This window comes from Chenopodium quinoa, unplaced genomic scaffold (genome assembly GCF_001683475.1).
Source record: "Chenopodium quinoa cultivar QQ74 unplaced genomic scaffold, ASM168347v1, whole genome shotgun sequence".
NCBI classification, from domain to species: domain Eukaryota; kingdom Viridiplantae; phylum Streptophyta; class Magnoliopsida; order Caryophyllales; family Amaranthaceae; genus Chenopodium; species Chenopodium quinoa.
Window position 1 is genome coordinate 1,372,457 of NW_018744874.1, and position 70,747 is coordinate 1,443,203.

The following is a 70,747-nucleotide window of genomic DNA, read 5'->3' on the forward strand; positions in this document are numbered from 1 at the left end:
GGGAAGACAGTTAATTATGCTTATATGGTGGAGCAGCTTTGAGTTTCATTAGTTTTAAGTGTCTAATTTGTGTCAAAAACATTGCTTAGTTAATTGATTGTAACAAATTTGTGTCAAGAACATTGCTCAGTTCTCTACTTTTAACTTGTTGGATAAGGCCCTTTAAAGGCCCTTTATAAGGCCCCTTAAAGGCCTTTTATAATTCTCTTATATTGTGTTTACTTCATAGTTGTTGTAGTTTGTTTATACATTTTAAATGGGTCGGGCCGGGCTTAATGACCCATGGACAAGTTCAACCCATTTGGATTAGGCTTGGCCCGGCCCGACCCAGCTCATTCCATATAAATCCCTGCCCGGCCCGGCCCGATGAACAGGTTTAGCCACCACCCACGGTACTAGGCCCACTACCGGCGACACCATTCTTGCTCCCTTCTCTTGGTGAGCCTTTCTCCAACACTACCATCATATCGTAAACCATCCTCATCTTTGGCCCTTTGGTCAGTTAATTAATAAATCATGCTTAATATCAAGCAATGTACTCCAAGAAACGTTAGTTGTCTGTCATCCTTTATGTTTCAATAATTATTTTCAACTCTATCTGAATCTGATCCTTTGTTTTCATCTACTCTATCTGATTCGTTTATTGTACTTCGTATTACAGTACATTTTATCAATGCAACGCTCATTACAATCATTAATATTTTTTTATCATCAATAATATAATTATAAATTGTAAAATCTTAATATTTTGATGAAATTAAATACTCTTTTTTCGTTAAATTAATCAGATTAACAAGATATTAGATATATGAACATATCACTGATTATTATTTTTTTTAATGAGGTTGCTAAACTCTGTGGAAACACGGCTTAAATCTTGTTAAAAATTACCTTATCTTTGGTATCCTATAAACTAGAAAATAATCACAAAGATAAACACAATTACCATAAACAAACTCTATCAAATATACTCTGATATCACGGAAAATATATTTGCAATACTCCCCTTAAGTTGGAGCACGAGAGTCGAAATTTCCCAACTTGGATAAAAGATGATCAAACTACGACTTCCCAAGAGCTTTCGTGAAGATATCAGCTAATTGGGAAGAAGTAGAAACATACAATGGAGAAATAAGACCTTCATTAATAGCATCTCGAACGAAATGACAATCAATCTCAATGTGCTTCGTACGTTCATGCAAAATGAGGTTCTTTGCAATGTGAAAAGCAGACTGGCTATCACAAAACAACTTAATTGTCTTGGGATGATTAATACCCAAGCTCAACAACAAAGTTTTGAGCCATTTTAACTCACAAGTAACTCCAGCCATAAACCTGTATTGTAGGTTATTTCTTATTCTTCCAAGAGATGGGAGAATGACCAAGAAACACGAGCCAACCTGTTAGAGAACGTTGATTCAAGGGACACACCGCCCAATCGGAATAACACCAACCTTGCAGAGACAACTCATTGTCTACACTTAACAAAATTCCTTGACTCGGGGTACTTTTCAAGTAGTGCACCACTTGCAGAGCTGCCTCCTAAAGTCCCAATGTTCAGTGTGCGGTGCTTGCATAAAATGTGAAAGAATGTGAATAGAATAGGCCAAGTCGGGTCGAGTGACCCCAAGATAAATCAACCGTCCTACAAGCCTCCAATAAGCCTCGGGATCTGATAGTAAGTCGCCAGTAGCCAGCCCCAATTTATGATTTTGTTCAATGGGTATGCCACCTGGCTTTGCCCTAACAAACCAGACTCGGAAATAATGTCCAAATTATACTTTTCGTGGCACAAAAACAAACCACTCGAACTACGGGCAACTTCGATACCCAAAAAATACTTCAATGGTGCTTAAGAAATGCAATGTTGTTAATACATGTAGCGATTATGAAAGACAAAGGTATCTAAAAATATTTGAAATTATAAGAAACTACTATAAAAGAGGCTACTAAAGAAGACAGTCGAAAAACTCACAGATGCAAGAGAAAAAGAAAGGGAAAAAATGATGAAAAATAAAAAGGATATGGGAAAATGAATAACCTATCAAGTAATGTATACACTTTCAGAAATGTTATGCGGGAACACATTTTTCTATTTTAACCTAATAAAGCAAATATAAACAATACTTTTCACCAAAAAAAAATTAGAATTTGAAAAGGAAAACAATGCTTTTTTTGAAAAGATTCTAAAATTTGAAGAACCCGAATGTTAAAATGTAACGAAAGATGGAAAGAGAGGAAAAATAGTGCGAATGGGGGAAATGGAAGTAAAGATTAACTTTATGATTTGGACACATCATAAGATCGGAAAGAAGGGAGGGAAGGGAAGCGAGATGGTCACCTTTTTTTTTTAGGATTGGAGGCGCGATGATCACTTAATTGTAGCAATTTTATGTAGTCAAAATTCAATACCATCAATCACATTTTAATAACATAATCGAAACCGACACAAGCTTTGAAACGAATCTCTAGAAGAAATCGAGTGATCTGGATAGCCAGATCCATGAGCTGACACGCGATTTGGACAACCTTCGCTCCGAGTTGGTTGGAGTGAAGTTGCAGCTTGACCTGAAGGACTTAGAGATCCAGAGAATTCAGGCATTCATCGACGCTGCAACGTAACTAAGGAACTAGAAAAGTAAAAAGCTACATTGATCTGTTTAAAGAGCTGCAACAATGGATCAGATGATCGCATCGCCGGAGGCTATTAGTAGGTAATTGTAATTATATTGAACATCCCCTACTAGGCAGCTAAGGAACATCCAAGCTATTTTGTGTAATTATTAAGCTTGAAGCTTGGAATCTAATATTTCTAGGTTTTCTTTTGGACATCAAAATGAAATCAAAATTGGGTGATGTGATTTATCACCACTTTGGGAATGAAAACCGATAAATGAAATCAAAATTCCTGAATGTCAAATTGGTAGTTGTCTTGCAAATAAATTAATGGGCGCAAACATATATACGCTTTTAGATATTTAAAAAAGGCTCACCTTGTCACCTCTTTTGGCCATTTTTTTTGGTGTTTAGAGAGCCACAAGGGCGGGGGTGAGAATCGATCCCAAGATCTCTTGAAACCGGGAGGGAAGCTTTAACCACTTGAGCTACCCCTCACTCTCTTGGCCATTTTTGAGTACTTGTAAGTTGCAACAATTCATTTTTTATGTGACACTACTAAATTTGTAAGTTGTATTTCTCTCCATTCTCCAATAAGGCAATAAACAATCCGAATCACCTCATTAACTCTCAACTTACTCATTTCTTTACATGTTTTCAACCCACAACATGAAAATCCAATGATGACGTTTGTTTACATAAATTCTAACTGGGGATACCAAATGATGAGCAGTTTGCAGGCCCAATTGATGGGAGGAAAAGCCCAGGTGAATATTGGGCAAAGATGTTGAAAGAGCAGCCCATTCCCGAATCTATCAAAGATTTTGTAAATCAAAATCCACATGAAGCCCATGAAAAGGGAGAAGCAGATAAAAGTTTCATCAAAGATGTCATTAAAAAAATGAAGTGACATCCCTTGATGAAGGTTGCGACTTTCATCATGATAAGCCAGTACAAGTATCTAAGGGTCTGTTCTGATTAACTGAACTCAATTGAACTAAACTGATTGGAGCTGAACTTAACTGAACTGAATATTTTATGAGAGAAGGAAATTAAGAACTGAACTGAATTAAACTGAACTTATTGGAGCTGAACTGAACTGAAAATAATCAAAAGATAACAGGCCCTAAGAAGTTGGTTGTAGATAAATTTGAACCGAGGCCCACTATTTCAATCTATCGTGATTAGGACTCCTATTAATTTATCATTTCCGTTTCACTAAGATTGTCTCATTTTCTCTCTTTTATAATTATAAAGCTTAAACTTATCGTAATAGATTATGTTTTATTCGTATGACGGTGTATTTATATTTTCATGCATTCTAATGAGCATTGTGAATACTTGTTATGTATTTTTGTGTTTGAGTACTATGTTAAGCCCATGTTATAGGGTTTAAGCCCTTTAACCATGTCTTGTATGGAAAAAAAAAATCATTTGAATGTTTTACTTCCTCTGTTTTGTTGATTTCATGTGGGTACTTTTGCATTAATTAAATAGTAGAGCGACAAACTGACAAAGAGTAAGAGATTCAGCTGAATTTAGACAAATGATTTAATCAATTAAATTATAATACTAATATTTTAGTTTAATAAAAACATTTACCCCTAAAATAAATGAAACAAATAATTGAACTTTTTTTTTTTTTTTTGTATAAACGGTTACGATTATACAATAATTAACATAATCCATGATTTAAATTTAATATATTATTGCAGTGGACAATTGTCGACCGTGGCTTCCAAGGTAATAGAGTATAAAAATCAATCTAAAATTTTTGGTTGCTTGAGTTGATGCATAAACTTTATTCATTTATACCTTGTGTTTGGTTTTTATTAAGAAATGACTTATTTGATACCTAGAGCCCTAGAGGTGTGGTATGAGACACACATCTCCCCTCTCTCGAATTTCTAAACTCCTTGTAGGTTTGAGATATAGATTTGAAACTCTTAAAATCATAAACAACCATAAGGTATCATTTTATGATAAAAATTTATGATAAAAATATAAATCGATCCTGAGTTTCAATTATCAGCTTTGATAGTGGATATAAATCGATCCTAGACTTCAACCATCAACTTAAGTTTTTGGTTCACTAACATGGTATTAGAGATAGCGTAACACAATAGTTACGGATTCAAATCTCATCCACCCCCCACTTTCAAGTAGAATATAAATTTTGAGAACCAAACACCCCCAACGTAGCATCCAGAGAACCTTTCATTTACTTTATTTGAAGACAGAGCACCACAGACGGGCTGTCAAGAATGGCAATCAATAAGGTAAGATGGACCACCACCCACAGTAGTAGGAATGATGCATGCTTAATATCAAGCAATGTACTCCAAGAAACGTCAGGTGTCTGTCTTTATGTTTCAATAATTATTTTCAACTCTATCTGATCCTTCATTTCAATCCACTATCTCAATTCAATAAATCATGCATGCTTAATATCAAGCAATGTATTACATTATTGTTGTTTGGAATTTTATTCTTGTCTATGTAATGTTCATTACAATCATTAACACTACCTCTATTTATTAAAGTTCGACTTACTTATTACTTCCTCCGTTCTTTTTTACTTGACCCGCTTTGACTTTTACATTATTCACCACCCCTCCTTTGACCGTGTTTTGTGAATAATATGTAAAGAAAAACATATTTATGTTGGATCATTTTGAATTTGTCTCAATAAGTAGTATCGTAATATATAACTTTTATATTTTTTAATTATGGAGAATTAAAGTTATTGACCGTTAAAGTTTTACATTGTCAAGCGTGATAAAAGAAATAGGTCAAATAAAAAAAAAACAGAGGAAGTATTTATGTGGTCATAATAAATTAACTTTTGACCACATTTTATGTGAAATACAATGGAAAAAAATTAGCATGTGAGATCTTATTAGATTTCCCTTACTATAAATAATCCAAATATCAACTTTTTATAATTTTCACTTAAACACATTCGCGGTTATTTATAGTTAAAGATGTTTATTGGAAACCGTGCAATTACAAGTGAGTCGAACTTTCAGAAATGATGGGTGTAGACACCCATTTGTGTCTCCCCAAAACCAAACCCAGTGATGAGTACCTTTCACGTCGAATCATAATCGAATGAAACGAAAGTGTGGAAAGGTCTAGTGTTGCGGAAAGTTTTAATTTCTTTTCTCTTCTCTCTGTTTTTAAAACTTTATTTTTAGAAAACAGCCAATCCAGTTTGGTTGGTCCATGATATGGGTCCAATAGTAGTGTAGTTGGATGGGGCTTGCAAAGACCTTTCCAATGATATATTATAAGCCTAATTCCGATGAATATTGAGGAAGTTATGGCCAATTTACCAAACTGGGCCCGGTTTGAGCCTTATGTGCGGCCCAATGATCTAGGGGAGGGCCTAATATGATTTATCATTCCTAATGCAATTAGGAATGGTTTTAGTCTTCTAGATTCTTCTAGAAGGTTCTTTTCATTCCTAATTCAATTAGCATTGATAAGTTGACTTTGTTGACTTTTCAGAGTTTTAATCAAAATCAAATAGCATTTTCGAAGGAATTATATTATTTTATCCTCCAGTACGGTAAACTTATCGGATTTTCGAAAACGCGTTAAAATCAAGACTGGCGTCCAACCCCAGGCCTTGGCGCCTGGAACCAGGCTTGGCGCCAGGCGCTAGCCATTGGTGCCTGGCGTCAGCTAGCCAGGGTTGGCGCCAACCTTGTTTCCTGAGCGTCAGACTCTGTTTTGTTAAATTATCTTTTTTGGCTTATTTTCTCTATAAATATCGTATCAAAAACTCCGTTTTCAGGGACCAATTCAATTCATTCGCAAGCTTTCATCAACAATCATTAATTCTTTAGCATTCTTTCATTCAATTCTTTCTTCTTACTTTGTTTTCATACAAAATTCCGCATTCATTAGATCTAGAAACACCTAGCCATATTCGAAGTTGCCTTCGCCCTAGACGTGAAAGGTTTTAATTTCTGAGGGTTTGGTCCCAAATCTCTCTTTCAATTATTTAATTTAATTGCTTTGATTATTATTTTCCTTGAAGTTACTAACGTATGTATTTTGTTATTAGAAAGAGGTACGAAGCATCAAAGTAAGTACTTTAATGGTTTTTATTGATATTATGATGTAGAAATCATGTTTATATTGTTATTATGATTCCTAGTATCATGTCTAGGGTAATTTTAATGTTAAATATGATTGTTATGATGCTTCCTATATTCTTCCTAATATTTATGATTGTTAGTATCATGTTAGGGTTAAAGATTTGATTTTTTATGCTTAGTGACATGCTAGGGTTTGTTATTAATCTTGTTAGTATCATGCGTAGGATCTTGCTATGTTTATTATGCTTTAATATTAACATGAACATGATTATGATTATAATTATTGTTATGGTTATTTATTATGTCGCTTGATTTATTCTTTATTGCTTGATCACCTTCATTGCCTGTTTAAAGGGAATTTTGTACTTGTAATCACGCTTAATAAGATATTTAATAATCTTGTTAGGGTTAATATGATTATAATTCAAGTGATCGCCAATAATAGATTTGTTTGTGCATTAATATTCAACCAACATAGATTAAACAGGTTTAGGGTTAATCCTATTGATTGCATGTTAATCGGAAAGCGCACATGAATACGATCAGAATAAAGTAGAGGCCTATTATTAGGGCAGATTCAATCTCTTTTAGGTTGGATTTGTACCTTCATCCCCGAACCCTTATTTGGTTCATGACCTTATGGAGTTGACGATCTCTTGGATCGTTAAGGGGTGTAACCTTCATCCTATGAACGGTTTACAGTTCCTTAAAAACTTGTTGGCGACTCTTTTGCTCTATCTTATTCCCTTTTGGACGCCATCGTACTTTAGTGTATGAACACAGTGGGGTTCAAGCTAGTGGGATTTAAAGGCTTGAAATTATTCCCTACGATGGGAGTATTTTTATATCAAAAAAAAAAATCATAAAAACTTGATGTTTTGTTAATATCATATCGTATCATATCATATAACTAATATATAAAGCTAAACTTTAAGCCAGGTTACGAGGCAGCGACACTTGGCGTTTCAACTTTTCGCCAAGTGTTGCGCCACGTTGGATAGATTTAAATAGACTTCGTAAGATAAAAAAAATTAGTTTAGAATTCTATTTGGATAGAATTTTAGGATAAAATTGTTAGTTTAGAGTTTTATTTTCGATAAAATATCAATATTTTAGATGTACAAATTGAATTATAATTTTATTCAAAAAAATTATTAGATTATAATTCACAAAAATTATCATATAAACTTATTTTTTATATCATAATATTTTTTGGAGCGAAGGAAGTAGTTCAAAGCATAAAACATCCATTTATAATATATACCGGTTAAAATAATATACTTCACAATCTAATAGAATTTTATTACTATGTAGATCTGTCAATCAGGGTCGGGTCATGAGTCATCTCGGTTTGGGTCATTTCAGGTTACGAGTCACGAAATGTTTAACCCTTGCCCAAAGTTTTGGGTTCGGGCCGGGTCAACCCAACGGATTTTGAACATTTATTTTATTTTATTTATTTATTACTAATTTTTTTTTTTGATGTATTAATCGAACATTTCCATCAATTCCTACTAGATAGCAAATCGTCACAACACTTCAATTCCTAACAAATTTTGTATCAATGATATATTTTAAAATTTGACATATAAATTAAAAATTTATCTTAAAATTCAATAAACAACCCGGGCATCGCACGGGCACAAAACTAGTAACTAATATATAAAGCAAAATTTTAGCCAGGCCACGAGACAACGACACCTGACATTCCAACTTTTCGCCAAGTGTCGCGCCACGCTGGATATTAGATAGACTTCATAGGATAAAAAAAATAGTTTAGAATTCTATTTTCAATCAAATTTGGATAGAATTTTAGGATAAAATTGTTAGTTGAGAGTTTTATTTTCGATAAATACCAATATTTTATATATATAAATTGAATTATAATTTTATTAAAAAAAATAGATTATAAATCTCAAAAAAAAATACCAATATTATTATTAGTCATTTACATGCCTACTACATGTTTAAATCGTCACAAAAGTACATCAATTCCTAACTAATTTTGTATTAGAGATACATTTTGAAATTTGACATATAGATTAAAAATTTATCTCAAAATTTAATAAACAACCCGGGCATCGCACGGGGTACAAAACTAGATTTAAATATACTCCATAAGATAGATAAAAAAAAGTTAGTTTAGAATTCTATTTGAATAGAATTTTAGGATAAAATTGTAAGTTTAGAGTTTTATTTTCGATAAAAAAACCAACATTTCAGATGTACAAATTGAATTATAATTTTATTCAAAAAATTATAAGATTATAATTCTTAAAAATTATCATATAAATTTATTTTTTATATCATAATATTTTTTTGAGAGAAGGAAGTAGTTCAAAGCGTAAAACATACATTTATAATATATACTAATCGGTTTTAATAATATACTTCACAATATATAATAATTTTGTTACTGTGTAGACCTGTCAATTAAGGTCGGATCATGAGTCATCTCAGATTGGGTCACTTTAGGTTACGAGTCAAAAAATGTTCAACCCTTGCCCAAAGTTTTGGGTTTGGGTCAACCAAATAGGCTTTGAACATTTATTTTATTTAATTTATTTTTTTTGCTAATTTTTAATTTTTTTTAATGTATTAAATCGAATATTTCCACCAACATTGTTATTAGTCATTACATGTCTACTAATCGTCACAAAAGCACATAAATTCCTTACTAATTTCGTATCAATTATATATTTTAAATTTGATATATAGATTAAAAAATTTATTTTAAAATTCAATACACAGCCCTGGCATCGCACGGGGCACAATACTACTAACTAATAATATATAAAGTTAAACTTTTAGCCAGATCACGAGACAGCGACACTTGACGTTCTAAATTTTCGCCAAGTGTCGCGCCACGTAAGATAGATTTAAATAAATTTCATAAGATAAAAAAGGAAAAATTGTCAGGAACTACATGATTAATAGGGGTATTTGGAAACAACTACCCACTAAAAAAATTTATCAAAAAAACTACCCCCCTAAATTTAAAAAGTTAGAGAGGCACTACCCATTTGCATTTTCCGGCGAGAAAGTCCGGCGTATGGGGCCCAATTTTTCAATTTTTCTTCTGAAAATTCCTAATTGAAGAAGTGAAAACAAGTAGGGTATGCAATTCATATGTAGTTCTTTTCTTTTAATCTAATAATTATGAATTTTGATGTTAGGGTGTAATGATTAGAAATATTCGGGTTCTTAGAAATTGGGGATAATTTGAAATTGGTTGAATTTGTTGGTTTTAATTCAAATTGGTTATCTTAGGGTTACGAATTAAGGTCCAATTTGTCATTGCATCGTGTCTTTCAAAGAAAAATTGAAAAAATGGGCCCATGCGCCGGACATTCTCGCCGGAAAATGCAAATGGGTAGTGCTACTCTAACTTTTTAAATTTAGGGGGTAGTTTTTTCGATAAAATTTTTTAGTGGGTAGTTGTTTCCAAATACCCCTATTAAGCATGTAGTTCCTGACAAATTTTCCTAAAAAAAATAGTTTAGAATTTTATTTGGATAGAATTTTAGGATAAAATTATTAGTTTAGAGTTTTATTTTCGTTAAAATACCATTATTTAAGATGTACAAATTGAATTATAATTTTATTCAAAAAAAATTATTAGATTATAATTCTCAAAAATTATTATATAAATTTATTTTTATATCATGTTATTTTTTTGAGCGAAGGAAGTAGTTGAAAGTGTAAAACATCCATTTATAATATATATATATACTAATCGGTTAAAATAATATATTTCACAATCTAATAAAATTTTATTACTATGTACACCTATCAATTAGGGTCGGGTCATGAGTCATCTCATATAGGGTCACTTCAATTTACGAGTCAGGAAATGTTCAACCCTTGCCCAAAGTTTTGGATTGAGGTCAACCCAACGGGTTTTGAACATTTATTTTATTTTATTTATTTTTGCTAACTTCTTTTTTTACTTTTTTGATGTATTAAATTAAATCGAAATTTTCCACCAACATTATTATTAGTCATTACATGCCAACTTGATAGCAAATCGTAACAAAATCACATCAATTCCTAACTAATTTTGTATCAATGATATATTTTAAAATTTGATATATAGATTGAAAATTTATCTTAAAATTCAATAAACAACCTGGACATCACACGAGGCACAAAACTAGTATACATTAAATCGAATCTAACAAGATATATAGCACCCGATTCTTGAAATAATGTAAACACTATAAAAGTCAAAAAATGAATAAATTAAAGTTCGTAAAATGACATATTTTGTTTGTACATAACGTGATTTAGTTTGTACATAACGTGATTTAGTATAACTAGGGCCAATTTTGCAATGGCTACAACAATTTTGTAGCCATTGTAATCTTTTAATCTAAGCCATTGATACACAATATTAAATCTTGACCATTGATTTAGCTGACAAATTAAAAAAAAATATATATTTTTTTAAAAAAAAACCTAACTAATCGGTTACTTTGTTATTCCTTCAAAACTGCTCTTTTCAATTCCTCCCATTGATCTATGGTTTTTAGTATGATGATCTTGTTGATAGTTTAATATCCCATCGTACTTTAAATTCCAATTAAATTTTAAGAGCGTTCTAAATTTTTGCCAAGTGTCACGCCATTTTGGATAGATTTAAATAAATTTCATAAGATAAAAAAATTAGTTTAGAATTCTAGTAGGTTAGAACCCGTGTGATGCACGGTTTATATAAAACCTATTTTAAATTTGTACATTTAAAAAATAAATCGCTATTATACATGAATATAAATAAGAATTACGTACATTTTGTAATTTAAAATCTTTTATTTTCATCAAAATTATGATATAGTATCTGTTCAACGTCGTCTAATTCATAATTCAATGTAATAGGAGGTCATTTATTAGTGTGCTACTTAAAATTATATCAATTTTCTACGATAATTTGGGTCTGTTCATATTTACTTATTTTCAGTTCAGTTCAGTTCAGCTCCAATCAGTTCAGTTCAGTTCAGTTTCAATCAGTTCAGTTCAGCTCTTAATTTCCCTCTCTCATAAAATATTCATTTCAACTTAGTTCAGTTCAGTTCAGTTCAGCTGCAATCAGTTCAGTTCAGTTCAGCTCAACTCGGTAAATATGAACAGGCCCAAATTGATAGGTTTTAGTTGTAAGGTAGAAGCATTTAATATTTAAATTTCAAAAATGTTAAATATGATACTTCTACAAAAAGAAAAAAAAAATTAAAAATAAAAATGACATCATCATAGCATTTAGGCGGGAAAATTTCTATTAAGAGAACGACACGTGGGCAATGGTGACGTCAGCATCTGCTGTTTTAGTATTAGTTAATAGAATAGATATAGATATAGATTGACACAGTCAAAAGGTTGAAATGAAAAAGAATAAAAAAAAATAACAAATTCTTATAAAAAAAAAAAACCAAAAAAATATATGACATCATAAGTGCATTTGGCGGGAAATTTTTTTATGAGAGTACGACACATATACAGTTTGGGGAGAGGATGATGTCAACAATTTTCTGTTTTAGTAATACTCCCTCCGTTTTTTTTTAAATGCATCACTTTGATTTTTGCACTATTCACATACCATGGTTAACTTAATTTTTTCACCTCTATAAAATAAATAAATGTTATTGTATAATATATCATTAGATTAGTCATATTGCCTAGTTTCATAATATAATTTTGTTACAATTTTTACTAATAGACAATAAAAGATATTAATGGTCAAAGTTGCATCTCGGCAAATGTGCCGGTCAAACTGATGCAAATCAAAGAAAACAAAGGGAGTAGTTAATAGATTTGGATAGAATTTTAGGATAAAATTATTAGTTTTGAGTTTTATTTTCGATAAAATACCAATATTTAAGATGTACAAATTAAATTATAATTTTATTCAAAAAAAATTATTAGACTATAATTCTAAAAAATTATCATATAAATTTATTTTTTTATATCATATTATTTTTTTGAACGAAGGAAGTAGTTTAAAGCGTAAAACATCCATTTATAATATATACTAATTAGTTAAAATAATATATTTCACAATTTAATAAAATTTTATTACTATGTAGACCTGTCAATTAGGATCGGGTCATGAGTCATCTCATATAGTAGGGCTGGCCATTTCGGATATCCGGGAATTTCGAATCAGCAAAAAGCCGATCCGAATCCGATCTAAAAAAAAACCGATTATCCGATTTTTTGGGTATCCGAAATTTCGGATCGGATCACCGGGTATCCAATCCAAAATTTTATGCTAAATTTTTTTATATATATACATCTGGACAAAATGTCAAAAGCAATTTATCTCACCCATTTTGCTTCAACTTTTTCTATCAAGGTACGGGCAAGTGAGATATTGGGGTATAATTATTAATCTTTTAGACCAAGACATAATTAAAAATATATATATTCCTAATTCTTTATGAGGCCACATCCATCTAGCAGCTTTCTCATTCAGGCATCACGAGACACGGGCATCACTCATTCTTCATCTCTAATTTTCTCTACTCTCTAATTCGAATGTCGAGGATCGGACATGCATATTTGAAGTGAAATGAAGACTCCATATAACATAAAGAAGCTTACAATACATACTCATCATTGAGTTTCCGAATTTTTAAGATTATATTTCGAGTTAGGATGTCGTAGAGGCTTTCAGATTATAGCTCTCTAATCCAACATCACACTCACAAGTCACAAGTCCCACAAAGCCATAAAAAATAAAATGGTAAAATGAAAATAATAGAATTAAAAATCACAACTTTATTTATTTTGCCATCAATATTATTACAGAGAGAAAACACAAAGTAAAATACATAGTACTGGTATTACAGCAGATTAGAGCACTAGTCACTGATATTGTAACCAGGCCATAATAAGTACTAGTAGTCACTTTATTATATTGTTACATACTTGATACTCTTCCTAATGAATTATGAGTAGGAGTATTAGATATTATTGGCACCCAAACAAGATGTTCTTCAGGAAAGAAATGGCAAACTGGGGAACCAAGCTTAACGCCTAGAACTCGAAACGAGACATGATCAGGACTCCAGTGAGAGGTATCCATATGACAAACAGCAACAGCTTGTACAATATAATTATCTTCACCTCTTAATGAAACTTGAAACACCTTGCTTTCCCTTTCTTGGAAGTGGCAATAGTACACCACATATGGGTACGGCATGGTGTGACAAGCAACCATTTTCGGGGCTAGTATTTGTCTAGGTGCATCTACTATGGTATAATTTTGTAAATTATTACTACCAAATTTTTCAGACTTTTTGGTGCTCAAGGCCTTAAACTTTGTTGTTGGTCCAAAAATCTTATGCACAAAATCGAGCATAGACTCTAAGGAAGTAGCACAAAATTTATTCTCTCCTAATATAGGTTTTACTATGATGCATTGTCTTAGGGTATCTTCCATGGCTTTAGCTTGAGACGAAGCTTGAGAAAAGCCGAAAAGTTTAAGAAGATAAGGGAGTTTAGATGGTGAGAAAGGTATTAACTTGGCTTCTTCCCTAGGAAGAAAATGAGGAGAACTCGAAGAAGGGTTTCGGCCTCTAAAGAAGATAGGTATTATATTTCCTAGTTTAAGGTCTTTAGGGGTGAAAAATACTTGCACTGAATGATCCATGTGTGGTGTTGTTGAATGGCCTTGATGATGATGATGACTTCCTACATCGTTTCGATTTGTTGCAACGTTTTCTCCAATTACATAACCAATCTGTTAAAGAAAATCAAATTCAATTCTTATTATTAGTTAAGGTTGAAGACATAAGATAATAATATGCAAATTATACAATGCATAGTAGAGGGTAATATTAAAGAAGATAACTAACCATTAATAGAAGCAAACACAAAGCCAAACTCCACCGAGTAAATTGAGAATAATAATACATCTTAGAAATTTAGGTTGAAATAAATGTGTTGGTGTGAATGTGTGATGACTGATGAGAATGAGCAATATAAGGCTACATTTTTATAAGGTGGGATGTAATAATTGATACTACCACCGTTACAGGTTATGTGCAACGATTAGACATTTTCCCTCTCTGCTTTATGTCGTCAAATCGTTGCACATAACCTGTAACGAAAGTAGTACTACGTTAATGATGAAATATAAATTCACTATTTTTTGGAATAGTGTAAGACAATAATCGTGCACGGCCCCATGCATCTAGCCACATTATCAATTATTTATTTTATTTTATTTTTAAAAGAAGCCACATTATCAATCTTTAAATTAAGCAATTAAATGGTTATAACTAGAAACTTGCCGATATGAAAATACTAAGTTTTTCAATATGAGAAACAAACTTTGTTTTTCGAGGAGGCATTGGTGTTTTTTGAGTGGGATTTGGCTTGAACGAAGGGTTCGAAGTTTCTTGTGGTTGTGTCTCCATGATAGATTGTTATGCAATGCTAACAGGTTTAAAAGACAACTATCGGATGACCCTCGATGCCATAATTGCCAAGAGAATGCTGAGGAGACAATAATCCATATGCTTAGGGACTGTCCCAAGGCTCGCACCATATGGACCAAGTTAGAATTTGCTGCTCCTTCCCCTGCCTTCTTCACAGGAACCTTCGATGAATGGTTTATCTCAAACATGGATGAACCAAATGTGACCAATTCAGAGAAGTGGCCAACTTGCTTTGCAACTACTCTCTGGTGGATATGGAAATGGAGAAATCAGGCTACCTTTGGTACAAGGAAAGGCATACCCTTAGACATAGGAAATTTCATCAAAAGTCGTGTCGAAGAAACCTGGAATGCGCTTGTTGCAAACCCTATTCAGGAAAATATTCTGGGGAAAAAATCAAAACATGAAATATTTGTGAGATGGATAGCACCACCCCCCAACTGGTTCTCTCTCAATACAGATGGAGCAGCAAAAGGTTCTCCTGGGGGCAAGCTGGAGGAGGAGGGGTAATTCGTGATTCTGAAGGGAAATATGTTCAAGGCTTTGCAGCCCGTTTTGGAGTATGCAATTCATACAGAGCTGAACTATTAGCTCTTGAGCTAGGATTACAAATGGCAGTAGACATGGGCATTAACAAGCTAACAATCCAAATGGACAATCAAGCATGCATTGAAGCTCTAAAGGAAGTACAAATTCAAGGAGGCGAGTGTTATCACATCTTGAACAATTGTCGAAATCTTTTTAAGTTTTTTTGTAATATCGTAGTTAATCATTGTTTTAGGGAGGGTAATAAAGTAGCCGATAGATTGGCTAATTTAGGGGTTGTCCTCGAAGAGAAGGTGTCTTATTTCAATGAGCCTCCAATTGAAATAAGGAAACTTCTTTGGGAGGACGTAGTGGGGGTTACCTCACCCCGGTTTGTTATGTAATTTTTCTATGTTTGTCTTTGGGTTTATACCCTCTTTCGCAACAAAAAAAAAATGGTGTTTTTTGAGTTGGTAGGTGGGGTATGTAAATTTTTAATCAATCAATCCAAGTTTAATTTTTCCACGCGAACACAGCTGCACACCAACGCCGCCACCACCTGTTGTGGTTCAAAATGCCGACGCGAAGGAAATGCTTTTCCTAAGGGGTTGATATGGTCATAATTTACGCCCTTTTGCTACTAGCTAGGGTGTCTTTCACGGCGTTGGAGTCGTTGTTGAGAAAGGAGGACTAGAGGAACAAGAAGAGAATAAGGGAAGAAGAAGAGGGTTGAAAACAGAGACGGTGGTGGTTGTGATAGGTTTCGAAAAGGAACATGTGGCTGTGATGGTGGATGGTGAATGGCGGCTGAGTCGAAGATGGTCGGTGGTGGCTGAGACGAACAAGGTAAAACATAAATGATGGTGGTGATTGTGGTTGATCGGCGAGATGACGGAGATGATGTTAGAACTGTGGATGCAACATCTGAACCTTTTCTTTATTTTTTAAAAAAAAAACATTAAAAAGTGTAGTATAATGCAAAACATGGTCCACAAAAGGACTGATTAAAATTGTTTTGTTTATATGATAAATTGGGGTGAGCTATATCTATTACTCCCTTCATTTTTAAATATTTGCTCTAATTTTCCATATGCGAAGTTTTAGGAGAAATTGGATAAAGTAATAAATTATGGAGATATTGGGGTAAGTGAAAAAATAAAAAAATTAAAGGAAAATTTGCAAATTGCAGCCATTTAAAGTTCGTATTTTTCAAATTGTAGCCATTTAAATTAAAAAAATTACAAATTGCAACCCAAAAGTTCGTATAAATTATAAATTGTATCAATTTAACTTTTTCATCGGTTTACATGTCGAAAAATCTCGGTTAAGTTTTAGGGGTTATTTTAGCCCTTAGAGGATTCGAATTTAGCTCGGAATTAGCAAAAAATAACATAAGTGTCTCATTTTTACAATTTCCCACAAATCGATAAATTTTTATTATGCAAAACGAGGCACTTGCGTTATTTTTTTGCTAATTCTGAGCTCAAATAATTCGTAAAACCTTAATCGAAGATTTTTTGAGATGTAAACCGATTAAAAAGTTAAATCAGGTTGCAAATTACAATTTATACGAACTTTTATGCTGTAATTTGCAATTTTTAAAAAAAATGGTTGTAATTTGCAAATTTTCCAAAATTGTAAAACACAAAAATAATGGAGAAAATAATAAAATATGATCATGTTGGGTCCATTAGGTGAGAAAAATTAATTTAAAATTATAAAAAAAAAAATCAAATAAGAAAATAGAATAAGTATTTAAAAATGATCGAAAAAGAAAAGTAGAACAAGTATTTTAAAAACGGATGTAGTACTTACTTAGGTATCCACATGAATAAGTTATAAGCTCCATAATTTTTTTCTTTATCCTATCCCTCTGCTTTTTCAATGGAAGATCTTCATCTCTCACCATTTTCTAGCTGGAAACCATTATTTTACATACTCTTTGTAACAAGTAACAAATCTGACAGAATTTCATCAACAGCGCGTTTAGAATCTGTGCTGAGGATCAAATTTCTCCAATTATGTTGTTTTATTCACTTTAAGCTTAAGTAAATGGCTTGCAGCTCAGCTTAGTATGCCGAAGGATAGAAGCTTTTCCAAGTAAAACCTTCGATCCATTCACCTCTTTGGTTAGCAGCACAAGCAGCAGGGGAGGTTGGTTGGGTGAAAGAGGCATCACAATCGATTTTTAGGAGGTGGGGTCCAGGCAATTGGAGGGGGCTTTGGACTTTCTGAATTGCATTTTTTTTTTTTTTTTTTTTTTTTTTTAGAAAAAAATTTAGAAACAGCCCACGTGCACTGGTTAATTGATTGTTTAGGAGGAATACTCCCTTCGTTTTTAAATACTTATTCTATTTCTCCATTTACGGAGTTTTAAGAGAAATAGTTTGAGGCAGCGGGGAAAGATCACATTCCATGGTATAGAGTTATCATGGGTAGAGGAGAGTTGCAGATTTTCTGATAGCCAAGAGATCCAAGATTGATTCTGGTTACATACTTACATCACTAAAATTTCCCTATTACCATTTCTCGGCATGTTACCATTTGCTATGAACTAATTGCTGCTTGATGGAAGGCATATTTACTTACTCTGTATTTTAAAGAAAATTGAACAGTCTCATCTTCTCCTTTAATTTCCAGCCTTTCTAAATCTTAAATGGAGGGCAAAAGAGAAGAAATACAGGCCACATGGAACAGAGTAGTTGAAGTAAGGAAAATTAATTAGGAGGAAAAATATGAAAACAAGGGGGATAAAACGCGAAAAACGAGTGTGAATTGTACACATTACCTAAATGATAGTCCGATCAATTTATGGGCTTAGTTGACGCCGGAGCTATTTTTACTGGGTAATGTTATATGTAGTCCTAAGGGCTATATATAAGCATTAAATATACTCTTAAAAATTGTATAAAATTAGGAATTCATCACAAAAACACACGTAAATCAGTGTTATCAGTGTTTATATTTTGATGAATTCTTAACTTTTTACGATTTTCACGTGTAAATTTAATGCTTATGTGTAGCCCTAAGAGTTATGTATAACATTTTCCATTTTTATTTACCCAAATGCATGTCGCTTGATTATATATATATTTTTTTTACCAAATTGTCACAAAAGGTTTTTTTTATTTACCGATCAATTGACCCATTCTACAGTGTAATTATTTCGTGCATTGATGTGTGTATAAGTGTATTGCCTTATTGATTGTTTGTCTGTTTACTTAGTCTTCTCCCTATAAATAGAAGATGGGGGTCAGCTATCCTTCACAAACAAAATCATTTCACCAAAAAAAAAAAAAAAAAAAAAAAACATTTCAAGTTAAACTCACTAGCTACCTTATATTAGCTTATTGATTTACTCCGAAGCAAGTATGAAGTGCAACATCAGCATCATGTTCATAGTTCTTCTCTCTATTATTTTGGTAATTTTCTTATGCTTTTATTTGCTTCTTTTCCGTACAAATGTTCTTTTCAGATACGGAGTAATTCACAATAAGTATATACGTAGTACATTAATAGTAATTATAATACGGAGTAGTGTATTCTGTAGTATGGAATTACTCTTACTTATGTAGTCCTAACTTTTAAATTGTATATCCAAGGCTTTTACAATGAAGCTTTAGTTACTTATATACTAAAAGTTATTTCAGATTGATTTTAATTTCAAAATTTCGATACTAAGGCCCTATCCACTTTATCTTAAAAAAATAATACTCCATTAAGTAAATAAATAATTTCAGTCCAGTAAAAATAAGTTCAGTTCGATAAAAATTATAATTTCAATTCAATAAAATTCAGTTTTCTTAAAGAATAATTATAATATAGAATCAGCAAAAATAATTTCAGCAATTCAGCAAAAATAATTTCAGTTCAATAAAATTAATTTAATTTCAGTAAAATAATTTAAGTTCGGCAAATATAATTTTGTTTCAGTAAAAATAATTTCAATTCAGCAAAAATAAGGTGAAGTGGACCTAACTTACTCCCTCCGTGTTTTTTTAAGTGATACATTTTTCATTTCCGACCGTGTTTTTTTAAGTGATACATTTCCTTTTTGGCAAAACAATACATTAAAATATTATATCTCTCTCCTCTCATGGCCCCCACCCAAACCCACTACTACTATTTTATTATATCTTTCCTCTCACATTCATTACTTTTCAATAAACTATTAACCCCACTATCTTTCTTTAACAATTTTTTAATACTCCACTACCCCACTTACCTCTTATTTTATTTAAGTCAATTAAATTGCCTAAAACTATGTGCCGGTCAATATGTATCACTTAAAAAAACACGGAGGGAGTATAACTTATCAATGATTAGTTTATAATTGAATGAGGTTAAATACTTAAATTCTCTTACAAACGTGTAAATGTGCATCTAGAGATATCAATTCAAGTGTCCAACTGAGTTGGGTTTAGTGAGGTAGGGTCATATCTATTGTAAATTTGAGTACTCAAGCTAAATAATTAGTGTTTATACAAATTGTTATTTGAGTTTAATATTTTTTTGGATCAATTTTGGGTTGGCTTGGGTTTTGAGTCTTTTGACACATCTTGGTACATCATATTCAAATGTTTTTTACTTATTTGAACAACATATTCAACTAATTCAAGTGTAATTAGAATAACGAAAACATTCCATTTTTTACATACTAGTTGGGCCGCCGTGGTCAGCCAACTTTAAATGCCAATAATATTTACTCTCCCCATTCTATAATTAAGGGCATGTTCTCTTATGTTAAAATTCAGTTCAGTTCAGCTCAGTTTAGTTCAGTTAAGTTCAGTTCAGCTCCTAATTTCCTTCTCTTATAAAATATTCATTTCAGTTCAGTTTAGTTCAGTTCAATTCAGCTCAGTTCAGTTCAGCTCAATTCAGTCAATGAGAACAGGCCCTAAGTGTCTGTATTTGTAAAAAATTACTTTTTAAAATGCATCTATTTATATTTTACGTGTGTAAATTATTTTGAATTATTTGTCCATTGACATTGCTTAATTTAATTTGTCCTCAAAGTAAATGTAATGAAGGTGTGTTGCATTTGGAAGAAAACAGAAGAAGTATAAAGTATAATATAGATTAATATGATTACATATAGATATTCGAAATATACAGTATAGTTGTTAATACATATAATCAACTATTAATATATATGACGATGTTATAGTAAAAACAATATACAAGAATGTAAAGCAAAATTATCGTTACAAAGGGAACTAACTTGCTTTATAATTCAAGAGCGGTTTTATATGTTTTCATTATTAAAGTTTCCTTAGTGACTTTTTTTCATATAATTCTTGCAATTATCATCTTGTAGTAGTGTAATTATTGCTATCATTATTATTATTTATTAGTTTATGATTTAATTTATGTGGTTTTTCAACTATTACGAATTAATGTTTTTTTTAATGATACATGTGTTTGTATAATTCAGGTTTTGAACTTTCGATAGAATACATAATTAAACAATTATGAATTTTAAGTGTCTTTGGGCGTATTCGGCAAAATGTAGCCGTAGAGGAGTTGTTAGCTGTGATGGTGGATGTTAGTTGTATGTGTAGTTATTAGCTGTTAGCTGTGAAAATAAATAATTCAGTATGAGTGTTTGGTAAACTAGTTGTTAGCTGTAAAATTCTAAAAAAATAGAAGAAAATTCAACAGGTACCTAGCTTTTCACAAAAGTTAATAATGTTAACTTTTCACAAAAGCTACTTGAACCACTAAACTCTACCCCTACCACTATATTCCCAAACACTCATATGTTTTCTATGTAGTGGTTTGAATAACTCAAGCCACTAAAAGCTACCTAAAAGCTACTCAAAAGCTAGAGCCGAACACGCCCTTTATATACGAAATTAAATTAATATATTAACCTCAAAACACATTAGACAATTACACATGCATCAGTTATGGGTACTTATCATATAGAAACTAAAAATAAATAAATAAATAAAATTTTATATAATAAAATAAAATTTTATATAATAATGCAATAAGTTCATGTCATATGCATACTACATTAGATTATATGTCTATTTAACTAATTAAATTTGTCGCATTTCATAATTAATTCACAAGATATAGTCATATAAACTTTTAGCCAGATCATGAGGCAGTGACACTTGGCGTTTCAACTTTTTGCCAACGCCAAGTGTCACGGCACGTTGGATAGATTTAAATAGGTTTCATAAGATTAAAAAAAAAGTTAGTTTAGAATTCTATTTGGATAGAATTTTACGATAAAATATATAAAAGAAATTACAGATATGACTAGCTAAAATTGTGGTGTAATTGTTAAATATATAAAAGATATTCATAAATATTTTATTTGGGTATATATGGAATATAATTGTTAAATGGGAAAGAAAATATCACAAGGTATAAATAGTTTACTTAAAAATTTTGCCAAAAAAAGAAGCTAAAAAAGCCAAAAAAAGCAGGCAAAAATTTTCACAAGGTAATGACAAGTGTCATGGAAAGGATTACTTTTAATATAGGTTAATTAGGATAGGTCTTGTGTCATGCACAGTTATTATTACTTCGTATTTTTTGTTATCGAATTTTTTTTTTTTTTGATGTTATACCGTATTTAATTGGTAGAATATAATATATAAATTGTCTAAATTTATCATTGACAAAAACAAAGTATTTGACATAATGAAACATGGAATATCAAGTTTAATTGACATTCTAATGTTTCAACCATATAAGAAACACAAACTTTAAAAAAAATCGGGTGTACAATAATTATTGTACATCCACTATAAAGATAGACTAGATTGATCAAAAGTTACCCCTAAAATAAATAAAAGTTACCCTAATATGCATAAAAGTAATCCAGTACAAATAAAAATTATTAGTAAAGAATCGCGTTTTTAAATGACTAAAAATCAATTATTTGTGATTAAATGTAATTAAATTACCATAATAAAACTTTTCTTATTGTCTATTTATATAAAAATTGTATTATGTTAAAAGTTACCCAAAAAAAGGCAAAAAGTTACCCTAAAATTAGGTAAAAGTTACCCTTATACTGCTCGATGTACAATAAAATTAGTGTAAATCGGGTGTAAACAAAAGTTTTTGGATAAGAAAATCTATAGTAGCTGAATATATAAAGATAATAAAGATTAAAATTTATTGTAGGAATAAAAAACAAAAAATCCTAAAAAAACAATAGAAAGAAGAATATAAAAATGGGAAAGGAATACGAAAAAATCTATATCTACATACTTATCAGTGATCATATATTGTAATATCTTGTTTCTAGCTAGTCATTAACTTTTGTCAATCTCAATTGTATTTTCCACACAAAAACTTATAGTAAAAGATTGTATTCTTTAATAATATCATACAAATATTATATTTTCCGTATTAGTTAATTGAATGTCATTATAAATATACAAAAAAGGTAAATATCATTGTTATTATATAGTATTTTTAAATTTTACAAATAGTTTCTTTGAATAAATTTCCCATTAAATTATTTTTTTTTAAAAAAAAATACGAAGGATATACCAGGAGATGATACATGTCATTACTGTTGTGTCTTTCACTATATAGTTATTGATAGATTGATAGATAGATTTACCTCTTTCATCTTTAGATATTACCTAGGAAGTCGTGATTTATAAAGTGATGCATATCTAAATTGAAATAGAAGGAATATAATATTTTATAGTATAATACTTTGTAATTCATGAGTTAAATTAGTTTTCCAATCCAACTTTGAATCAAAATTTTCAAATTATTTTATTTTCTAAATATATGCATTTTTTCCCTTGTCCAATACAACTCTATACTTAATATTTAAAAACTAGATCCGAGATTAACATGTCCCCTTTCTACTACACTTCCTATTCTTCTTTTTCAAATCAAGGTGCCACATCATGTCTTCTTATATATATATATATATATATATATATATATATATATATATATATATATATATATATATAGGAGAAGACTCTCGTGAAAATTTTTCTTATATGAGAATTTTTCTTATGTGAGAACACTCTTTGTGTTCTAAATTTTTACTCGATGTTCTAAATTTTAAATCTGATATTCTAAACTTTTTTTTAGGTGTTCTAAATTAAATCAAATGTTCTAATTTATTACTCACATGTTCTAAACCATAAATTAGTTAAGCTTGATGTCATAAATTTTAAATAACTTGTTCCAAACTTTTAAATTTTATGTTCTAAATTTTAAAACGTGTGTTCTAAGATTTTTAATTATATGTTCTAGATTTTCTAAGATTTTTTAATTATATGTTCCAGATTTTAAAGCGTATGTTCTATTTTTTTTTACTCGTATGTTCTAAATTCTTTACTCACACTTTCTATATTCAATATCAGTTTGTTCTAAATTTTTATTCACATGTTCATAATCTTAAATCAAGTGTTCTAAATGTTACTCATATGTTTAAAATTTCATAAAGCAAATTTTATAAATTTTTAATCACTTGTTCTAATTCTTAAATCAGATGTTCTAACATATTACTCACACAAATGTTCTAAATTATTACTCATATGTTCAAAATTTTAATTTGAGTCACATGTATGTTCTAAATTTTAACTCGTATGTTCTAAATTTTTACCCACATGTTCTAAATTTTAAATCAGTTCTCATATAAGTATGAATTCTCACATATGGACCTATTTTCACCGGATCCCTCCCCTATATATATATATATATATATATATATATATATATATATATATATATATATATTTTGACTATCTTTGTTAATTCTTTTCTTACACTTCATCTTCATCATCTACCCTTATCAATTCAACCTTTCTATTTTCTCTCTTTAATTTTAATCCTTCCACCTTTTTTTTTTCAAGTCTAATTTAGAAAAAAAAAAAAAAGTCCCAAATTTTATTTCTTTATTCGTGTTGTTGAATTGGTTATACATTGCACCCGTATATAATGATTTAATATATTGGTATTTCCTCACTCATCTCCCAATATAGTTTTTTGTGAAGAACACGTTGCATGGGCTTTACTCTAGCTAGTTAATATCTTCTCACATAATGTTCACTTGTATTACTTCTACTTTTATAGTCATGTCTAATATGAAGTATAATAATTTCTTTAAGCATAAATATGTCTCATATATTACCACTATAAAAGATTTGTTATAGTCTAGGAGCCATAAGTACTTTTGAATAAATCTAAAAGTGTAATCCTTTAATTATAGCACTCCATCTAAAAAAAAAAAAAAAACCTTAGTACCTCCCTACATCAATAGTTTTCCATATTAACCCTCTAAATGAGGAAGTTTTGAGTTAGATTTATCTTTTTTTATATAGTACTCTCTATTTTTTAAGCAAAATGTTTAATTTTGATTTTATACACTATTCACCTAATCCGTTTTAACTAATAATTGATTTAGAAAAGTTTATTAATTTACAATTGTTATAGTGTTTATTTTTTGATAATCAAAGATATTATTGATTAATTTAAATTAAAGTTTTGCATTAGCATACGTGCACCGGATAAACGTCTTATTTATTTTTTAAAAAACTACAAAGCGAGTAGAATAGATATCTAAATTCTATAGTTTCTTCGTTCTTTTTTACTTGACCAGTTTTGACTTTTACACAATTCACAACCAACCTTCCTTTGACTGTAGTTTGTGAGTTATATGTAATAAAAAAAAAATATGTTATCGTGTGAGATCTTGTTAGAATAATCTCAATAAGTATTATCGTAATATATAACTTTTACTTATAGAGAATTAGAGTTATTAATTATCAAGTTCTAGCTACTTTGGCAAGCCTGATAAGTGAATTATGTCAATGTGAGATTGAAGATACTCCATCGATAAATGTTTTACTTAAAAAATGTAGAGGGAATACTTATAATAAAATTTTACATCGATACACGTAAACGATAGGATTATTATGAAATGGAGGGAGTTCTTTATAATATATATCCATTACAAAACAAATTAAACTTAAAATAAAAACCAAAGCATGCTCTTTTAATACCAAAAAAAAAAAAAAGGAATTGAAATGAAGACGCTACGCATAAAATTTATACCAAAAAAAAAAAACAAAAAAAAAATGAAATGAAAGGACACGCATGTAATTTTTGCAAAACAAGTAATTGTGCAATTACCCTTTCCACCCAAACCTACAATGCTCTTTTTAGTATTGTATTGATTCGAGTAGTATTTCTTTTTAGTCCTAACTCAGGTACGATGAACAGTTTGCAGGCCCAATTAATGGGAGGAAAGACCTAGCAAAATATTGGACGGAGGTAATGAATGAGCAGCCCATTCCTGAATTTATCAAAGATTCTATTAATGCATATGAAGCCCATGAGAAGGGAGAAGCAGATAAAAGTCTCATTAAAGATGTCAATAATAATGAAGTGAAATCCTCTGATAAGCTAGCATCTAAGAAGTTGATTGCAGATGAATTTGAACCAAGCTCAAACTTTTTACTCTACCGCAAATACCAAAGTGATGAGCCAACATCTAAGAAGTTGATTGCCGGTGAATTTGAACCAAGGTCCAACTTTTTACTCTACGGCAAATACCAAAATGATGAGCCAACATCTAAGAAGTTGATTGCCGATGAATTTGAACCAAGCTCCAACTTTTTACTCTACCGAAAATACCAAAGTGATGAGCCAACTTCTAAGAAGTTGAGTGCCGATGAATTTGAACCAAGCTCCAACTTTTTACTCTACGGCAAATACCAAAGTGATGAGCCAACATCTAAGAAGTTGATTGCCGATGAATTTGAACCAAGCTCCCACCTTTTACTCAGTTGATTGCAGATGAATTTGAACTAGCCCTTTTTTTCTACCAAGCCTACTAAAATGAATATGAACTAAGCTCCAACCCTTTGTTCTATGGTTAGGAGTCTTGCTGATTTTACGCCTTTCGTCTTGCTAAGGTTGTCCTTTTTCTCTTTAATGAGCTTATGGTATTTGTATTTTCATGCGTTTTATTAGCATTGTGTGTATAAAACATTATATGTATCTTTCTGTTTGAGTATCATGTTAAGGCAATTAAGCCCATGTAGTGTTTAGCCTTGTCGAGTATGAAATAAAAGCTCATTTGAATGTTTTTTTTTTTTTTTTTTTTTTTTTTTTTTTTTTTTTTTTTTTTTACAATTTTACTGAAAATCACTAAAAGAAATCAAAATTCCTCGATAAACAACGTATGGATGTAAATGAGTTGAGCCGAATCGAGTATTACCTTGTTCATGTTCAACTTCATTTAACTTAGGCGAGTCCGAGCACGATCCTGAGCTTTCAAGCAAGCTTAAAAATCTGTTCAACTTCGGCTTATATAGTACAATACATGTCCGTGAACGGCTTGTGAACAAATAAACAAGTCGATAAATGAGCGAGCTTAGTAATAAACAAGATTTGCACTTTTTACATTTGAAAATCTCAAAATTAGCATAATACTAAATCCTAATTATAAACCTAAGAATTAAATCTTAACTAGAATAGGTCCCGTGCCATGCACGGTAACTTTCATTGTTTATTATTAGTTTAATTATTGCATAGTATTAATTAAAATAATATTATTTTTGTTGAGTGTGTATAAATGAAATATAAATACCAAATAGTTAAGGAGTATTAAACATTCTCTAAGAACCTTTGGCCAAAAAAAAAGAAAGAAAAATGGCAGGAAATTTTTGAAAAGAAGATGATACATGCATGTCATTCCTGGTTTAATTTCACCTTTAATATAATATAATACAATACAGTATATAGTTATAGTTATAGATTTATGAGTCAAAGTCAATTTGATGCAACATAAAGTAAATATTCTTTTAAAAAATTTCGTACTATAAATTAAATCCATTGATTATAATATATTATAAAAAAAATCATTTTAAGCAAATAATGTTGATATTACTAATAAGAATCTTTAATTTCTATTATAATATATAAATTAAATATATATAATTTTAATTGTCTTCCATAAGTTGTCGATCAAAAAGATATAAAAAGAAAAATCAAGTTAGAATATATTTATTTCAGGAAAGTGGTTTTTGGAGGGGAAAAAACGACATCAGGAAGTGACATGTGTCATTCCCAGTGTTTGTTTTAGTATTATGTTATAGATAAATTATTAACAAATTTAAGAATTAAGAGTTGTTCCTGAACAATCTTCAACTGAGCTCGAACCCGAATAGTTTATTGACTGGCTTAGATTATTTACACCCGACCCCTATGACAGAACAAGGAAAAGTCATGTCTTGGTCCGAGTGGGAATATCACGAGAGAATTCAAGTTTATCTCCTAGATAAACCTATCATGTTCAAAATATAAATGAGGGGGCAAACTTGGCAATATAAACGAAGGAGGCGAACAACTCTAGCAGCACGACGGAGGTGGCTAATTTTAGCTAACGACGGCGGTGGTTGATTTTGGCTAATAACGGCGGTGGCTTGAATGAACAATCAAATGGAGCGTCGGGTTTGTACGTGTTTCTTTGAATTGGTGAAGTTGGGGTTTCTCCTGCACAAGCGGTGATTGTGAGATATAAATATTCCAAAGTTGCAATTAAAAGTTAACGGAGGTTACATGCGTTGAGATAAACTTATTTCGTTAATCGATAAATTGGGGCTCCATTGTATTTGTCATCATTTTTTTCAGTTAGTACAGAGTACAGTACAACTTAAGTCACTCCACTGTATCAGTCCACCATAACTTCCAACGCCATCGTTTACACGTTAACTGTCGTCGCCACCAGTTCTCGGCGCAATAATCATCATCATGACTTCGCAAACTGTTCATCGTCGGTTGGTATTCTCAACTTTCTTTTTTCAATTACAATGCTACGAGATTCAATTTTTTACTTCAAAAACTTATGTGATTATTTATTTTATTTTATTCTTATTTTCTGTCTAAATTTCCGACTTTATCTTTTCCTTAAATTGATTGATCTACTAAAGATCAAAACTTTATTATACAATAAATTTTTTTTGTACAATATATATACAATTTTCTCCTTAATTATATTGGTGTGCATTTTGTTGAATTAAATGTTTGATTTTGGGAGGTGGGTTTTAGAGATTAAGAGCGAATATTGCCTTTTTTTTTTTTTTTTTTTTTTTAATTTTTGGTTGATATGCTTCTATTTGTGGGTTTTGACATAGAAATTGTGTTGATTGTGAAAAATTCATGTCTAACTGAGTAACATCCATACCTAATTCTTTCACTTATATATTCGAGGGAATTTTTTTTCTTCAAAAAAAAAAAAATATTTGAGGGAATTTTTTATTTTTTATTTTTAGTATGTTAGTCAGAGTCAGAGCTGATTTTGACAATTTGGAGGCCCGGGGCAAAATGATTATTAAAAAAAATCATTTATTTTTATAATTATTAAATAGTTATGTAATTTGTTAATTCGTAAATAATTTTATATAATTGGTTAAATGCTTTCTCTCTTTATTTAATTGCCTCATTTGGACATTTTCATTATTCACACTTCTCTTTTGATATTCTTTTGTTATTTATCCGTTAGAAAAAAAATATAATTAAAAATTATATTTTTATAATTTACTTAAATAAATAATTAATAATAATCAATGAATAATAACTAATCAATAATCCATAAGTATATATTTCAATAACTATATACTTAATGACACACTAAAAAAATTCGTTCTTGATTTGATAACGCATCATTCTTTTTTTGCCGTTTTTGTCATTTTCATATGGAAAATATTAGTGTAAAATAGAAATGCATAGACATATGATAATTATAAGGAAAGTCTAATATAATACAGTAAAATAATGAAAAAAAATAACCACAATAAGTTGAACTTCAGGTGATCTTCCAATATTAATTCAATTTTATTCCATAAATAATTTAAGTACTAGATTTTACCCGTGATCAGTCAAACAAGTCATCATTTGACTTATACTATAATTAACTCTCATTTAAATAAGAATTGTCTTAATTAAAAATAAAATATAGCTTAATATAAACTTTAAATACAAATAATAATTTTAAATTTAATTATAATAAATAATTTTTTAAAAGACTAGGGTGTCGGGTTTGGTGCGGAGGGCTGGGTGGTCATAGGTTCGTGCTGACTAGGGTGGGTGGGAGTTGTGTGGGTTCGATCGATCAGCTAGGTTGGGGCTAGGTGGGAGTTTGCCGCATAAGTGTGGTTTGAGAGTAAGGGTTGAGCTTTGGTTGGGAGTTCGCCACATAAGTGGTTAAGTTTTGGATGGGTATTCGCTGAACTGGTTGGGACACTAGGGTATAAAGTTAAAATGTATCTAATAAAAGGAACCGATTAGAGCTACTCCAATAGTAAGCTAATTAGCAAATTAGATTTTTTAGGCTACATAAGATTTTAAAGCTAATTTCTTTTGTAGTTAGTTTGTGCCTTGGCTACTAGCTTTTGGTGTTTGCTAGAGAGAAGAAGAATCTGTCATGCATGCGTTAAGATTGCAGTTTAGCCCAAGTAATTTGGATTAAGTGTTATTATTCTATGGTTTTGTCTCACTCTCTTTGTAGTATGGGTGACTAGTGGTAGCACTGTTTTTGTTAATTTTGGGGAGGATATGGTGAGTTTAATTACCATGTGTTGGGCTATGTAGGGCACAAGGAACAAATGAATGATTGAAGGTGAAAATCCGAATGTTGAGCAAATTGCTAGCTATGCTTTGAAGATTAATACGAAGGGACGTGAGGTGGGAAAATTGAATAACAAGGGGAATTGATGGGTAGAAAGAGTGTCTTTGTGGGCGGGTCTCCTCTGACATCTGATGTGTTAAAATTATTGTTGATTCTGGTGTTTTGGGGGAGGTGGGGATGGGGGATGGGTGCAGTCTGTAGAAATAGTGAAGGGGTGGTGATTTGGGGAGCTACGGTGTAGTGGAGTGAAAAATGAGAGACTAAGATTGAAGAGGTGAAAGCGGTATTTTAGGGCATGAAGATTGCGAGACACAAGGGTATGAGATCGAGAATGATAATCTGGTGGTGATTGAGGCAATGAGGAAGCGTTTATATGGCCCCAATTCCTTTCATCTGATTATAAAGGATCTTCTAGATTTTTTTTCTTCTAATTTTACTAGTGTTTCATGGTCTTTTGTAAAGCGAGGGGTTAATAATGTAGTACACAAATTTACTCACTTTCAACCATAGGAGTTTGCCCAAAGGGTGAGAAGTGATGTAATCTCTCCTCGCATTTTGGAATTTCTTCGGTTGATCTAGATTTTTTTATTTTTTTTATTATTTTTTTTTTATTTCTTAAGTATTAAAGTTGTCACTTCCAAAGTTATTCACTAACAATTTTCCGTTTTACACAGAACACTAACCAACTCATATAATTAGTGAATTATACACTTGCTAGTCTGCAACTGCATTTATAATAAAATGTAGGTGATCGTCAGCAGATGTTAAAACCGCAAAGGTAACACTACCTATACAAATGCATAATTCACACTTCACACGACACTATTAGTTTGCCATAATTGCTATGACAAAAGAGTCATCCTAACCACATTTTTTTTTGAGGAAAACTCATCCTAAACACATTAAACACATGATAAATTGTAATTGACTTATGTTACCATATTTTCCTTTCGTTTGTTGTAAACTCAGTTTAATTAATGTAATTTCAGTCATTTTAAAATTGAAAAAAAAAACAAAAAAAACTTACAAACAATTTATACAAGTTTTTATTTTTTTATTTATGTGACAAATTATACAAACTTTGGTGTGTAAAGATAATATTTGGGAAAAAGAAGTGTAAATTTAAACTATACTTTTTAAAACAGGACTATCGTATAAAGATTCAGCCCATTTATTTATTAGACGGATCTATTCCTTTAATAACTGTAACGGGTCATAGGGATCCATAGAATTGTTCTCTCTTAGATTAGTGAGATATCCATTGAAGTGCACTCAACGTTCTCCATTGAAGCGCAGTTGGCGTTATCCGTTGAATCTAGTTCTTGTATCCCCCATTGAAGCAGCTTCTGAGGTAAGTTGTTTGTATTTGTTATCATCATATCAAATATCCTTAAAATTATGAGATCGATAATTGAATCAAATATCCCTATAATTATGAATCAAATTTGATTGCTAATGTATTGCACAACACTTTAATGTTAGGATTTAACTATGAAATCAGAGCTCTTTTCCCTCCTGCCCTGCCTCAGGGACGGGCCTGGTCAGAGTAGGAGAGTAATGGGTAGAGGAGAGAAAACCGGCATGGGCTCACTTTGTTGAATAGCTAAATGAAAAAATCATGAACCAATTACGATGTGATTTGAGTTTAGGATGTATTAAAAGTCTAAATTATTGATTTAATCCCTAAACAATGGTGATTTTCTTGGAAAGTGGAAGTTTTGCTTATGATGTTAGGGTGATCATATTAAGTATTGGTACATTTGGTAATATTTTAGAATCAAGAGTCTATTATTGTGTAAAACTATAGATTATTAGTTTTAGATGTATAAAAACTGCCAATGATTGATTGGATTTCAAAATGATGGTGATTATTTGGGAGACAACAGTTCTGCTTATTAGGTAGGGAAGTAGGGGTGTCTATGGTAGAGCTAAATTATAGAGAGAGATAAAAAAAACGGGTATCATACAAAGTATATGTTCAATTAAGAAAGGAAGAAAAATGAGGAATTCTAGTCGGGTATAGAAGATTGTCATGCTAAAGCTCTTTACACACTTCCTGAATTTCTGGTTGTGTTTGTTATTTGTATGTTGAAGTTTAATTTCTTAATATTTTCTCGTCCTCCTTGGCGAAAAACTTGCTCTTTCCTTGGGTTTTTGTACTGTGGAATCGTTTATCGGTTCTTCTTCTTATTGAATGTTGACATATTTGATGTCTTGTTGAAATTGCAGATTAATGGATTGTAGAGAAAGGTACTTGCATTCATATTGGATCACCAAGGTGAGCACTAACCCTTTGGGAAACCATTGTTTATGTTGCTATGAACTTTATCTGTTGCTTAAGTTTTGTTTTCTTTAATGTTATTCAATGTTGGAGTTGGAGCTGTAAAATTCATGGAAGTGAACTTCTTGTTCTGACTTACGCGACAAATTAATGAATATTTTGCACTAAACTTAGTTACATCCGTTGACTTGAAGATATTAAGTGTCTGATTGTTAAAAGGGATTTCAGATTAGCTATATGATCAAACTGTCAATAATGCTGTAATCTCAATAAATATATATATATATATATATATTTTTTTTTTGCTCAATTAATCTGCCTTTCTCCCCCCCCCCCCGGGAACCTTTTGTACATTTAATTGAGAGAGAGAGAGAGAGAGAAGGGGGGGGGGGATTACTAGGAAACTATTGAAAACCTTAGTCTCTTACGAGAGATGCAGGTTAGTAAGTTAGTGGATTGTGTTAGAACTGGAGAGAGAATTTACTCGTGGTGAAGCTGTTTTGAACTTGTATCTTATAGTGAACTTGATTTAGCTTCTATAGTGAAAGCAACTATAGAACAGGAGATCTGGAATCTCTATAGGTATTGGGTAGTGTAAACTCAAACTTGTTTTGAGGTTGTACTATCTATTTGGTGGATTATATTAGGCCTTTGAGGGTTACACACTCTGACTGAGAAGGTAAGAGTTTGCATTCTATAATCCTGGAGTGCTTAAGATTCTGCGGTACTGCATACAGGTTGGGCATGGAGTTATGCTCTATGAAAATTTGAAAGGTTTACGGATTATGTTGGTGGGCATGGAGTGGATAACTATCATCTGTAATGCAAATATTAATGGACAGAATTACCTGTTTTATGTTTGGAAAGGATACATTTTCTCTCACATATCAGATACAGGCAATTACTCAGATAGACATGTTGAGCCAGGCTGATTGTGAATAGATAATGTACAGTCAATAGAAACAGTAGTTCTTGTAGCATGTGATACTTATTTAGGAATGCATTCTGATTTCTATGCAGTTATTTGCGAAAAGTTATTTTTTTTTATTAATGAATTGACCTAACTACTGTGTTTTTCGTGTTTTCGTGTGCCACACACAAAGTTATGACCAGGGTGTCACATATGCTTGTTTGTAATTTCTTTTATGTGTAATCTGTATCATCACGTCTCTTTGCAGGTTACTAGATTTTCTGCTATACTACTGTGGAATGTTCTACATTTTTTGGTGACAATATGGTACTGGGTAAACGATGTATATTACACGCTTGAAAGCTACCTTATCACTTGTGGATTTTTTAAGAAATACAGATCTTTAGATCCAAGTAAGGTGAAATACCTGGCTATTGTGATTGAAAGTGAAGAAGCGCACCAGATTTCAGAAGTTATTGAGCTTTTGCATTGGGTGACTGCTATTGGAGTGAAGAATGTTTGTCTTTATGATATGGAAGGTAAAATTGTGGTGATCTATAAATAGGTTTTGAATTACTCCCAACCTCTCAAATTGCCTGTATCAGTTTGCCTGAGGTTCTGTTTGTTTAGGGGTGTTGAAGCAATCACAGGAGACCATCATAGCTGAATGCGATGCAAGACCACGGAAGGTATCAAATCTGCTCATATGATCCTAACCAGACTGGCTTTTGTGCATGTTTGCTACAGAGTTATCTAACAGAGAGTAGTTTGGGTTTGCATATAGTTAATGAATTTATCTTAATAGGAAAATGGTTAAATCATAAACTTGCATCTAATCCCATCATATTGTGATAGATCCTATTTTTTTTGCTGTTGTTAGTTCTGCGGGAGGTTTCGTTGAAAAACGTATCCTTTTTTTGCAGGCAGTTGAAACAGATGAAGCTGTCCTAAAGCCTAGTCAGTTGATCTTGGAGTTTGTTTCAGTCTCTGATGGGAAAGAAGGTGTAGTGAAAGCAGCAAATTTGCTTTTTTCAAAGTATAAGGATGGTAATGGAGACAAGACAAAATTTACTGAACCAATCATTGACGAGGCTTTACAACTAGTTGGTTTGTCTATTTTTCAGAATGTTTTCTTTGAAGTTTTTCTTTCTAAATTTGACAACTATTTAGTCTCTTGAAAGTAATTCCTTATTAAATTTATTTCTATAAGCAGGTTGTTCTGGTCCCGAACCTGATCTACTCTTAATTTACGGACCTGCAAGATGTCATCTTGGCTTTCCACCATGGAGATTAAGCTATACTGAGATTGTGTGAGTAAATCTTTTGGAAGTGTGAACCATTATAACCTTGCATTGTAAGCACAATTTTCCTGGACTAGCTAAAACAGCAGTAAAGAAAAAAAATAAAAAAATAAAAAAATAAAAATAAAAAAAATTAAAACAAAGGATACAGTTTGTAATTGAAAAGGTTTGACAGGTTAAAGGCTCCCACAAGTAAATCTCACTGTTTCTGGAACCACACTGGTTGTAAATTGTTTTCCCTCTTATTTTCTTTTCTTTGTAATCCAATTTTCGTTTCTTGACATCAGGCCACTCTGTACTCGGGAGATTTTCTTAGCACATTGAAATTGTTAGTTGTACTCCGTGTCTCCATATTAAATTTGGTTGCCTAGTGCATTTTGTTACCCTATTGTTAGGCCCTATTTTCTTTAGTTATGCTTCTTGTATCTTGCTACTTGACCATATATTTACAGTGGATGCTTTACATTGAGGCTTTCTTTTCTGTTGTAGTCATATGGGAAATTTGAAGTCTAAGAAATACAGCTTCTTAATCAAGGCCATTTACAGATTCACTACAGTTTGCCAAAATTATGGTAAGTCTTTTATGTAAATTGGTTTGCTCTATTATCTTTTTACTTGTTAAACATTCAGAAACTGAAAAGGGCTACCCTGCTCTGTGTAAAGATAAGTAGATAAGCAAAAATAATTACTAGACACTATGTTCTATCCCGTCAAAGTGTTCTGCTGTTCATAATTTGAAAAATTATTGATGGCTGTTATAATGTGTGAAGGCTTGAGATTAAACATTTTCTCTATCAGCAAGACTTTCAATATTCAACCATTTGGCTGATTGAATGTTCAGATTTTGAGAATGGACTAGTCGTGCTTTACTTCACATACTATAAGGCATTGTTTCTGATTTTCTTGGCAATTGTCTTTTACTCTTTTCTCAGGTACATAGCATAGCATATACACCAGAAGTGCTACTGAGTCAGATAAAAGGCGAAGCATTTTAAACATGCCAGAACACTATATGGATGTATGAGTAGGCTTAACCATATACCACAACATTCTTATGGGGAGGGAGAACCTTAAATACATGAATTGTTATCTCCTCCCACAACCCCCAAAATAAGAAAGTTGGTTCCCGTTTGTAGGGAGGCGATCATTTTGTACTTCTTAAAGCTCTTGTGAGTTTGGCACAAGGTTGTAAATTGATTGAAATTGATTTGTTTATGAACGTGCACGTCCATGAGAAGGCTCATCTTGAACGATAATTTATGAACATAAACTTGTTATTGCAGTAGTTTATCATGATGAAAACCATTGAAATAGTTTGTAGTTATAGAAACGTTTTCAGTCATATCATTTATATAGTAAGGTGATATTTTCTTCAGTTTTGACCTTGTGCAAAACAAATCTTGTAAAAGCAATAAATTGCCTGCACCTCTCCCTCATGTATCAAAAACCATTCCTGCTAGCAGCAGAATTTAAATCTGTAGATTTTCTGTTCAGCAAAACAAAATCAATTGGAACATTACCTGCCCACAATTTACCATTCGATTTTAAAAAAATTGAATATAATTCCTCTTTGAAGATATACAAGGACAACAACCATGTCCCTTCCAATTACAATGTTGTTAAAGTGAGATAGCAATGCAACACAATTAGTATTGGACAACTTGTGAACTATACTTCGTACAACAGCTATAAGAAAGATGCATCCATGAAATTGCAACATGTCATACGCAGCATCCTCAATACTCTGTTTCCAAAATGCCATCTATAAGACCAAACTCCATCGCCTGCACAAGGGAGGAATATAAACAAAGGACTCAATCTCGCTGATACGCCAGAGAAAGGCTTATGGATCGGGTAATGGGAAACATTAAAGAAAAAATAGACCAACAAAAGCAGCATAATTAACACACACACACACACACACACAAGATCCGTCTCTGCAAAAATAGATTGGGTAATGGGAAACATTAAAGAAAAGGCTTATGAATATTCCACCTCTGAAATCATGAGTAATGACCTACAAAATCCAATGTGAGTTCAGACCAAAATTTGCTGATATCAGTGTATTCTGTGAAGATCATGCAAATGGATAGCAAGATCCCACTCATTAAGCACTTTCTTCAGCCAATCTGGTGCGAGGAAAGGATGAAGCAACTTCTTAACAGACAGACGAGAAATATAAAATTTTGTAAAATATTTTTACTAAATTCCAGGATCGGGGGTGATGAACAAACACTGCAAGTAAATGTTGTAAATAACTTAAAATGGCTCTTTATATGCAAAGGTTTGCACTGAACTTTGTTTGCACTGAACTTTGTTTGCTTTTCAAGCAAAAGTTTATACTTTGCAAGCAATGAGTTAACTGCTATTCTTTTAGTATGCAAAAATATTTTATTTATTAAGAGGGGCTTTTTTTCAAGTAAAAAGGAACATTTATGAAGCCCACATATCCTACAGTATATTTGCTTGACGTTACCTCTGTAACAGATAGGAAACGGTCCCTCTCTGTGTATTGCTGTACTTTTTCAAGTGGTTGACCAGTGAATGCAGCATACATTTTGTCAATTTTCTGCAATACATCCACAAGGAAGAAAGTTTTGTTCAGAACTAGTCTCAGTAATACCACACTGTAAAGCAGTAAATTCATAAGACCATATACAAATACTTATATATCATATCAAATGCATGTCTATCCCCCAACACTAATACCCATTTGAAATCGATAAGAATTTGACGATTCTTGTTTAATTGCTTTACTGAGTCCATCAGTACAGAAGTTCATTGTAAATACTATGTAATGAGCTGATGACTGTTATAGTTATTCTTGCTTAAAACGAGGAATAGAGAGTGATACTGACATGGCGAGACTGAACTGCTTCATTCACTTGACGCCTGACGTCCTCAACGTGACCCTACAAGATACATGGAAAGATCAAGCTCTAATATGCAACATATTAAATCAGAACCACCTGTATAATGTGCTGCATAAACACCGTATAAAATGAGAATTAAACACATACCCCACATCCACTCTGTGGTTGATGGATCATAACACGTGAATTTGGCATTGCATAACGCATTCCCTTTTCTCCACCAGCAAGGAGAAGTGCACCTTGACTTGCAGCTACACCAAAACAAACTGTCCCAACTTTTGGCTTTATCTGAAAGTGAAAATACTGTTGTCAACAGAAGCTTTCCGGAATTCTTTTACTGATATGAACCCCCAGGAACCAGCAAAAGGATTCTGAACCAACTAGTACCCTATCTCTCTTTCACACTGTGCATAAAACCAAATATACCCGCACCCTTGCCCCCAACAACTGCAAAATAATCTTGGACAGCTTACCCAAGACATGCAGTCGTAAATCGCTAACACGGAATATGTGCTTCCACCAGGGCAGTTTATATACATCTGAAAAAATGGGAGAGATACCCATCAGACACAGAAATTCTCAGCCCAGAATCTTGATACAAAGATTGATATGAAAAGGGAAGAGCATGTGAGCTATTAAAAAGAATACCAGTATGTCAGAGTTTTCGTCAATAGTTGCCAAAGTTACTAGCTGAGATATAACACGTTGAGCCACCTGAGAATTCACTGGTTGCCCAATAAATATGATCCGGTTCCTGAATAAAACGCTAGAAAGGTCCAAAGGTCCCCCTGGTGTCATTACAGCAGGCATTACAGGTGGATTACCCTTTCTGGCTTCTATAGGCCCATTGCTGGCACAAAGTAGAAGATTATGAGGAAAGAATGTAACTATCAAGGCAATAGTCAATCAAAAAATACAGCAATAAATAAACTAAGGTTATTCCATCAGTTATTGTCCAATCATATATAGATCTTTGTTCTTTAGAAACTAACAGTGATAAAAGAGACCTAACTCCTTTCCTTCTGCTGCTATTGAGTGTAACTCTACATTTCTTACGGAGGAACCCATATGGTTGAAGATTAGATCATTTCAATGGTACATCCTATGTCATATGATATTGCCAATGAGATATTAAGACCATAACACCACGCCCCCCCCCCCCTTTCTCTATTCCCCTATCCAGGAAACTATATCAAATACTAGTAATTACAATAACACGATATGCAAATGTGATATACTAGTACAATAACACATTGTTTGGCAGATAAATTAAAGTCTACAAATCTTTCTTTCTGAATTCTAGCAGAGTTCTTTGTTTCCAGATAAAAGTAATATTGATTCAAATTGACTAAACTATCTTTACTAGAATAGCAACATACCTTAAAGTTGAATTGTACTGACCAGACTGATCGAGCTTCAAAGGCAGACCAATGCTTTTACTAGATAATCCTGCAATTGTAGTGACATAGCAGCTTAAACGTACAAAGTCAAGCTCAACTTAGAGAGGAATACAACACATCACCAGCAACTTCACCTACATTTCTAATTTAAAGGCAATAGGCCACTCCGGTCATGCCAGGGGAAAAAAAAGGGCAATACAAATAGACCACTTAGTCGCTTACAAACACGTTTGTCAAGTAGAAATAAATGGTTAGAAAAATTAAGGTTCATTCCCATGGTAATACCACGTCACCCTAGGTTAGCTCTTCTCTCTCTCTCTCTCTCTCTCTTTTTTTTTTTTTTTTTTTTTTTTTTTAAATATTAGTTTTCATTACCATCCATTAGCATCTATGGTGGTATTAGTTGGTGGACATTTTTACAGATTAACACAAGTTTGAGGATGAGATTGCATTATTAAAGACATTAGGATGCTACTTTTCTTGCCAAATTACAATTGAATCTATTCTCATTACCGCTATCTATAATTGGCTACCAACAGAGCTGTTAGGGGTTCACTTATTCTATTGCTGATAGATAAGTCTATCTTTCCTAACATCGTTTAGCTTAGTTCCACCCAAACAATCATTCCAATTACCTTATAAAAACCTCGTTCGTAATTTAGTGATCACAAACAATGATACTCACTCCCTTTCAAATATCTCTAACCCTAATGCCAATACATTTCCATTTCTAAATTCCCTCTCTTAATAAATTGAGCAATCCCACAAATCAATCATGATATTCCAATTCAGATTTCCATTCTATTTCGCGATAAAAAAATTAATGCCTAAATAAACAAATAATCACCAACTAAAATCTGAAAAAAAAAAAAAAAAAAAAAAAAGCAGTCATCCAATTCATACCCACAACAATACTAACAGTTCACCCTTTTTTAATCAATTGGGAAAAGTGTAACGCAAGCAAATTTCACACTAATAAGTCTAATTATAAGTTTCAGTAACAAATCAAAATTCCTCAAACATTTCAAATTTCAGAAAAAAATTTAATTGAAAAGATAAATTTGTAGATAGTAAGAAATCAAATTACCAGAAATAGATGAATAATCACTGGGGTAATTGGATAGTAAAGAAACAATCGATTTACTTGAGCTTCTGCAATTGTAAATCATTGAATTAGAAACTACATCAAAAAAAAATTTAAAAAAAATGCAAGAAAATTAAATTGGGTGAAATTAAAGAACCTTTGGGAGAGAAATGGAAATGGGGAGGTTTTAGTTTTCTGAGAAGCAATTGAAGAACAAGTAAAATAGGTAGAAATTGAAGCTGCCGCCATTTTTGTGATTTCTGGGAACTTGGAAGAGTGAGTGAGTAGAAGAGAGAGAAAGAAGGTGTTGGTGAAGAAGACGACTCTACTATACAGATGTTCTCGATGAATGGTAAGTAATGGTGATGTTTTTGGGTTTTGGAAGGCCTAACTCTTATGGATTGGGGTGGGTAAAGAATTGGGCATGGGCTGAGCCATTGTATTAGCCAATATGAGTGGTAGTTGTGGTACGTCGATGGGCATGGGTCGTGTATGGATATCATATTTAAAAATTAATTACGACTTTCATTAAAGGTTTTTCGTTAGGAACCTTTTATTGAAAACGAGTGATGATGTCAAGGGTTGTGTTTAGGTACAGATCGTCATGTACATAGACTACCAGCATAGCTCGTGGATGTGAGCCACTTGACCCAAGCCTAACTTTCGCTATGTTTGGATTTGAGTCAATTTTATGTTGCACATAAATCAACTCAAATAGTTCAATACTTCGTAAGAGTTAAAGTTGTAGAACTATCAAGTATAATCAGAGTGTTTTAAATTAAGTATTGAACATCGAGCCATATTCATTGTGGTAATTGGTTGGGTTTGAATCTTTCCCACCAAATTCTTGTATGATTTAATTTTTATCGGTAAGTCGTGCCAAAAATTGTCAATTTTACGCTTAATATCCAAGAAAAAGGATTTCTAATCTAATTCGATGTTTATTGTTTTATGTTAGAACATTGAAATATACTCCCTCTATCCCTTATTTTTTTTGCCCCATTTGACTTTTCACGGTCTCTAAGACATGTCTTCAATCATATATACTACCTCCGTTACAGGTTATGTGCAACGATTTGACATATAGCAGAGAGGGAAAATGTCTAATCGTTGCACATAACCTGTAACGGAGGTAGTATCTCCATTTTTATACGCGTAAAAGTTACAAAAACATGATATTAATAAAATATACAATGAGACGAGTCTAACAAGATCTCACTAGAATATATTATAACTTATAGGATAACGAGAATTCATGGTCAAGGTTTTATTAATTTGACCCATATATTTGCAATGGGGCAAAAAATAAGGGACGGAGGGAGTACATGATTATGCAAGGAGCAAGAATACAATCAGACACATTGAAATTACACTGACCAAGAAAAACATAGCTCCTTTAGTATAATTGAGCCTATTGAAATGGAGCTTCTTGTACAAATTTAGTGATAACACTCAACAAATTTACATTTTGACAGATTCATTTAATGGATAGGAGATTAAATCCTCATAATAGGCCTAAGCCCATACAATCATGAAGTACACACACAAACTTCAAGTGTTACTAACACAAGATTTACAAGCACCAAATTCAGCCCACATTACTCAAACACATAGATGCTCTTAATTTCACACACTACACTACACTAAGTAGCAGAGCTATGGGATGAAACCCATACTAGATTATCTTGAGGGAACACATGGCACACAGGGGCAGCCCCAGGCTCGATCCCGAGCACGCGAAACGAGACATGATGTGGGTCCCACTGAGAAGTATCCATGTGGCAGATTGCAACAGCTTCAATTCTCTGCCTATCCTCTTGACCCTCAAGTGAGATCACAAACAACCTATTATCATTCACTTGCCCATGACAATAGTACACTGCATAAGGGTAAGGCACAGGGTGACACCCTACCATTTTATTCGCAACAATTTCCTTAGGATCTTCCAAAACTGTATAATTTTGCAAAATTGGGATCAAATTTTTGGTCTTTTTAGTTGTCAAAACCTCGAATTTTTCACCTAATCCGAAGATTAGGCTTAAATTATCAAGCATAGACTCTAAAGAGGTAGCACAAAATTTGGTCTCACCTTCTAAAGGAGGGGTTTCACAATGCATAAGGGTGTGTTTTATGGCCTTAGCTTGAGGTGATTCTTGAGCAAATGAGAAAAATTCGCGTATTTTCGGAATTTGTGTTGATGAAAAAGGGATTAAATTTGATTCTTGTTTAGATATTATGTGAGGAGTAAAAGATGAGTTTTTTATGGGAAAATATAATGGGATTTTTTTACCAAGTTTTAGGTCTTCAATGTGAAAGAATATGTTCCATGATATTTCCATGTGATCCATGTTAGATGATGATGATGATGTACGGACATGCATATGTTGATCATCATCATGAACATGGTTTGCTATTTTTCTACCAAAATTTCCTTGGATAATGCTCTGCAAAATATTCAATAATTATCATAATATTAGAAGGAAATACATTTTAAAAAAAATTAAAATAAAGTTTGAGGATGAAAAATATAAAAATTAAGAATAAAACACCCACACATCAAGAATTCAAGATGCCATAATTTTTGTCTCAAAAAAAAAAATGGCATAATATTATGAAATTTTTGTGATAACCACATAATATCATAAATTAATGGAGTGTTTGGCATAGAATAATATAAATTATGTGTCTCAATTTAATTTAAGAATTTTGAAAACTAAATAACGCTAAAAAATGAAGAAAAAGAAAGATTACTTGTATAAGAAAAAATGAGAAGCTAGAAAATATGAAGTAAATATTACCAGCAAAAGGAGGAGGAAGAGGAAGTTGCAAGGTTGTAAAAGACTGCCCATGTCTTAGTGTGTGTTCTGTTCAAAGAAACCACCTTTGTTTAATTTGCTTCTTTAATTACTTCTATGGTGATGATGGAGTTTTGTGCCTTGGGAAGAAGAAAGGTGCATCGCATCTCCACTTTTTTCTTTATTATTTTAAATGTTCGGATTTTATAAAGATTAGGACGGGTAACATTGTAGACGGATTTTGAGCCAATGTGAAACTATTTGGACAATTGACTACCTTGACATTTAAAAGTATACTTTATATAATGAGTATAAACTTTCTTTTGACTTTATTTCATATTAGATCGAAGATTTAATTCATAACAAAGTATTAAATCATCAATTTTGGACTGTGCATCCTATAGTTATCCCTTGTTTAAATAAATAAATTGTAGAAAAATACTACTAGTAAGAGAATATTTCTAATTAATCATAACGAATTGTTTATTAGAAGGTGTAGAAAATTGTCCTCTAACGACTTTTGAGTTTTGACGACTATTATATACTAGTACAATATAACCCAATTTTTTTAATTACAGCAAAATATCTACACTTCTATCTCTTGAAGTCATCGTATGTAGTCGTGTAGTTGACTAACAAAGCAAAAATATAAAATTTGCTATCGGTAGATTACAAAGGTCTAAACTAATTTGATTTGATTTGATTATTTGTTTTTATATATGTATTGGTATCTTCTTCCTTGAGTAGTTCCTTCAATCTAAATTAATAGATGCAAGTTGACCTTTTTGTTTAATGGTGTTAAAAATTAAAACTGATTCTACTTACAAGGCCTAATTTCAAGATCCGAGTTAAATTTTGACTTGAATGGATACAATGAATTAACATGAGGTTCTGCTCATAAATGAACTAGACCCAATGACCGGAATGACATTTCTATTTTTGGCATTATTTACAAAAATAAGAAAAGGCATAATCATGTGAAATCTTAACTTGTTGTATTTCTTTTAATGAGTATATTTCTTTAGTATATTACTCTTTTTTTTTTTATTTATTAACGACTACAAATATTTATAATTGAATGCATTCACACACACACAGAGAATAGCTTAATGTCGAGTTAAGATTATTGAAGAGAATAGCTTAATGTCACAAGCAAATTAAACACATATATTATGATGCAACTTACTTTAATACATATAGTATGCCTGGTTCTTCTATACATACCGTGTGTACATTAGTACATATATAATTTACAAATTCTTATATGTAGCTGGCCACACCACACTATGTAGCTAGCCATCATGATGATTACTGTGACAACTGACAAGTTTGATCATAGGTTAACAACTCAGATTTAAAATCGAGACTTACGTTGCAATCCACTTTAATTTTACCCTCCATTTCATCACCCAATTCAGGCAAGCCCTTAGAATGATGCACCACTAAAAATTTTTGTTTGTCCATTGTAAGTGAACCTCTCTATCTTTGATTTTAATATGTCCAGATTAATTGAACCAAAACAAATGCTACTTGACTAATTTGCCAAACTTTATCAACGTAGCTAATTGATAACTTTCTTGGACCAAATAATAATTGTACCTCTTCTCTACAATATTCCTTCCATAATAAGATTTGGCTACTTTTTTCCCTTTGATCTATTTCTTAACGAGGGGACCATAAATAATGGAAAAATTATTGAAAACTTTATATTTTTTTGGATAAAAAACAATGAGAACATAAGAAAGATTAATTAATCCTAATTAATAATTTCCCTAATTTGTTAATGAATTTTGGCCGAATCTTTGGCTTTAAAAAGGTGTTGGATGTTGACGCTACAAAGTGCAAAATGAAGTTGTTGTTTCATCATTCCCTCTCAATCTGAATCATTGAGGGGTAATTAGGTGGCAATGTGGCATACTTACATCATTATGAGTTCATGCTTAGACATTACGAGTATAATTTGAGTGTTCATTTTTTTATTTTTTATTTTTTTCTTTTCATCTTAACAAAATAAGAATTAATTAATTGCGAATTTTGAATTTTTATACAAGTGATCCATCAATGTTACTTGGACATGTGTCCATCTCCTAACATATATTTCGTATACATATTATTGTATAAACTATATAACAAATCAAATAAGATATTATGGTCAAACTGAAATGATATATGTGTATTAGGATATGTGACAGTTGTATAAAATAGAAGATTTTACTTCTAACGTAAATATATATGGTGTGGTCGATTTATCTTAATTTAGTTAGTGATTTTTGGGGTACACTACTACAATTGGCCTTTCATATATGTTATAAGCTTCTACACTATTTGTCAAACAAACCAAAAAAAAAAAAATAGAAAATTAAAGCAATTGGATATGCATGATACCACTAGTACATGCATTAAGCTTCGACACTGTTGATGATGCATTTAAATGTCTTATTAGCTAAGCATAGTTGGGAAATTTCTAGATAAAGGTGATGAATCATATCACGGAGAGGTACAATCGAATCTTAATTTATCATCATCACAACAATAACAACATTTCACTATAAAGATTTATTTTTCAGAAAATATTGAATTGAGTGGAGTCAGCAAATCTAAGAATTATTTGGCCCATAAAATGAAAGTCAACATATTTGATGCCATGCTTGTCTCTATTGCCCCTTTACCTATATTATCTTTTATGTTTTCTCAATACTTTGTATATTCCCTTTTCTTTTTCACATCTCTTTCTTATATAGTTTAGCATTTTTATAGGGTTACAGTGAAAATTTTGCTCTTCCTATGGGCGTGTGTATATCACACGATTTGGGTCATTATCATACTCACCAATTAGGGTGAGTGATGAAACACGCCAACCATAGGGTTAGCATTTTTATTGTGTTGCACTTTTATAGGGTTATAGTGAAATTTTGCGTCCTTCTATTAGGGTGAGTGATGATACACGCCAACTGTAGGTGTCTAAAAACTTGGGAAAAGCCTCAGACTTGCTCTTATTGATGGTTAGGGTATAGCTGTTTTATTTGGTTGATTGTAATAAAATTTTATACAAAATCAATTAAAAATCAAATAAAGAAGATCATTTATGTATGAGTAAATTTTTTTCCACATTTTGTCATGCATAATAACTTTAGTAGATAAACCTAATTATGTAGCACGATAAATTGGGTTTGAACAATAAATCAATCTACCATTAACAAGTGCAGATTTTTTTTTTTTTAATAAAATTAAATATAGTTATATGAATTTAATTAATTTGTGATGTGGTTTCAAAAATAAAAAATAAAAAATTAATTTGTGATGTATCCCAAAGTCTAATGACACATAATTTCAAGCTTTCAATTCTTTACCCATGATTTTCGTAACAGAGATATTGTACCCGTTGTTTAATTTAAGCGTGGAATATTTTGCCTCCAAATAACCATTTACTTTTGTAAACAATTCTTGAGTTTTAATCATGACAAAATGAATAGCACATGACAATTAACATATTTCATATTATATTAACTTGATTGGTGTTAGTTTTAGCTTGATAAACCAAATACGTAAACAACTTTTGACCTTACCTTAAATATGATGGCTGATATGTAATCTCTTTTGTCCTAATATCGCAACTACAATACACTGACAATAACGTTATAATTATAAGTTGTACATATTAATGAGGTCTTAAGGCAAAGACCGAAAACATATATACAATAGATCACAGTAGATTTTAATCGTATATGTAACTCAATTGGACAATAAAAAATTGCATTTATACCACATAATTACATTATAATGCTTATTGACTTAATAAAAATGTCTACATCACTAAAAAGTGGTCAATTTAACTTGATTGTGACCATAATAATTCTACTTAATTATCCTATTTGGAGGAGGACAAATAGACGAATTAAGCCGTTATTTGTACCTAATCACTATAATTTCTGGACTATTTTTTAATCCGATCCGTATAATTGTTTTATATCCCATGAAATTGGAGCCATTTATACTGAGTGTTACTATTTTATTGCATTATCAGCAATATTCGTTTCTTTTATTAAACCAGAACCGTATCAATATTGAAGCATAATAATACTGTATATAGTAATTGTCTCTATTTTATACTCAACCGGTGTATTATATGGCGACACATGGACAGTTTGCGCATCATTATGTGCCATTTATGAGGTAAATTATTAAACTATGTACTATTATTATATATGTACGTCTTGAAAAAAAAAAAAAAAAACAATATATGTACCTTTAAGTTTATTGTAGTCTGTTGGTAGGTTGGCATAAAAGAGCTTTAAAAAATTAAATCGACATGTTTTATATGGCATAATAATGCAAGTTTCGGAATGCATATAATGTTTAATTAATAATGTAAGTTTATTGTATATGTGATTGATTATGGATAAATGTTGAAGGGGGACACATCATTAAGTGAAGGACAATTAGGTTTGTTTATTTGGTTCAAAAACTAATCATAATCTTAGTTAGTTGTTAGGTTGATTTGCACTCACTACAAAGTATATGGATTTCGTCTTTGTATGATTGCATACAATAGTGGTTTATGAACTGTCAGTTTGTCACCCTACAAAACATTTTAATATGAGTGCTTGTACTCCTTATCTTTTAATTAAAGGAAAGGGTAGTTTTCGATTAAGAAAATTAGTTTGTAATTATATTCCATGATGGTTAGGTACTTAGGTTACATGTTTAATGCTATGTTCTTTTGATCTTATTTTTTTATAGTTTTATTTAAATTCAGTTCAATTTTAATTTAGTGCAATTAAATTTAAATTTCAATTTCAATTTAATTGTATCACATCCAATTAATTTAGTTAACTCCATTTATATTACATATGTTTTTGGTGTTTAGATGAGAGCCACAATGCAGGGGTGAGAATCGATCTCAGATATCCTGAAATCGGGAGAGAAACTCTCACCACTTAAGTTATCCCTCACTCTCATACAATTACATATGTAGTAGCACAGGTAAAGTAAGCAAAGATAATTATAATATCTCAACTCAATCTCGAGTTGACGAGTTGTAGTTATATGTGACATGTATCGAGTAACCGAAACTCCGAAAGGGTGAGGTTGGGATGCTGGGTGCCAATGGTTGGTTCCAATGTGGCAATGTGACATATAACTATTCAAGTAATTCAATGTGAACAAACGACCGTGGCATCCTCCTTCTCATTATTCTAAATTTCTAACCTTACCTTATTAAAGTTATTCTGTAGAAATAATATCCGGTATAAAATTAGATATTTTCTTGCCAACAGATAATTATAGTATACAAATCTATAATTTGATGCCTTTCCCATTTTAGAAAAAGGTAAAGTCTCCTATCTTTGTTTGTTTATAACCTGGAGTAAAGCATGCATGTGATGTAGAAAAGAAGTCAATGTTTGCGGTGCTACGCTGCTACTAGTTGACTTTTTTATACCCAAAAAAAAAAAAAAAAAAAAAAACTAGAGATATTAATAAATAAATAAATAAAATTAATCCTTAAAATACTATAGTGACTTTCTTGGTTAAAATATATATATATATATATATATATATATATATATATATATATATAAATAGGATCATATGAGACCACCCCCCTTATGTGAGAACCCTATTTTTATGTGAGGACATATTACAACCGTTGGATCAACTACATCCAAGGGTCATAATACAACCCGGTAAAACAAACAAAACTAAACAAATTTATTTCAAAATTTATTTCCTACGTTTTTTTCTCTCTCCTCCTTCTTCTTTTTCGCTCATTTTTCTCTCTCCTCCTTCAATTCTACGGTGTTCATACTCTGCTGCTCTCTGATTTTTCATCAAAACTTCTTCAATCTTCATCAATTTTCGTTAATGTAAGTCTATTGTTTATACATTTGCTGTTTTTCGATTAATTTTAGGTTACATTCATTGTTTTATTTTCGTTTTGATGTTCGTTTGATTTTTTCTGATTTTAGCTCATTAATTTAACATGCAATGTGTCGATTATGTTTTATTTTGTTATTTTTTGTTGATTTTAGCTTTATTTTCGTTTTCTTGAGTGATTATCCAGTAAATTTTAGTTTTATTTTGCCTGAATTTTGGTTTTACTAAGTGTTCTTGTTTTGGTTTTGTATTTGCGATATTATGTTGTTTTGTTGCGATTTTTGTTTGATTTTGTTGCGATTTTTGATTGATTTTCATTTTGCTTTTCGTTTCTCATCTCTGATTTTAGGTTAATTTTCGTTTACTTTGTTCTGATTTTTGATTGATTTTGTTGCGATTTTTTTGATTGATTTTCGTTTTATGTAATTTCTCAAAAATTTGTAAAATGCTGTTTGTCTAGTATCGGAAACAACAATTTGTAAAATTGATAAATAAATGGTGATAGTACAGTAAGATGCTATCAAAACCAAAAAAATCTATTTATTTCTAATAGAAACATAGCAGTAAAGCGCTAATCCTGAAGGTGTAACTGCATTCTGATGTAGCCCATATTGTTTTGATAATTCTCTAGTATTGTATAAAAGTAATAGCTCCTCTGCTTCTTGTCCAACATTAACTCAAGGCTGGAAATTAGGTAATGTTATCTTTCGATATTCTTTTTGTGATCTACATTGTTAAACTGTCTGGGTTTTGGATGATATTTGAAAAGGTCTGGAGGAAGGCAGCTAAGTCAGCCCCGTAGATGATTGCTCAAAAATTTTGATTGTCACTTAAAGAGCATCTATGTTTGATTGCTCATTTGACAAATGAGCATCTATGTTTTTGCTCATTTGATAAATGAGTATCTCTGATTTTGCTCATTTGTATAAAATTACCAACTAATTATTTACTTTTTTTTTTAATTGTTTTTGCTCATTTGGGAGTGTTGAATGTGTTATATTATCTAACCAGTAAAGTCGATGGTTCCGAGTCTTTTGTAAGGTCCTCCATGATGTGTAATTGCACCTTTGTGTCATGTAGTCTACCTAACTTGCTGAATTTTGTTTAATCTCCTGACCTTACTGAGCTTTTCTAGAGCGCTCTATCACTATTCACTAGTTGTTACACTACCTTTCCATCATATTCCTTTCGGGAAAGGACTTCTGGGGAAATATAGGCCAGTGTTCCTACCGTCGATTTTGGTTGAGAATGTAGCACTGCAGACTATTATAATTAACAAAGATTAGTCATGATTCTGTTAAGGCTGTTGTGTCTGTCTGCGAGGCTGTTGGTGTCTGTCAGTGTGGCAGGTTCTGTGCAGCTCTTGTCCTTGCAGTCTGTTTCGTTTTTCTTCAGATCTGAGGTTCTGGTTTTGTGTTTGTTGGGTGTCCTCTCTGTTGTAGTCTGTTGTTCTGCTTCAGTCAGTCTGGTCCTGAAGGCTGTTGTGCTGATCCTTGGTGTGTTTGGATGCTGGCTTGGTTAGCTGAGTTCAGGTGTTGCAGGCTGCTGTTTGCTCATGCTGGAGTTAGTTGCTGTTTCTGTTTTGTGTCTTGTTCAGGCTGTTTTAGTGCATGTTTTTCAGCTAGTTTGTGTTGTTTGTTTCTGTTTTTTTGTGTTGGCCTTTGTCCTAGTCCTTGCTTGTAGCTCCGTTCAATGAAGATGCCTTCTTGCATGAGGGTAGGTAGGTGTTTTTCCCTCTCGCCGTGTTGGGCACCCTTCCTAGAAGGTGGTCGGGGACGGGTTTGGGAAGTAGGTGGTGGTTGTGTGCCTTCAGGCTGAACTGGTTTCTGACATTTGATGTTCTTGGCTGAAGCAGTTCATTGTATTTGGATTCAGAGGAATAATGTCCTGTTTAAAGGCTCGTGTGAACCTGCTGAGACTATTTTCAGGAGACTGGTGTACAGAGTTGCTTGCAGAAGCTCTGAGATTGACAGAAGGAAGCTTATTTGGTCTTAGGGCAGATTGGTTTTCTTTTTAGTTTCATGGTTGTTTTATTGTATTTGCCTTGCTGTGTTGGCTAGTGTGGGCTGTTTGCTTGCTTATCTTGTTCAGGCTTGTTTTCTAAGTTCTGTTAGGCTGTTTGAGCCTGGTCCTTGCTTCTGGTACCCTTCCTAGAAGGTGAACAGTAGCTAGGATCCAGGTTTATTCTTGTTTCAGGTTAGCACCCTTCCTAGAAGGTGGTTAACCTTGAGCCTTTAACTGGTTTTTGTGGTTGTTTGGCCTTGTGGTCTTTGTAGTTTGGATGGGCTGTTTGCTCTTTTTTTTTTGTACTGTGTACTTTTCTTCTTGGTAATAAATTTTCTATTTACCAATAAAAAAAGCTTAATTCATTTGAAATTAAGCTTTAATAACAGAACAAAAATCTAATATCAAAGAATAAATATAATGAAATGTACTCCATAATTACGCATTCTCTCCTGTTTGTTTTGTCATTTATAGTATTGCAGTAAATGGAATTTACTCATTTAAGTCTATGTTTTTGCTCATTTGACAAATGAGTATCTATGTTTTTGCTCATTTGTATAAAATTACCAACTAATTATTTACTTTTTTTTTAATTGTTTTGTATGAGCAGGGAGTCTATTGAAAAGGAGCCTGCTGCCGATGTTGGTTCATCAGGTGCTACTGCTGATGTTGTTTCAGCAAGGCCTGCTGCTAATGTTGGTTCAGCAGGGCCTGGTGTTGGTTCATCAGAGGTATTAGTTGGTACTAAGGTTAAAGGTAAAAAGGTTGAAAAAGGATTAAAAGAAAAACAAAAGATTAAGCTGGAGGAGACGAAATCCAGCAACGAAGGGGAAGATTTGAAGTCTCATGTTTATGGGACATTACATAGTCGGATGTCCCCTTCATCCATAGTTCAAGTTATTGAAAAATGTTCAGAAAATCAGTTGAAAGCTATTAGAGCAATAGGATTCGGGTTTATGGAGTTCCTGAAGGTGACCCAACTGCCTTTGCAGCTGGGTTTATGGTTGGTGCATCACTTTGATGCTAACACATGCTCTTTAAACATTCCAGATTCTGAACCTTTTTTGTATTACTGAAGAGCATGTGCATCAAGTACTTGGGCTGCCAATGGGTGGCATAGAAATTGACAAAAATATTTTTTCCAGAGATAAGAAAGTGATTCAGCAATGGAAGAAGCAATTCAAAAGCAACTCACTCTCTATCAAAATAGGGGAGCTGAAAGAGTTTCTGAAAGAGCATAACTCAGCAAAGAAATGTTTTCTTATTTTTTAAATAAGTAACTAATTATTTGCTCATTTAAAAAATGAGGAAACTAATGCTTACTCATTTCACAAATGAGCAAAGAAATGGTTGTTGATTTAATGTATTATTAAAAGGAATGTTTACTCATTTGACAAATGAGTATTAACTATTTGCTCATTTGACAAATGAGTATTAACTATTTGCTCATTTGCCAAATGACCAAATAAATAATGCTAAATCTTATATTTATATAAAAATATTAACTTTTATATTTGTATAAAAGTATCATTATACAAATATCAGCAAATATCTAGTTAATTTAGCCTCTATGATTTTGAAGATTAGGGTATGTTCTCTTTATTGAATTCATTGTATAATATCTTGGATTGGACTATTTCTGTTACCAAGGACATTACAATAGCTTTGGTATAATTACATATGTGTGTATGATAGATAAACAGAGCTTGCAAAATATTTGCTCATTTCAACAAAATTTAAAACACAAAATGCTAAATCATATATTTATATAAAAATATTAACTTTTATATTTGTATAAAAGTACCATTATACTTTGTTTGGACAATTTCTAATATCATGATGACTCAATTCACCACAACCTCTACATAATCTCTTCTTTTCTGATTTTGTTCTACAGCCTTTTCTTTTTCTCCCTTTAGCCTTTTTGCACTTCTACCTCTTGTTTCAACATTTGGCACATCAATCTCAGCCCCTTTCTCTTTTGAAGTCTCTACATTTGATACATGAATTCCAGTCCCTTTATTCTTTGAAATTTTTGGAGGTTTGACAATTATTTCAGTTGGCACACTAGCTCCAATCAATAGCTCAATGTCTTGTCCTTTGTTGTTTGCACTTCCTGTTGTTTCATTATTCCTTGCAATCCTCTTAGCCTCCAAATCCTTTCTTATTCCTTGAAGATTTATCACAAGATCTTGAATATCTTCATCATTGCCTTCTGCCAAACTTACACAAGTGTGTATCTCTGACCATAAATCATTTAACAATTTTTTCTTGTCAATTAAATTAGCACATTGCTCCAACAGGTTTCCACCCAAGTCAAAAATTGGTTTTTTCAGTGCCATAGTACTCCATCTGTGTAGCATATACTGCTCAGGAATGGTTTCAAACCTTTTTGCTTTCCAAACCCAAATCATATGTCTACATGGAATTCCTTGTCTATAAAACAACTTGCAAGAACATGTGGTGTCAAAGTTAGTTGGATTAAACACAACATCAAATGTTCTAATCCGATTTCCTTCACTTACTTTTGCAACTTCCAATCCATTTTCTTTCTTCAATTCATCAACACCACATGAAAAACAAGCAATTTCAACCTCATATTGAAATTCATAAAAGACAGAGTTAGTATATAAATGTGAGGCATGCTTTTCTATCCCTAGTGGTGTTTTGCACTCAGGATATTTGTGCTTTGAATCATTATCATTCTGACCTTGAGTGTGTCTCTGGGCATCAATTGCAGCTTCATATCTCAAGTAAAACTCAACAAGTGACACATGAGGATTGATAAAGGAGCAAAAAAAGTTGTTTTCGCTTTCGGATCTTGATGTTGTACGCATTATTCCTCCAAGGAACACATCTCTGAAATACGCCGGAATCCACTTGTTCCTTATCTTGTACATATAACCTAACCACTCATGTTCTTCCAAGTGGTACTCAACCATCACCTTGTTCCACCTTTCTTCAAACTCAGCAGGTTCAATTTCAAGATGCCAAACACAAGCACATAATTTTTTTAGGAAATCAGTTTCTTCTTGCATGATTGATTTCTCCACCTTATCTGGTAACTTTTTCATTATGTGCCACATACAGAAGCGATGTTCAGTCTTGTTAAACACACTTTTAACAGCAATTTTCATTGCTGGATCTTGATCTGTAATCATACAATTCGGTTCATTTCCACCCATTGCCTTGAGAAATGATCTGAACAACCACTCAAATGACACTATATCTTCCTTTGCTATGAAACCAGCAGCAAAAGTAATGCAGCTCTTATGATGGTCAACCCCTGTAAATGGAGTAAACACCATGTTGTACCTGTTTACACATACAGATTAAATTTTAAATGATCAAATAACTACACACACACATAAATACACAGACACACGTACTTAGACACAGACACACACACGCACACACACATATACACATACATACACGCACTCACAATCTGTGATAGAATCTGAATTCAGATTATGAAATCAGAATTGTCATCAGCTACTGAAATAATTCAATGCTCATTTGACAAATGGGCAAATAATTGATTGTTCATTTGTCAAATGAGCTTATAACTCAATGCTAATTTGTGAAATAAGCAAACAATTGTTTGCTTTTTTGTCAAATGAGCAAATAATTGAATGCACATTTCTGAAATGAGCAAATAAGTCAATGCTCATTTGTGAAATAAACAAACAGTTATACTAAGTTCATTTAAAACAAAGTTATTAATTTAAGCTATAGTTATAACATAAAAATGATTTGTGATTTTTATGAATTACCTATTGGTTTGGTATGTGGTATCAAAGGATACCATATCACCAAATAGAGCGTAACTCGTTTTACAAAGGGGATCAGCCCATAATGCTCTACAAAGGCAATAATCATCATCCATCTCAAAATCAAAGAAAAAAGCGCTCCACATTAACTTTTTGTTGGTTAAGTTATCCACGAACATTTGAGCATCACTTCCTTGAATGTATGCTTTCAAATCTCTATGAAATTTTTTGAAATCTTGCTTAGATGCACCGATGTTATCATATCCTCCAACAATTTCCTTCATCATTCGAAAAGTTGTAACAGGACCAATATTCACCTATTTAAAGAACAAAACAGTTTGTCAAATGAGCAAATAATTTAATGCTCATTTTTCAAATGAGCATACTACTTTTATTAGAACATACAGAGAATTCATGAAACATAAGAGGCTTTGAAAGTCGTACCTTAGAATTATTCACAATTATTTTTTTGTGCAATATGTTCATTTTTCTTCCTTCTTTTTGGAAGAGATTGCAACTAGGTGTATAAAGTGGATGAGTATGTCCCTCATGAAATTGTGACACTATGAATTTGTTATCATCACAATGCTTTATGGTAATATGTGCCTTGCACCCAACACGAGTAACGAGTCTCTTCCTTTTGATTGAAGTTTTTTCTTCATTGCTTTCTCCTTCGTTGTTATTTAAATCTTTTTCAACAGTAGGCTTTCTTTTCTCTTTGTATCCTTCTTTATTGCATAAGATATACTGTGATTTCAATTCTTTGCTTCTTCTTTGCTTTTTAGTTGTAGATTTTCTTGTGTTGAATCCAGCAGCAAATGCGTATCTTTTATAAAATTCAAGGCCCTCTTCAAGATTATTAAACTTCATCCCTATAGCTGGTTTCAACTCATTGGGGCATATTGGAAGCCATTCTTTTGTTCCTCCAAGAGTGAGCAAAGGTGCTACTTTAGGAGAAACTACTATTGTAGGAGTAGTTGCCACATTTGTGATGGTACTAGAATGACTGTCAAGTTCTTCATTGTTGCTCATCATTTCTGAAATCAGATTCAGAATTCAGAATTGCAAACAGAAAGATGAGGGGGGGGGGAATAGGTTTGTATAAGTAAGTGTAAGAAGGGAATGTGGTTGGTGTGCAGGAAATAGACCAAGAAGAAGGGGGGTGGGGCTTGTGTGCAGGCAAGAAAACCAAGGAACTCAATGATTTGATATCAGAAATGATGATTTGAAAAGGAGTAAAACTTGATAATGCTACCCTTCAATATGTTTTGCAAAACCTAGCATATATAGCATTCAGTATAGCATAGTATAGCATATTTGCCAGCAAAAACCATACATTCTTAGACACACACACACTCTAACACATGCACTCTTACACTCACTTACACACACACACACACACAGTAATTTCAGATTATCACAGCACACAGAAGTGCTCAATCTAAGAAGCACAACCACTTGCTCATTTGATAAATGAGCAACTAAATATTTGCTCATTAGCTACAGCTACCTCTTTCACTTTCACTGCTTCTGCAACTCATGTTAATGAGCTGAATCCCATTTCTCACCCTCTTTCTTACACTGTACAATTACCACCACCACCAAACTCTCTCTCCTTCCTCTGCCCCTGTCCCTGTACCTTACCACCACCAATATCACCACCACAAACCTGTCGCACTCTCACTCCCTCGCCGCCACCCCTGTCCCCTGCACCCTACCACCACCATAATTACCAACTTATTTTGCTCATTTGCTCCTTTTTATATTTGCTCAATTTAATTATGTTTGCTCATTATATGTTTTTTATATTATTACAAATATTTAGGTTTGCTCATTTTCAATTCATTTGCTCATTTTAAATTTGATTGCAAATTTTCAATTTCTATCAAATTAATCAAACCTAAATTTTTTATTTAATTCAAAATATTTCAAAGAAGTAAATTCAATCAAATCCATAATTGATGCAATTAAACAAGCAATTCAATGAGAACAGAACAAACCTCAAAAATCGAAAATTCTCATGCAATTAACATGCAATTCAATAACCTGGTGATTGATGCAATTAAATATGCAAATTAATAAGAACAGAACAAACTAAAAAATCAAAAATTATCATCCAATTAACATGCAATTCACCTGGCGAATTTGATTTGTAGCAGCGATGGAAATGCGATTAGTAATTGATGATTTGTAGCGCAAGGCGAGCAAGGTCGGTGTGAACTTGCTTATGATTAATTTGATGAAGCAATTGATGAAGCAATTTGAAGCAATGAGAAACATCGTTACTGATTAGCCGCCATTGATGAAGCTTCGTGGTGGAGAGAGAAGTTAGTTAGCTAGGTGGAGAGAGATGACAGTTAGGTGGTGTATTTACTGATTTTTCCATTACTATGCGCTTTTTCATCCGTCAGATCTATTTAGTTCAAGGGCCCAGATTTGGTCTCATATAAGAGATGGTCTCTTATAGGGGGATGGTCTCACCGGATCCCGACCCTATATATATATATATATATTAGGAATTCAAGATTTGAGTCGGATTTTTTGCTAGTTTAAATGGGAATATATATTGTTCATTAAAGTATCGAGGGTGTATGGCAAATGACTTTTTCATTAGTTTTTGATTGATGTTAGCTTTTTATTTGAGCCTTTTCAGACCAATTTATGAATACAGGCTCTACATAAATATAAATTTAACATAACTTTCAAGATCAAACTTGATCCGCTGAATGAAGTTGGACATGGAAACCAAATTCAGCTAAGTCTTTCACCTTATCTAATTAAAAATGCAATCATACATAATTCATATGAAGCTATAATATCACTCTACTTATCTAGGCGTCTAATCAGATCGATAAATGGCTAATTGATTTTGCTATATATTAATATATCATCCACCCTATTTTCTCATTACAGGTATTTGCAACAATTTCACCTTTTTAGAGTCTCAACCGAGCCAATTCATCTAGTTAGACAAATAGATTTTTTCATAAAGTAGGTCAAAATATTATGCATCAATACACATGAATACATGATGATACATTGATATGATTTGCTGGAAAATATATAGTCCATTTACAAACAGCTCATAATCGTAGAAAGTGGCATTAAAGCCACAATCGTTCTTACCTTATGCATCAATCAAATCAAAGAACGAAGAAGATTCTCAAGGCCAAAAGTCAACTTTGGAGTTTGGCAGTTACTAAAAAAACACAATTGAACTATTTTTAAGATAACACAAATTAAATCTAATAATACAATTAATTTTGAGTTGGTGTCTTTTCTTTTTTGACTTGTTAACAGTGCATCATGCGTCTTTTAAGCCAAAGGAGCTGAATTAAGACTACATACTTGGCCAAATTCCCACCACGCTCTCTCGGTATACACTTTCACATAATTCTTTCGTTATTTATGTATTGTTGTCTTTTTGACTTTTACCATCTATATATCTACATTTTATGTTATGCTTCGATCTACATAAGTAATTTTTATAGTCAATTTAGCATATGTTAAGTATGTTTCAAGTTTTGCATCCTAGTGTTTTCATTTCTTTAAGAAATAATGCTTTAATTAAGAGATGTAATAGTCAAATATACACACTTGTATTTCAAAGGGTCTAGCTACTAGGTATGATTATATTGATATTAATGTGTAATCCTAATTAATTAAGTATATGGAGGTATACTCCTTATTCGTCCATTCCAAGATTCAGCCCATAGTTTTTGGTTTGTACCGCCTTTTTTCTCTATCAACTTCAATTTAGGGTAAAAACTATACTTAAATCTTTATTGTCTAACAAAGACCACTTTTATTGACAAAACCACAATCTCTAGAAGCATTATTTAGCAAATAAAATAATATAAAAAGTAAGAGAAAATTAAGGTAAGGTCAATCAAATTCATAAAATTTACTGAATTGAGAACTTCTAGGCGGCTTTTAGCCAAAATCGATTATACAGCACAAGTACACAGTATATCACCTCACTAAACTAGTGCATTTCAGAGTGGAGCAAGTATGATAATTGCTCGTAAAATAAAAATAAATAAATAAATAAATAAAAAGGCATGATCATTGATCTCCGGAGATTTCTTCTTAAGTATTTAATCTCATACTTTGTTCCTTAATTGTTGCATTTTTAGCACATTTTCCATAAATAAAATTCATTTAGCAAAAATGAAGAAGGAAACTTAAGAAATGACAAGAACAAAATATCTACATGGAAATTAATTCAGAATAAGTTACTTCCTTCGCCTCTAAGGTTTTCATATTTTATCGGTGATTTTCTATACAAAAAATGTCAAAAATGAAAAATTTTAGAGAAGGGAGTGGTAAACAATCAAGCCAAGAGATATGCTATTGCATATGCTTAGTACATCAAACTTTCTTAATTAATTCTAAAATTTTACTTTTTAAGTTACTTGTTGTCATAATTAACAGAGCTAAATTTTTTTTTTAAAGATAATCAATCATCAATAATTATATGCCCACTTATTAAATCTATGTACACCCATAAAATAGGTTATCACAAAATCCACAGTTCCACACCAAAGGGAATAATTGCCTTTTGACTTTCTTCTAATGCTCTTTTGAGGATTATAATTGACTTTATCTTATACAGTGGAATTTGGGTACCTACTACTATTCATTTTCCCTCTATATTTTACTACTATATAAATTAAACATTGTTGGACCGTTATAATTACCTTAGCTTATAAAATAAATATAAGTGATCTAACCCTATATTATCTGTTCATAACCAAGTAGATAAACTCATAAACATACATTTCTTTTTTTTTCATTTGTCTATCTTTGCCATGAAGTTTTCTAGTGTTCTCTTCCTCTCCTTCTTCATACTACTCTTGGTAATCCGCGTCTCATCGATCTAGTTATTATTGTAGATGCCGTATGACTTATTTAAAATACGAGTATTTGTACCGTACGTGAATTGAATTTTCTGATCGTTTTTTTTTTTTGTTTGTTTGTAGTTTGCCAATGGAATTGGTGCAAGAAATAGTCCTGAAGATTATTGGAAGAAAGTAATGAAAGATCAACCAATACCAGAAGCTATTAATGGAATAATAGATCAAAAAATGGTAAACCCATCTGAAGAAAATTCATTTTGGAGTCATTTTAAGAGGGATTTTGATGTTACTTCTAATGCCATAATATACCATCCTCATCAAGAAAACAACCATCGTTTGCCTTCTGATTAGGCGATCGACGACCGAGCTCGAAACCGGAAAGAATGGGGTTGATCAACAACAACAGGCAAAATCATATCTCCTATGAAGGTCCTAAAAAAGTTTTAAGTTTAAAAATATACTAAGCATATGTTAGTATTATTATTAACATAAATTAGGCATTATTATTAGAAGAGTTGCTTTTATGTATGCAGGTGTTATTAGAAAAGATATTTAGTCATTATAGTAGAATAATTTATTTAATGTAAGAGGAATTTTAATGGGTCCTTTTTTGATATGATTAATATGAATATGTACTGTTGATTGGTGTTGATAATAATTACTCAGGATTACAGCCTTTTTACCGTATATGATTTTTACCATGGACACCAATTTTTGTGTTGTGGTTTGTATAATATCATGGACAGAACATTCATTACATGCGCCACTATATAATTACTCCATATAAGTTACACATACATTCATTACATGCGCGACTATATACAAATATAAATTACATATACGTGTCATCTAAGTATAATTATTTACGGAGTATTTTCCTCGAAAAAAAAAAGTATAAGTATTTATCATCCCAATTGAACAGCATTTAACAAAATCTTTTGCTTTGTACATTTGATATCTCTCTCATTGCTTACCTCTGTTTGATTAAATTATAAGCCTTGTTGTTTGTACTATATAGTGTGTTGACATGTAACATGCTAGTTATTCCCATAAAAATAAAGAATTTACCGTCTGAGCTTAAACTGAAAAGAAGGGAGGATAGTTAGAACATTTCGTATCTATATTTGGGTTGGTTGTATATATACAAGCGCTCAATCTTAATCACTAGGCCAATGCCTCATCAATTAGTGAAAATTATACAATTCGCTTTGTCCCCAATATTCTTCCAAAGGCATAAAACTGGGTGTATATAACAAATTCTACATTAGAAAAAACTCGAAAAGTCGCAAGGAGTAGTCAAGCTTTAGAAGGCATAAATTTGCACCTGTGAACTCCTTAATTGACAAATGAATCGCACAATACAAAGGGTGTCAATGTCATAAAACTGTTAGTAAAGCAACAGTACAACGTTTGGCACTAATTACTAACCTTAAGCAGTCACAACGTATCGTTTACTTTGTGCGCCATTCTTTTACTTTGTGCGCCATATTGCTGTGTGCCTTAGATATAGTTATCCCAGAATAGATAGCATCATAGATTCATAGTACAGTAGTTCACTATGTGAGTATGTGGCAATCGTAAAACCGAGGTTAGGGGTTCAATTCTTGTGGAGTTGGGGATTATGTATAGCGACACTAAAAATTTAGTAAAAGTGGCATAATGGGTCTACATATAATTATACAAACGCGTTAGGTTTAATTTTGAAATAGGTAGTCCAACTTAGGAACATATAAGTTGCATACTTTTCCCCTCTTGGTGTTGCACTAGCACAAGAGGTCGCCTCACATCCTTAAGGTGCAAGGTTCGATCCTCATCAATAACAAATCTCACCCCTGACCCCTCTAGAGTATTGCCATTTAAGTTTCCTGTGAATCTGTGATATGAGCCTTGGTTGGGCCCAGTTGACCTTACCGTGTAAATTTCTTTACTTAAAAAAATATAAGTTGCGTACCATATATTATACTCCGTACTGTGAATATGATTCGAAGTACTTCATACATACTTAAGAAAATCCTTGCATCAAAAATTGAGTAACGGAACTATACAATTCTAAGTTCATTGTGATGACTAAACTGTAAATAAACCAAGTGTTCAGAAGTTATAATACACTCCATAATTGATTTGTTGTAAAAAGAATTTGGCAATTTGAGTACAAAGAATTAAATGATACTCTCAAAATTATGGACAAAAAGAATTCAGTATAATAAAGATTTTCAAAAAAATTCCTAAAAACTTCCAACATATCTCCTATGAGATCGATTTCATGATGAGGTATATGCTAGTTCGAAGGTTTTCATGTAGTAAAAATAGAAACTAGCAAAATTTAAGACAAAATTTGCGGTATAGTTAAGAGGATGAACTCATGTGAAGTGCAACCAAAGAAGCATAAACACCATCATTGATACGAAGTAGAGTTTCATGCTTCCCTTTCTCTGCAATGACCCCTTTCTTTACCACTGCAATCACATCCGCGTTTTTTATAGTAGATAAGCGATGAGCAACAACAACTGTCGTACGATCCACCATAACTTGGTCTAGTGCATCTTGCACAACTCTTTCAGATTCGGCGTCAAGTGCACTTGTAGCTTCATCTAATAGTAGTATTCTTGGATTCTTTACTATGGCTCTGGCTATGGCAACTCTCTGCTTTTGCCCTCCTGACAGTTGAACTCCTCGTTCTCCTACGATCGTGTCATAGCCCTACGTGCAACATGTCACACAATTCGTTAAATATAACAACGCATAAATAATAGAGGAGATGTAATTATGCATTTATGCATTAGTATGATACTTACATTTTGTAAGCTACTTATGAACTTGTGAGCATTTGCGAGCTCTGCAGCATTTATGATTTCGGCCTCAGTAGCATTGCCACCCTTTCCATACGCAATGTTGGCACGTATTGTATCATTAAAAAGGACAGGCTCTTGGCTAACGAGCCCCATTTGTTGTCTCAACCATTTCAACTGAAACTTCTTAAGTTCAATCCCATCAAGTGTGATACAACCCGAAATTGGATCATAAAATCTCTGTAAGAGGGATATGACAGTTGATTTTCCGCACCCACTTTCTCCCACAAGAGCAACAGTCTGATAAGCGAACATAAAGACAGAAATTTCAACTCAGTTTTAGAACACACACAAGTATTCGTTGGCAAGATGCCCCAGTTTCTCATGGTGAGAAACATATGGCATTTTCGTAAATAAATCAACAACTTTATTCAACTTTATTCAATTGTGGAGCCCACAATAATGAAAAAGTTTTTGATTTATTCATGAAAATGCCCCATGAGAAACAAATTTTGTTTCTGCCATGAGAAACAGGGAATTTCCAGGCAAGGCTATAGCAATTAGCAAATTAGCAAGGGATATGTTGTAAACGCATGTTCGAAGCTAGAGATTACCTGGCCAGAGTGAATAGTCAAGGACAAGTCTTGGAAAATCTGAATGTCAGGTCTACTAGGATACAAAAAGTTCACGTGTTGTAGTGCAAGTTCACCCTTGACATTATCCAAGGTCATCCCAGATTCGTCACTTGAGTCAATCTTAGATTTACGATCAAGGATGGCAAATACGGATGCAGCTGCATCCTTGGCTTTACTACTGTCAGTTGCAAAGGAGCTTGATTGTGATATTCCTATTGCTGAGAACGCTAACGCGAAAAATACCTACAGAAGAACATACATTTTAAGCATAGGAAAGAAAAAATGTATAATTTGGAAGGTTTTGAAGCAAATGCAATACTCATATACCTTGAAAACCTCAGAAAATGTTGTTTTCTTATGAGCAACAAGTTGAGCTCCAGCATAGAAACTTCCGGCATAGACAAGAAACAGCAAAGCAAAAGATAGCCCGAAACCCACCCCACTAACCACTCCTTGCTTCACACCTGCTTCAATTGGGGCTTCACATCTCTTTTCGTATAGTTGCATTACCTTCTCCTCGGCACAAAAAGAAGCAACGGTTCTTATACTAGCGACCGCGTCATTAGCAACTTGACTCGCCTCTTCATACTTCTTCTGCAAAATTTCAAAGAAGTTTTTTTTAAGAAGTGGTTTCAAGTCAATTACTCTCAATTTTTGCTTAACGTACACAACGGGAAATTCTCTGTTACGAAATTTGTTTCTCATGGGGGCATTTTTGTGAATAAATCAACAATTTTTTCATTATGGCGGGCTCCACAATTGAATAAAGTTGTTGATTTATTTACAAAAATGTCATGTGAGAAACAAATTCACTATGAGAAATTGGGGCATCCTCGTACACTATTCAACTTGTCATGTTACATAGTTTAAGGGAAAAATTAGAGCTTTTATTTTCCAACATTTATTCCTATAGCATATAATAATCATCAATAAGTATGTAAATATTCAAAGGATTATTTTGTAATGAAATGTAGCTGTTATGACATATAAACATATACAATGATCGAGTTAAAGAAAATCGAACCTTAGCATCTGCACTGAATCCCTTCAAAAACTTGACTTGGACATATCCATTAAGGCCTATAAAGGGTATTAAGGCTAGAATAATGAATGCCAATATCCAATTTGCAGTGAAAGCAATCAATAAACCAGCAACAGCTGTTGCAATATTCTGAACAGTCAATGCTAGTGTATCTCCAACTAAAGCACGCACAATCGCTGCATCAGCAGACAACCTTGCACCAACTGCACCACTCGAATGATTAGGCTCGTCGAACCAACCAACTTCCATGTGGACTGCTTTCTCGAAACACATGGACCTAATACGTTGTATTAGCCTTTGACCGGCCACACCAAAGAAGTAGAATTGAAGTGGTTGGGTAATTAGTGATGCTATACCAAGGAGTAGAAACATAAGGGACCAAAACTTGGAATCCTTTTTCATTTTGTTAGGAGGTTCATAAAACATTTTGATTGCACTAGAGAGGATTATACTGACTAGTGGAAAAATAAGGCCATTCGCGCATGCAGAGATAGCTCCGAGAAGGAGTGACGGAATTTCGGGCTTGTTCAAAGAAGCAATGCGCCAAATTGAAACTTCTTGCTGTTCTTCTGGAGGGGACAATGTAGCAGTAGTACCTTCTACAGAGAAAGAGTGACGGCGACTACTACTTACCCTCCTAGAGGATTCGTGACTTAATGATCTTAAGGATAGTTTTCTCTGACTAGAGTGTATTGAATGATCTCCGATATCATCAACTTGTTCAGACTCCTTTCTGATTTCCTGTAGTCGTATAAGTTGTGAATATGCTCCTTCAGGATCATTCAATAGTTCCGAGTGTGGACCTAATTCATAGCAACGAACAAAAATATTATCAGTTTGCCCTCATGATTTGTAAAAGGGTGACATTAGAATACAATATTACCTTTCTCAACCACCTTTCCTTGATGAATGACTGCTATCATATCGGCGTTCCTAACTGTACTCAAACGATGAGCAACAACGACAGTTGTCCTGTTTACCATTATCCTGTCTAATGCTTCTTGCACAATCTTCTCAGATTCTGCATCTAGTGCACTTGTAGCTTCATCTAGAAGTAAAATTCGCGGATCTTTTAGAATGGCCCTTGCTATAGCCACTCTTTGCTTTTGTCCTCCTGATAGTTGTGCTCCATGCTCGCCGACTAAGGTATCTAGCCCCTGAAAACATAAACAACACGAACCAAAGCTTAATAGTTTATAATGTATATTTTAACTTGGCTCTAGAACAATAAGAGTAAAGATGTAAAAGTAGTTTAAACCATACCTGAGGCAATTTATCAATGAACTTAGCAGCATTAGCCAACTCTGTTGCGATCTTTATTTCTTCAATGGTAGCACCATCCTTCCCATACGCGATATTATCTTTGATTGAAGATGCAAATAATACAGGCTCTTGACTTACTAGGCCGATTTTTTGTCTGATCCATCTTAGCTGAAATTCTTTAAGATTGATTCCATCAATTAAAACTTCTCCAGCCAGCGGATCATAAAACCGCTCTAGGAGACTAATCACTGTCGATTTTCCACTCCCACTTTGTCCAACCAATGCAACAGTTGAGCCACTTGAAATGGAAAGACAAAATCCGCTAAAAATTGGTTCATCAGGTCTGCTGGGGTAACTAAAATGAACATCTTTTAACTCAATTTCTCCGCGAATTTCATTCATTGTTTTTCCATTGGGGTCATAAGGATCGATTTCTGATTTTCTATTGATGGTCTCAAACATCTTATATGCTGCTGCTTGTCCTGCAGCAAACGCGCTCATAGAGGGAGATGCTTGCCCCAAGGACCTATAAAACAGAACAGACTTCAGCATTATCCTTGAAGAGATTACTTATATGATTCAGATAAAGTGCAGATAATTTTCGATTCAATATATATGAATTGAGTTTTTAAAAGTTCAGTAAGATGGAAAGAATGGACTTACATGGATCCAACCACGACAGAAATAAGGACAATAAGGACGGTACCCCCTGTGTAATTTTTTTCAATAATCATCCTCGAGCCAAACCATATGGCTAAAGCATAACTACTGAAGATAACCAACGTTAAGGCCCCCAAACCCGTTCCTGAAGCCACTCCTTCAAGGACACCTGATTTATACGCGCTTGCAATAGCCTTCTTATAGTCTGCAATAGCTTGTTTCTCACCAGTAAATGATGCCACCTGAAATGAGAGATACATGGTGTAAAGAAGTAAGGAAATTTAGCACTAATACTAAATATGTAACATATTGTGGGCAATTGAATGAACTTACAGTTCTGATTGAACCTATAGTCTGTTCTACAACAATTGCGGCCTTTGCATAAGCAGTTTGGCCTCTCGTTGCCATCTTTGATATAGTAATGGTCATGATTGCACCGGCAATGGCAAGAAGGGGTATCGAGGACAACATGACAAGAGTAAGAAGCCACCCTTTGATAAATGCAATGATAAAACCTGTGATGAATGTTGATATCATTTGTAGAAACTTGCCAACCTACCAAAAAAGGATCAAGACTAGTATAAATATTACAATGAAGTAAACAATGATGAATAAGAGCAATGAACATGGTTAAGATTTTAAAGTGTGAGGTACCTTCTCCCCTATAGCGTCTTGTATGAGGACAGTGTCTCCGGACATCCTTCCCACAACCTCACCCGTGGTTGTTTCATTGTCAAAAAACGCGACATCTTGTCTAAGAATAGTTTTTAAGTACAAGTTTCTAATTCTTGCAGCCTGTCTTTCTCCTGTGACCATCCAGCAAGCCACCTCTGTAACAGCCAAAAATAAAAAAAGTTGCTCATTAGCTAATAATTATTTAAGTTCATGATCAAGGTATTTTTGAAAATAATTTGTAGAGTTTAGATTATAACATCTCCGTTTCTAACACCTTAGACGAATAATTTTCTTGCACAAGCTCAAGTTCAACAAACTTACGAAGAAATGCAGCAATTGCTACTCCGATGGCCAAGTAGATGAATTTTAGACACACCTGTATCAAGATAACATAGAAGTTGAGCATATGTTGAAAGATTTTGTACATATTTTAGGACAGTATACAAACATCATGTCAAACAATCGAATTGATCATCATCTCTGTAAGTACATACTAAAGAAATCGCAAAATTGATACCATAGATACAATTGGATGACATACCTTAGATACAACATCAATAATGTGATTAGGATCTTGATTCTCTCCGAAAGCATCAACTATGTCACCAAAAACTATGGTCATCAAGGGCATACACGCACCATTTCCGATTGCACTAATGGAGCCAATGATCATCAGAGCCTTATCAGTAGAATCCGCAAAAGAAAAGAGCTTGTAGAATGGGACTTTATTCATAGTAGCATCTTGTTTTTTAGTCTCTTTCTGATTCTGTTCTGTAGCATCGGAGTTGGAAGATGTTGCCTTCTCAACTCCATTTTCGCGGTCCATCTCACAAATTTCAACCAATTCAATATGAAAAGATTGAAATTCACCACTCTTTTCACCCTACAAAATATAATTTCAACATTAGAAGATAAAAAAAAAAAAAAAAAAAAAAAAAAAAAAAAAAAAAAAAAAAAAATTGTACTATTAAGGTATTATGCACCCTCATAATTGAGAAAAATAAAATTATTTAACAGCAGAATTTACTACATACACTCTTTGTATACACTACTACTCCATTTATCCCACAATTGTCACACAGTTCATTTTTAGCAAAAACTTCAAATGACTATTAATTAGAATGTAAAATGGTAGTTTTCAATGTAAATTAACATGTTAAATTGACATATGTACACGATTAACACTGATAAAAAAGACTACAATTTCATATGATTTAACCAATCAAAAATTTGAAAATGCATTTTGAGGCCGGGGTTGTGAGAAAGTTGCACCTTTACGATGTATTTGATTAGCAATAACACTAACAGTGTGAGGGGAAGACAAAATGAAGGGAGCTGAGGTGAGGAGAAGGGAAATAATATACAGGGGAGAGACAGACTGGACTTGCAAATTTCTTCCAAATATTTCTGATATTGCAAAGATTTGGTTCATGAAAAGGGAAGGAAAATCAAATCCTTAATTCCTTTCCTTCCTCCCTTGATTTTACGTATGCAAGCATAATCGTTAATCCAGCCAGAGCCTACTGGACTCCAACTAATCCCGAATTCACTTATAAACAATCAATATATAATGCCTCACTCTTTTGTTCCTACTCTACCCTCCAAAATATCCTCGTCCAAACTCACTGATAAAGTGTTCAATATATTTTAATTCCTATTTCTTTGGCATTCATCCTCGAGAATTGAGATAAAATAACAAAAAAAAAAATTGTATCATTGAATTTGTATTCAACCTGCTCAATAAAACAAATTTTTAAAAAATATCCATTTTCTTCCTAATCCTAATTATTCGTATATCTTTTTGGTCCAACCATTTCCCAACCCCAAATTCAGGGAGAGTTGTGAGAAAGTTGTGCTACTTGTGCATTAATATAGATTACCTATAAAAGTTTTTATTTTATTTTGAGGAATTAACTATAGAAGTTAAAGTACGTGTTATTATTTATTAACAATAAAGCAACTAAATTTAAAATTGACCCCAAAAACTAATGTCGGCTTTCCATGATTGAACCAATCAAAACTTTTTGAAAAAAAAAAAAAAACAAATTCATTTCTACCAACTCCCCTTCCTCAACCAATTAGTAGGACTTGAAAATATAGTAAGTAGGCATCTTTTACAAAGAAGATGCATTTTCTTTCCAAATCTTTTCAAAATCAAAGGAAAATAGATCCTCAATTACTTGTACAAGCCTTATTGTCTTTCCCATTTCACATTCAAATTAAATTAGGAATACTCCACCTTTCGATCCAAATACGCAGTAAAAATAACGCAACCGTTGTATAGAAAAACTTTCAAATATATACCCTTTCTCTAGCTCATCTTATTGGATTGGAGAATACCATGACAAGACTAGTTAGTACTTTTAGTCTTTTTAGCATTTTAGACATTTTAGTCAGAATGTACGAAGTACTTTGTACTATAAAAAGAGCCAAAAAAAGTTCTGATGAAACTGAACAAATACAGTAGGAAATAGAAGAAAAAGACCAAAACCCGTTTATTAACTAAATTACCAGAAATAGTACTCTGTATTTCTTAAAAAAAAAAAAAAAAAAAAAAAAAAAAAAAAAAAAAAAAGAAAGGGAAAGAAAAAAAATATTTAAATAAAATTAGAGGAAGCAAACTTACCCAAAATAGGAAAAAGAAAAACCCACAATTGCTATTTTTCTCAGTTTTCAGCTCTTCAAATACGAGTATCTAATTTTATTACTCCAATATTTTTTTTTGGTGCAAATCTAATTTTATTAATATGAATGGGAATGAATTTGGAAGTTTAAGCTTCGTGAGCTTTTTAACTCTCGCACTTGAATAAAAAGAAGGTATCTTCCTTTTATAATACTGAAAAGAAGTTAACGTGTCAAGTTGCTTATTCATCAATTTAATTTTAAAAAGTCCCTTCTCAACCTTTTACTAGTCAAATAATCACATGTAAAGATCATTATACTTCGTAGTTTCTCTATTTTACTTAACTCGCTTAGACTTTTATACAAGTATTATTTATCATCTCTCCTTTGAATAAAAAGAAACAGAAGAAATATGCACGTACGACTCTCTCCCTTTTTTATTTGTTTGGTTTTTAGCACTTTTTTTATCAATAAATATATGACATTTTTTTTTCGAAAACAATATATGAAATACGGAGTATTTAGTTATTTTCAACAATGAAATTGAAAAAGGCAGCTTATAAAAGTCAAAAACTATTGAAAATTTTACACTATAATGTAAAAATTTTGACTATCAACAATGTAAAAGAGATTAGAAAATTGACATACGAAGTAACAAAGTAATTGTATATGTCTACATTTGTTAGAATTGATTTCAATGTATAATGACAACAATCACGTACTTAATGTACAAAATAAAATATAGTCAACGCTAATACTTCCTTCATTCTAATAATAGTATCAAGAATTAAGTTACGCATCCCAAATCACATTTTATATGTTAGATATCTATACTTTGTATAAGAGAAAGTCGATATTGTAATTGTAGTTTATGAGACGAATCTAAAAAAATCTCACATAACTATATTTTGCCTAACGTATAAATCATATTATATGATCAAACAAGAGTGATGAATTGTGCAAAACTCCAATTCTTATACTTCGTAATATTATTAGTACAAAAGAGGCATATAAAGTAGTCAAAATCAAATTGTTGTACCCGAGTAATTTGTAAGTAATTAGTTGTTCTCTTCGGCTTAATTTCAGTTCAACTTGAATCACTTCAATTTCTAATTTCCTTCTCTAATAAATAGTTCGGTTCAATTCAGTTCATTTCAGTTCTAATCAATTCAGTTCATTTCAGTTATAATCAATTCAGTTCTAACTAGTTTAGTTCATTTCAAATCAATAAATCAGAATAGACCCTTACACTTTCTCAGACGAAAACTTGCAGAACACTCGGAAAATTTACCATAAATTCCCCTTATCGAGTCCAGCCAGGTACAAACTACGAAGTACGGAGTATTATTTAGTTAATTTAATAGTCTGGCTTGGGCAAAAAGAAAAGATAGATTAATGAGGTAGTATGGCGTATAGTAGTGCACGAACATGAAGAATAACCACAAAGATGACGAGTGGGATGATGTAATCCTCTACTCTAAATATTAAAACTGTCAAAATTAGCCTCAGACCCTTCAAGGCAACGTCGTTCACTTGTTGGACAGAGCAACAAATAATAAATAACCCCAACTTGGTTTAATAAATAATTAATGCACA

General features: G+C 32.4%; 8 protein-coding genes across 11 annotated transcripts; 3 read left to right on the top strand and 5 right to left on the bottom strand.

Moving 5' to 3' along the window:
• Positions 1 to 13,470: 13,470 nt before the first annotated feature.
• LOC110705061 (BURP domain-containing protein BNM2A-like) lies at positions 13,471 to 14,707 on the bottom strand. Its single transcript, XM_021882890.1, has 2 exons — positions 14,573 to 14,707; positions 13,471 to 14,457 (listed from the first exon to the last, which is right to left on the bottom strand). The coding sequence occupies exons 1-2, from the start codon at positions 14,630 to 14,632 to the stop codon at positions 13,636 to 13,638; spliced, it is 882 nt and encodes a 293-aa protein (XP_021738582.1). The 5' UTR covers positions 14,633 to 14,707; the 3' UTR covers positions 13,471 to 13,635.
• Positions 14,708 to 18,929: 4,222 nt separating this feature from the next.
• Positions 18,930 to 26,777, top strand: LOC110705062. Its single transcript, XM_021882891.1, has 2 exons — positions 18,930 to 19,104; positions 25,901 to 26,777. The coding sequence occupies exons 1-2, from the start codon at positions 19,054 to 19,056 to the stop codon at positions 26,468 to 26,470; spliced, it is 621 nt and encodes a 206-aa protein (XP_021738583.1). The 5' UTR covers positions 18,930 to 19,053; the 3' UTR covers positions 26,471 to 26,777.
• A 4,719-nt stretch (positions 26,778 to 31,496) lies between these two features.
• On the top strand, positions 31,497 to 36,178 carry LOC110705064 (dehydrodolichyl diphosphate synthase complex subunit NUS1-like). The gene is made up of 8 exons (XM_021882894.1): positions 31,497 to 31,662; positions 32,541 to 32,589; positions 33,771 to 34,041; positions 34,133 to 34,191; positions 34,426 to 34,609; positions 34,716 to 34,812; positions 35,293 to 35,375; positions 35,736 to 36,178. Exons 2-8 carry the CDS (start codon positions 32,545 to 32,547, stop codon positions 35,741 to 35,743), a joined length of 747 nt encoding a protein of 248 aa, XP_021738586.1. The 5' UTR covers positions 31,497 to 31,662; positions 32,541 to 32,544; the 3' UTR covers positions 35,744 to 36,178.
• A 126-nt stretch (positions 36,179 to 36,304) lies between these two features.
• LOC110705063 (ATP-dependent Clp protease proteolytic subunit 6, chloroplastic-like) lies at positions 36,305 to 40,562 on the bottom strand. Its single transcript, XM_021882893.1, has 9 exons — positions 40,318 to 40,562; positions 40,164 to 40,228; positions 39,056 to 39,125; positions 38,325 to 38,526; positions 38,150 to 38,215; positions 37,824 to 37,964; positions 37,662 to 37,715; positions 37,280 to 37,372; positions 36,305 to 36,587 (listed from the first exon to the last, which is right to left on the bottom strand). Exons 1-9 carry the CDS (start codon positions 40,407 to 40,409, stop codon positions 36,540 to 36,542), a joined length of 831 nt encoding a protein of 276 aa, XP_021738585.1. The 5' UTR covers positions 40,410 to 40,562; the 3' UTR covers positions 36,305 to 36,539.
• Positions 40,563 to 41,403: 841 nt separating this feature from the next.
• Positions 41,404 to 43,298, bottom strand: LOC110705065 (BURP domain protein USPL1-like). Of its 2 annotated transcripts, XM_021882896.1 has the most exons (3): positions 42,959 to 43,298; positions 42,250 to 42,604; positions 41,404 to 42,111 (listed from the first exon to the last, which is right to left on the bottom strand). In XM_021882896.1, the coding sequence occupies exons 1-3, from the start codon at positions 43,007 to 43,009 to the stop codon at positions 41,804 to 41,806; spliced, it is 714 nt and encodes a 237-aa protein (XP_021738588.1). In that variant the 5' UTR covers positions 43,010 to 43,298; the 3' UTR covers positions 41,404 to 41,803. The 2 variants fall into 2 exon arrangements, with proteins under 2 accessions (XP_021738588.1, XP_021738587.1); XM_021882895.1 differs by having other exon boundaries at positions 41,404 to 42,604; positions 42,959 to 43,297.
• Positions 43,299 to 52,677: 9,379 nt separating this feature from the next.
• Positions 52,678 to 55,539, bottom strand: LOC110704870 (protein FAR1-RELATED SEQUENCE 5-like). Its single transcript, XM_021882684.1, has 4 exons — positions 55,051 to 55,539; positions 54,610 to 54,923; positions 53,428 to 54,148; positions 52,678 to 53,385 (listed from the first exon to the last, which is right to left on the bottom strand). Exons 1-4 carry the CDS (start codon positions 55,474 to 55,476, stop codon positions 52,678 to 52,680), a joined length of 2,169 nt encoding a protein of 722 aa, XP_021738376.1. The 5' UTR covers positions 55,477 to 55,539.
• Positions 55,540 to 59,296: 3,757 nt separating this feature from the next.
• LOC110704909 (organ-specific protein S2-like) lies at positions 59,297 to 60,152 on the top strand. Its single transcript, XM_021882719.1, has 2 exons — positions 59,297 to 59,465; positions 59,589 to 60,152. The coding sequence occupies exons 1-2, from the start codon at positions 59,418 to 59,420 to the stop codon at positions 59,814 to 59,816; spliced, it is 276 nt and encodes a 91-aa protein (XP_021738411.1). The 5' UTR covers positions 59,297 to 59,417; the 3' UTR covers positions 59,817 to 60,152.
• A 1,401-nt stretch (positions 60,153 to 61,553) lies between these two features.
• LOC110705066 (ABC transporter B family member 11-like) lies at positions 61,554 to 69,348 on the bottom strand. 3 transcript variants are annotated; one of them, XM_021882897.1, is made up of 13 exons: positions 69,156 to 69,348; positions 67,071 to 67,412; positions 66,851 to 66,905; positions 66,509 to 66,684; positions 66,188 to 66,409; positions 65,858 to 66,096; positions 65,195 to 65,720; positions 64,815 to 65,088; positions 63,914 to 64,734; positions 63,217 to 63,483; positions 62,869 to 63,132; positions 62,261 to 62,554; positions 61,812 to 62,165 (listed from the first exon to the last, which is right to left on the bottom strand). In XM_021882897.1, the coding sequence occupies exons 2-13, from the start codon at positions 67,353 to 67,355 to the stop codon at positions 61,812 to 61,814; spliced, it is 3,777 nt and encodes a 1,258-aa protein (XP_021738589.1). In that variant the 5' UTR covers positions 67,356 to 67,412; positions 69,156 to 69,348. The 3 variants fall into 3 exon arrangements, with proteins under 3 accessions (XP_021738591.1, XP_021738589.1, XP_021738590.1); XM_021882898.1 differs by lacking the exon at positions 69,156 to 69,348 and adding an exon at positions 67,802 to 69,074; XM_021882899.1 differs by lacking the exon at positions 69,156 to 69,348 and having other exon boundaries at positions 61,554 to 62,165; positions 67,071 to 67,355.
• Positions 69,349 to 70,747: the final 1,399 nt, after the last annotated feature.

Excerpts from the sequence above, each read along its gene's own strand:
- LOC110705061 (XM_021882890.1), bottom strand. The coding sequence starts at position 14,632 with ATGTATTATTATTCTCAATTTACTCGGTGGAGTTTGGCTTTGTGTTTG. Across the intron at positions 14,458-14,572 it reads TGTGTTTGCTTCTATTAATG|ATTGGTTATGTAATTGGAGA; the intron begins GTTAGTTATCTT and ends TTTCTTTAACAG.
- LOC110705062 (XM_021882891.1), top strand. The coding sequence starts at position 19,054 with ATGAAGTGCAACATCAGCATCATGTTCATAGTTCTTCTCTCTATTATT. Across the intron at positions 19,105-25,900 it reads TTCTTCTCTCTATTATTTTG|TTTGCAGGCCCAATTAATGG; the intron begins GTAATTTTCTTA and ends TACGATGAACAG.
- LOC110705064 (XM_021882894.1), top strand. The coding sequence starts at position 32,545 with ATGGATTGTAGAGAAAGGTACTTGCATTCATATTGGATCACCAAG. Across the intron at positions 32,590-33,770 it reads ATTCATATTGGATCACCAAG|GTTACTAGATTTTCTGCTAT; the intron begins GTGAGCACTAAC and ends GTCTCTTTGCAG. Across the intron at positions 34,813-35,292 it reads TTAAGCTATACTGAGATTGT|TCATATGGGAAATTTGAAGT; the intron begins GTGAGTAAATCT and ends TTTCTGTTGTAG.
- LOC110705063 (XM_021882893.1), bottom strand. The coding sequence starts at position 40,409 with ATGGCGGCAGCTTCAATTTCTACCTATTTTACTTGTTCTTCAATTGCT. Across the intron at positions 39,126-40,163 it reads TGATTATTCATCTATTTCTG|GATTATCTAGTAAAAGCATT; the intron begins GTAATTTGATTT and ends CTACAATTGCAG. Across the intron at positions 37,716-37,823 it reads AACCACAGAGTGGATGTGGG|GGTCACGTTGAGGACGTCAG; the intron begins GTATGTGTTTAA and ends TGTATCTTGTAG.
- LOC110705065 (XM_021882895.1), bottom strand. The coding sequence starts at position 43,009 with ATGGGCAGTCTTTTACAACCTTGCAACTTCCTCTTCCTCCTCCTTTTG. Across the intron at positions 42,605-42,958 it reads TCTTCCTCCTCCTTTTGCTG|AGCATTATCCAAGGAAATTT; the intron begins GTAATATTTACT and ends AATATTTTGCAG.
- LOC110704870 (XM_021882684.1), bottom strand. The coding sequence starts at position 55,476 with ATGAAGTTTAATAATCTTGAAGAGGGCCTTGAATTTTATAAAAGATAC. Across the intron at positions 54,924-55,050 it reads TAATTGTGAATAATTCTAAG|GTGAATATTGGTCCTGTTAC; the intron begins GTACGACTTTCA and ends TTCTTTAAATAG. Across the intron at positions 54,149-54,609 it reads ACCACATACCAAACCAATAG|GTACAACATGGTGTTTACTC; the intron begins GTAATTCATAAA and ends ATGTGTAAACAG.
- LOC110704909 (XM_021882719.1), top strand. The coding sequence starts at position 59,418 with ATGAAGTTTTCTAGTGTTCTCTTCCTCTCCTTCTTCATACTACTCTTG. Across the intron at positions 59,466-59,588 it reads CCTTCTTCATACTACTCTTG|TTTGCCAATGGAATTGGTGC; the intron begins GTAATCCGCGTC and ends GTTTGTTTGTAG.
- LOC110705066 (XM_021882899.1), bottom strand. The coding sequence starts at position 67,355 with ATGGACCGCGAAAATGGAGTTGAGAAGGCAACATCTTCCAACTCCGAT. Across the intron at positions 65,721-65,857 it reads TCTGTCGTGGTTGGATCCAT|GTCCTTGGGGCAAGCATCTC; the intron begins GTAAGTCCATTC and ends TCTGTTTTATAG. Across the intron at positions 63,484-63,913 it reads GATTCAGTGCAGATGCTAAG|AAGAAGTATGAAGAGGCGAG; the intron begins GTTCGATTTTCT and ends GAAATTTTGCAG.